The following is a 72,089-nucleotide window of genomic DNA, read 5'->3' on the forward strand; positions in this document are numbered from 1 at the left end:
ATGAAATAGGTCTTATTTTTAAGATGCTTACATTTTTAATATGCTTTACATTTAGGATGCTTGTGTGAAGACACATATAATATATACATACTCAGTGTGGTACAGGGGAAAAAAAACAAAACACAAGTGTACTTATTCCACTTGATGTCAAGGGCACTGAGTTTAAGTTATACCTGAATACTTGCTATATGTCTGATTTGGGACAAGTCATCTAACATCCCTTGGTTTTAATTTCCTTATTTTTAAAGTAAGAGGTTTGGGATAGATGGCCTCTGAGATCCTTTCTAGCTCTTTATCTATTATTCGGTGGGAAATCTATACTACAAAGTAATACTACAAAGTAATTCCAGAGGGAGAGAACACTAATAATGTCAGAGATCTGAAAAGACCTCCTGCAGGAAGTGGCCCCAATGTTGTGGCCCTTTGAAGAATGTTGGCATTGTATGAGGTAGCTTCAAAGAGGGAGTACATTTAATGTATTTGAGAAGAGTCTGTGGAAAACTCCAGAGAGTGCTTAACTACTTTATCCATTTGGTGAATATCACAGCCAAAAGGCATAATTTAGATAAAAATGTTTTTCCTTCAGACAATATTATTCGGTCTGACTTTCTGCATTAAACAAGGTAATATGATAATTGCTAAATGCCTACTCCTTTCCATGCTTTACAGAAAGGTCCTGACACAGTAAATTAAATTACTTTAGAACCTTCATTATTTTTGCCAATACTTTCATCCATTGTGAACACATGAAGGTCTTCACTGATCATTTTTAGTGTAATCAGCATGAGGAAATCATCCATATCCTAGATGATTTATTTGATATTGGAAAGTTTTCCTAAAACAATATCTGCACATGAAGTGAAGAGGGGAAGATAGATAACTACAAAGGTAATTTAAAAGTTGGATTTGACAGAGATTGAAGAGGGGAGATATTTTTTATCATATAGATCTTTCATGTGAAGGTTTTTTTTTCTTTTAGAATTATCCAGGTAGTCAGTCTAATGTCTCATTTCATTTTGACTGTGTTCATATCTCTATATAGATATATCTTTACATAGATATATCGTCATTGGTAGGAGGGGAAAAATACATGGAATTTGGAAAAGCAGTCTTTAATTCACCCTAAAGATAAACCCTTGACGTGTTCCCAAGGCTCTTTAATTTAAGACCTTTTGCTTAAAGACAGTCCAAAAAAATGCTCAAGGAAACACTGACTGACTAATCCTGTAATTCTGACTTCCAGACAGCATGAAGTAGGTTAATTCATCTTACCTCTCCTTGTAAAAGAAGGAAGGGAAATTACTGGATCTATACCATTTTCCTTCTCCTAAGGGTACATTACCAATGTCATGCTGGGTAGATTGATATTTGTCACTTTCTTAAATATCTAAGAAAGTAGATACAACTGCCTGAGATTTAATGACTGGAATGTTAATGTCTTTTTCACTTGGATCTTTACCTTCCAGAATATGCATTTAACTTAATTAGTATATGAGATGTAGCCAAAGAATTTAAAACAATGTACAGTTACAGATATGATAAAAATAGATTTTAGGAGGAATTGATTTTCAAATATCCTTAGAAAATATCTTAGAATAATTCTCTATGACTCCTGCCACTGTGATCATTGCATCTTGATACCTAAAGGGAATATTTCTAACTGATTGTTTTTTTGCTTCCAGGAAGCAAAAGAAGGTCTACTGAAGGAAATGTTATTTGGTTTGGGTTTTAAGTGATAAAAAGGTGTGGAGTCGGAAGTGAGAGAGAATGAGTGTTCTCAAAATATATACACTAGACTGAGCAATGGAATGGAGATGTGAGAGAATAATACAAAGTATTTGACCTTGGGAGTTGCTAAGGAACAATCAAATTTTTTTAATAAAAGAGTGAAATGACCAGATCTATAAATATTTATGATAATTCTAGCAGCAATCTGAAAGATAAATTGAATAGGAGCCTCTATGAATACCTGGGCAAAAGGGGTGATGGGACTGAGCATGAATTCAGGTAACAACTCATGATACATGTATTCTGGCTGCTTGTTAAAGATCATATTACAGCCAGAAGCTCTGAGTACATCTCTTTGTCCCCAAGACCTAGTTATTTTTCTAGTTGATTTAGAAAGTGACAAACTTTTTTTAAGTACAAGGCAGAAGTGAATTTATGGGAAATAAATTAAATGTTTCTTCTTGCCTGAATTTGTATAATAGTGTATTTGGGAATGTTTGTACTTTCCAGGCCTATGAGCTATTGAAAGCCATAACCACCCTTAAATTATTCTGAAACTGAGGATTGTCTAAGAACTTTAGAAAATGGACTGCTTGAGACTCTTTTCATGACATTCAGAAAATCAAGAACTATATCAAAAACAAAACTTCAAAGAAAAATAGATTGAACACAAACCCAAAAACAACTCCTAAAGGACCTAAAGAATGGGATTAAAATAATCTTAAAATAAATAAGAGAGGTAGAGGAAAATGGGAAAAGAAATGAATGCTATGCAAAAAAATTATGAAAAAATAATTAACATCTTGGTAAAAGAGGTCCCAAAATACTAAAGAACATAACTTTTTAAACATCAGAATTGACCAAATAATAAAAGAGGCACAAAAACTCACCAATGGAAAAATCTTTTTAAAAATTAGAATTGGTCGAATAGAAGCTAATGACTCCATGTAATATCAAGAACAAATAAAATAAAGTGAAAATATTGAAAAAAGAAGAAAATGTGAAATATTGGAAAAAAATTGAACTGGAAAATATATTGAAGAAAGAGAATTTAAGAATTTTTGGACTACCTGAAAGTCATGATAAAAAAAAATGGCTCATATATACACCATATTTCAAGAAGTTATACAGGAAAACTGCCCAGATATTGTCAAATGAGAGGGAAAAGTAGAAATTTAATGAATCACCTGGTTACCTCCTGAAAGAAATCCCCAAAAGAAAGCTCCCAGGAATATTATAGCCAAAACCCAGAACTCTCAAGTGAAGGAGAAAATATTGCAAGGAGCAAGAAAGAAATAATTTGAATAATACAGAATCAGATTCAGCATCACACAAAATTTGGTAGCTACCACTGTAAAGGAGGAGAGGGCTTTGAATATGATATTTCAGAAGGCAAAGAAGTTATGATTACAACCAAGAATAACCTACCCAGCAAAACTGAGCATAATCATACTGGGGAAAATTAATATTTAATTTTTTGCTAAAAGTTACCTTGAACAATGAATTAGTAACAATATTGAACATATATGCACCAAATAGCAAAACATCCACATTCTTGAAACAAAAGTTAAGAGTTACAGGAGGCAATAGAAAATAATATTATACTAGTGGTGAATCTCAATTCACTATTCTCAAATCTAGATCATTTTAACCATAAGATAAACAAGAAGTTAATGAGATGAATAGAATTTTATAAACATTACATATGATAAACTTTTAGAATGTATTTTAAAGCATTTATTTAGTATTTTATTTTCCTAATTACATGTAAAAACAACTTTTAACATTCATTTTTAAAACTTTATGTTCCAAATTCTCTCCCTTCAACTCTCCCTACCCCAACTCATTGAGAAGGCAAGCAATTCAATATAAGTTATACAGGTATGGTCACACAAAATATGTTGATAAGAGTCATGTTATGAAAGAAAACAGACAAGAAATAAAAAACTCAAGAAAAATAAAATTAAAAAACTATACTTCAATCTGTATTCAGACAGCATCAATTCTTTCTCTGGTGCTAGATGTAATTTTTCATCATAAATCCTTCAGAGTTGTCTTGAATCATTGTATTGCTGAGAATAGTTAAGTCATTCATGGTTGATCATCTTACGATATTGCCGTTACTTTGTACACAGTACACTTCACTTTCTATCAGCCGATGCAAGTTCCGGGTTTTTCTGAGAGCATCCTGCTCATCATTTCTTATAGTACAATAGTATTCCAATATAGACATATACCATAGCTTGTTCAGACATTTCCCCAATTGATGGGCAAATCCTCAACTTCTAATTCTTTACCCCTAGAAAAGAGCTGCTATAAATATATATATTTTTTACATATAGTTCCTTTTATTTTTTTTTATCACTTTTGAGATACAGACCTCGTAGTGGTATTGCTAGGTCACAGGATATGCATAGTTGTATAGCCCTTTGAACATAGTTTCAGATTGCTCTCCAGAATGGTTGAATCAGTTCACAACTCTACCAACAGTGCATTAAAGTATCATTTTTCACACGTTTCCTCCAATGTTTGTCATTTACTTTTCTGTTCTATTAGCCAATCGAATGAATGTGAGGTAGCACCTCAGAATTGTTTAAATTTGCATTTCTCCAATCAATAGTGAGTTAGAGTATTTCATATGGCTATAGATACATTTGATTACTTCATCAGAAATTGATCATATCTTTTGATCATTTATCAGTTGGGGAATGGCAATTGTATTTTTCAAATTTGACTCAGTTCTCTACATGCTTGAGAAATGAGGTCTTTATCAGAGAAACATGTATAATTGTTTTGGTTTTCTTTTTTAAAAATTTATTTATTTTTAGTTTTCAACATTCACTTCCACAAGATTTTGAGTTCCAAATTTTCACCCCATCTCGCCCCTTCCCCCACTCCAAGACGGCATGCATTCTGAATTCCTTTTCCTCTAGTCTGCCCTCCCTTCTATCTCTCTCCCCTTCTCTTATCCCCTTCTTCTTCTATTTTCCTATAGGTCAGGATGGATTTCTGTACCCCATTTCTGTATTTCTTATTTCCCAGTTGCATGTGAAAACATTTTTTTAAACATATGTTTTTAAAACTTTGGGTTCCAAATTTTCTCCCTTCCTCCCTCTCCACCCACCCTCAATGAAAAGGCAAGCAACTCAGTACAAGTTATGTATGTGCAGTTATGCAAAACACTTTCATAGTAGTTATGTTGTGAAAAACTAACTCTATTTCCCTTAATCCTAACTCGCCCCCCCATTTGTTCTATTCTTTCTTTTGACCCTGTCCCTCCTCAGAAGTGTTTGCTTCTGATTACTCCCTCTTCCAATCTGCCCTCCCCTCTATCACCGCTCTGCTCTCTTCTCTCCTTCCCCCCCATTTTCCTGTAGAGTAAGATAGATTTCCATATGCAATTGTGTATGTTATTCCCTCCTTAAGCCAAATCTGATGAGAATAAGATTCACTCATTCCCTCTCACCTTCCCCCCATTACCCCTCCAATGTAAGAGCCTTTTCTGTTCTGTTTTTTTGTGAGATAATTTACCTCTCCTTTTCTCCTTCTCCCAGTATAATCCTCTCACCATTTAATTTTATTCTCCAGATATCACCCCTTCATCTTCAACTCACCCTGTGCCCTCTATCTATCTATCTATCTATCTATCTATCTATCTATCTATATACATATATATAATTTTTTCCCTCCAACTACCCTAATACTGACAAAGGTCTCATGAGTTACAAATGTCATCTCTCCATGCAGGAATGTAAACAGTTCAACCTTAATAAGTCTCTTATGATTTCTCTTTCCTGTTTACCTCTTCATGTTCTACTGGAGTCTTGTATTTGAAAGTCAAATTTTCTATTCTGCTCTGGTCTTTTCATCAAGAATGCTTGAAAGTCCTCTATTTCACTGAATGACCATTTTTTCCCCTGCAGGATTATACTCAGTTTTGCTGGGTAGGTGATTCTTGGTTGTCATCCTATCTCCTTTGCCCTCCGGAATATTATATTCCATGCCCTGTGGCCCCTTAATGTAGAAGCAGCCAAATCTTATGTTATCCTGATTGTGTTTCCACAATACTTGAATTGTTTCTTTCTGGCTGCTTGTAATATTTTCTCCTTGACCTGGGAACTCTGGAATTTGGCTACAATATTCCTAGGAGTTTTCCTTTGGAGATCTCTTTCAGGAGGAGATTGATGGATTCTTTCAATTTCTATTTTGTCCTCTGGTTCTAAAAAGCAGGGCAGTTTTCCTTGATAATTTCTTGAAAGATGAAGTCTAGGCTGTTTTTTTTTTTTATCTTGGCTTTCAGATAGTCCAAAAATTTTTGAATTCTCTTTCCTGTATCTATTTCTAGGTTAGTTGTTTTTCCAATGAGATATTTCACATTGTTTTCTAATTTTTCATTCTTTTGGATTTGTTTTACAGTGTCTTGATTTCTCATAAAGGCACTAGCTTCCAATTGCTCTATTTTAATTTTTAAGGAAATATTTTCTTCAGTAAACTTGTGGACTTCCTTTTCCATTTGGCCAATTTTGCTTTTTAGAGAATTCTTCTCATTGGCTTTTTGGACCTCTTTTGCCATTTGGGTTAGGCTATTTTTTAAGGTGTTATTTTCTTCAGTATTTTTTTGGGTGTCCTTTAGCTATATGTTGAATTGTTTTTCATGATTTTCTTGCATCACTCTCATTTCTATTCCCAGTTTTTCCTCTACTTCTCTTACTTGCTTCTCAAAATTCTTTTTGAGCTCTTCCAGGGCCTGGGACTGATTCATATTTTTCTTGGAGGCTTTGAATGTAGGAGCTTTGACTTTGTTGTCTTCTTCTGGTTGTATGTTTTGATCTTTGTTACAAAAAAAAAAAACCAGAGTCTGTGCTCTGACTCTTTTTGTGAGATTTGCTCATGATCCCAGCTAATTACTTGAATTATAAACTCTTTATTAAGGTAGAGGTCTGCTTCCAATGTGGAGAATGTACTGTCCCAAGCTTTGGGGGTTTGTACAGCTGTTTTCAGAGATACTTCTAGGGACCTGTAAATTTTCAGTTCTTCCGAGGTGGTATGATAGGAAGCACGGTGTTTACTCCTTTCCTGGCCTGTGCTCTGGTCTATGAGTGACCACAAGCACTCTTTTCTGTCTTGGAACTGTGAAGAGGATTTCTTCTGTACCACCACTACATGCTCCACTATGCCAGTGCTTCTCGCCCCAGGACCACCACCCAGAACTGTAACCCATATCCAAGTATGGGCAAAGCAACAGAATCCTGCACTAGCAAAGAGATCCCTGCAATCCGTCTCTGATCAGTCACTCAATTCCCCCTCAGTCTGTGGGCTGGAATCTCAGGAAGCAACTGCTGCCTCAGGGCCATGCTCGGGAACTGGGACTGGGACCCTAATGGTCTTCTCTCTCATCACCGCAGAAACAAACTTTTCCCACTGACCTTCTAAGTTGTCTTTGGTGTTTGTGGGTTGAGAGGTTTGGAAACCACCATAGTTGCCTGTGATTCAGTCTTCTGAGGCCTGCTCCAGGTTCACTGAGGCCTGCCTTGCCTGTGTGCCCATGCTGAACTGAGATTTTCTCCCCCTCCGGTATGAATGTCTTTCTGATCAACCAACCAGGTTGTATTGGGCTGGAAATTTTTTTCACTCTCTTTTTGTGGGTTCTGCTGCTTTAGAATTTGTTTAGAGCCATTTTTTTGCAGGTATTTGGAGGGGTTTGGGGGAGAGCTCAAGCAAGTCACTGCTTTCACTCGGCCATCTTGGCTCTGCCCCCTCTATTTTTTTCAGTTACTATTGCTAACTATATTTCCCTATAACCTATTCCTCCAAGTTTATTCTATACTCTCTCCTTTCACTCTGTCCCTCCTGAAAAGTGTTTTACTTCTGACTACTTCCTCCCCCAATCTGTCCTCTGTTCTATCATATGACCCTTCTTTTATACTCTTTCCCTCCTACTTTCCTGGAGGTAAGTAAGATAAATTTCTATACCCAATTGAGTGTGTATGTTATTCCATCTTTGAGCCAGTTCTGATGAGAGTAAGGTTCACTCACTCCTACTCATCTCTTGCCCTCCACTGTAAATACTTTTTCTTGCCTCTTTTATATGAGATAATTTATCCCATTCTATCTCTCCCTTTCTCATCCTCCAAGTACATTCTTCTCTCACCCCTCAATTTTAATTGTTTAAATATTATCCCATCAAATTCAACTCACACTTGTGCCCTCTGTCTATATATGCTGCTTCTAACTTCCCTAAAAATGAGAAAGGTCTTATGAGTTACCAATATTATCTTCCCATGTAGGAATGCAAACAGTTTAACCTTATTAAAACCTTTATGATTTTCCTTCCCTGTTTATCTTTTTTATACTTCTCTTGAGTCTTGTATTTGAAAGTAAAATTTTCCATTCAGCTCTGGTCTTTTCATCAAGAATGCTTGAAATTTCTCTATCTCATTGAATGCCCATTTTCACCCTGAAGGATTATACTCAGTTTTGCTGGGTAGGGGATTCTTGGTTGTAATCCTAGCTCCTTTGTCTTCCAGAATATCTTATTCAAAGCCCTCTGATCCTTTAATGTAGCAACCACTAAATCTTGTTCTGTCCTGATTGTTTTTCCATGACACTTGAATTGTTTCCTTCTGGCTGCTTGCAATATTTTCTCCATGACCTAGGAACTCTGGAATCTGGTCATAATATTCCTAGCGGTTTTCTTTTGGGGTTCTCTTTCAGGAAGTGATCAGTGGATTCTTTCCATTTCTATTTTACCCTCTGGTTCTAGAATATCAGGGCAGTTTTCCTTGATAATTTCTTGAAAGATGATGTCTAGGCTCTTTTTTTAATCGTGGCTAGGAAGTTCAATAATTTTTACATTATCTCTTCTGGACCTATTTTCCAGGTTAGTTGTTTTTCCAGTGAGATATTTCACACTGTCTTCTATTTTTTTTTCATTCTTTTGGTTTTGTTTTATATTGTCTTGATTTCTCATAAAGTCATTAGCTTCCATTTGCCCCATTCTAATTTTTAAGGAATTGCTTTCTTCAGTGAGCTTTTGAACCTCCTTTTGTATTTATCCAGTTCTGCTTTTTAAAGTATTCTTCTTCTCCTTGGCTTTTTGTACCTCTTTTACCGTTTGACCTAGACTGTTTTTTAATATGTTATTTTCTTCAGTATTTGTGTGTGTGTGTGTGTGTATGTCTCCTTTACCAAGCTGTTGACTCATTTTTCATTATTTTCTTGTATCAGTCTCATTTTTCTTCCCATTTTTTCTTCTATCTCTCTTATTTGATTTTCAAAATCCTTTTTCAGCGCTTCTACAGCCTGAGACCAATTCATATTTTTCTGGGAGGACTTGTATATAGGAGCTTTGACTTTGTTGTCTTCTGAGTGTATGTTTTGATCTTCCTTGTTACCGAAATAAGTTTCTATGGTCAGCTATTTTTCTGTTGTTTGCTCATTTTCCCAAACTATTACTTGACTTTTTAATTCTTTGTTAAAGTAGGGTTCTGCTTCCATTGTAAAGGGCAAACTGTCCCAAGCTTCAGGGGTTTTGTGCAGCTGTTTTCAGAGATACTTCTAGGGACCTGCAAATTTTCAGTTCTTCCAAGGTGGTATGATCTAACAGAGGTGTTTACTATTCTCCTGGCCTGTGCTCTGCTCTGCAAGGGACCACAAGCACTCTTTTCTGCCCTGGAACTATGAGGATGAATTGTGGCTTCAAACTCTGCTATACTAGTGCTCCACCTTGCCCTGGAACTGACACCCAGCACTCCGACCTCAATCCAAGTATGGGCAAGTCCTGCCTCAGTGCTAGCAAAATGATGTCTGTCACCTTCTTCTGACCAGTTGTTTGACCCCCTTCCAGTCTGTGGCCTGAGAGCTCCAGAAGCATCTGCTGAATTGCTGATTCAGTCACTCCCAAGGCCTGCTACTGGGTTCCTGGGGCAGAGGATGTATTGGAGTGGCTTGAGCTGGACTGCACTCCACTCTCACCCAGGTGTGATGAACCTTTTCTATTTACCTTCCAAGTTGCCTTGGGCTGGAAATTTGTTTTACTCTATCTTTTTGTGAGTTCTGCTGCTCCAGAATTTGTTTAGAGGCATTTTTAAAAGTATTTGGAAGGGGTTGGGTATGGGATCATGTGAGTCCCTGACTTTATTCAGTCATCTTGGTTCTGGTTCCACTTCAGAATGAAAATTGAAATGAATATGCCTGTTCTCAGCTCTATATGACACGTAGTTGACCAGGTATTGGGGCATAAAAACTTTACAAACAAATACATTAAAGCAGAAATATTAAATACATCTTTTTCTGTTCATAATGTTGTACTAATCACACTAGATAAATTACCTTTGAAGCATAAATTAAAACTAATTGAAAACTAAATAACATAATCCTAAAGAAAGAATAACATAATCCAAAGAGTAAAATAATAGAAAAATAAATAATTTCATTAAAAATAATGTCAATAATGAGACAATATATCAAAACCTGCAGAATGCAGACAAATCAATACCTTGGAGAAAAATTATATCTCTAAATGTGTATAATAATAAAAAGGAAAAGAAGCAAGAAAATCAGCAACTTGGCCATGCAACTAAAAATGAGAAACAAACAAACAAAAAGAACAAATTACACCCCCCATACACACACCCTTAAAAACCAAAATAGAAACCAGGTAAGAAATTAATAAAACTGAAAACCAAAAGAAATGAACTAATATCTACAACTAGGAACTGGTTTTATAAGGAAAACAGCAATAAAATAAATAAAACATTGACTGATTTTTTTTAAAAGAAATCTAATTGCCCATATCAAAAATGAAAAAGGTGAATTTACAACCAACTTCAGATGAAATTAAAGCAATTATTATGAGCTATTTTGCCCAATAATAACCCAATGAAGTTGGTAATTTAAATGAAATGGATGAATATTTATAATTTATAAAAATTACCCAGATTAACCAAAGAGGAAACAGAATACTCATATAATCTCATCTTAGAAAAATAAATTGAATAAGCCATAAAAAGTGCCCTAAGGGAAAACTAAAAACAAAAATAAAACTAGGTTAACTTTCAAGCAAATTCTACCAAATATTTCAAGAAAATTAATTCCAATCCTATATGAACAATTTGAAAAAAGCATAGGTAGAATCCTACCAAAATCTTTCTATGGGCAAAATTGACCATATCAATAACAAAAACAGCAAAAACAAAACAAAACAAAACATATGATTATTCACAGAAAAAGGTTTTTATAAAATACAGCACACATTCTTATTAAAAACATTGGCAAGCATAGGGATAAATGTCCTTCATCTGAGTTTGTGTTTTGATCCTTTTCTCTTATCAACAATGATTTAGAACATTTTTTGCATATGACTACATATAATTTACACTACTTTGTCTGAAAGCTGCCCATTCAAATCCTTAGACCATTTATCAATTGGGAAATCACTTATATTTTATAAATTTGACTAATTTTGTATATTTCTGAAATGAGACTTTTATCAGAGAAAGTTGCTTAATTTTTCAAAGTTATAATTACTAATTGTATATTTTTCCTATTTACCCTATTCTGTTTTTCACCCAATCCATCTTCAAAAAATCCACCTCCTCCTACCTGACCTCCCTCCAATGAGCCCTATGTCTTCTCTTTTCCCCTTTCCTTCATTCTTTCCTGTTGGATAAGATAGATTTCTATGCCCTACTGAGTGTGTATGTTATTCTTTGAATCAATTCCAATGAGAATAAGGTTCAAGTACTCTCTTCTATCTTCCCCTCTACTGTAAAACCATTTTCTATCTCTTTTATGTGAGATAATTTACCCTGTTCTACCTCTTCCTTCCACCTTCTACTCCACTCCTCTTTCTCATTCCTTATTTTTTAGATATCATTCCATCCTATTCAACTCACACCCATGCCCTCTGTCTATATATATTCCTAACTTCCCTAATAATGATAAAATTCTTAGAAATTTTAAGTAGCATTTTGTCATGTAAGAATGTAAACATTTTACCCCTATTGAATCCTTTAGGATTTCTCTTTCCTGTTTAATTTTTTATGCTTTCTGGAGTCTTATATTTGATGGTCTTTTTTTTTTTTTTTTTTGCTCATTCTGCCCTGGACTTTTCATAAGGAATTCTTGAGAGTCCTCTATTTCATTGAATTTCCATCTCCCCCTATTCACTATTATCCCCCACCTTAGAGATGACCACCATTAGACACAAATAGTATATATGTGTAAAATCATTCTATACATAATTCTATTTATCAGTTTTTTCTCTGGATACAGATAGCATCTTTCTTCATATGATCTTCATAGTTAATTTGGGCATTTACAGTAATCAAATATGAAAATAATATATTTTCTTTATTATTTTTATACTTATTTCTTACCAAGCTGTTGACTTTCTTTTCATAGTTTTCTTGTATCACTTATTTCTTTTTCCAATACTTTCTCTACCTCACATCTGATTTTTATATTTTGATCTGTTTCAGGACTTTTTTGTCTGAAACCAATTCACATTTTTCTTTGAGGATTTGCACATAGTAATTTTTATTTCATTATCGTCTTCTGAGTGTGTGTCTTGATCTTCCCTGTCACCATAGTAACTTTTTTTTATTGTCAGGCTCTTTTTTTTCTATTAGCTCATTTTTTCACCCTATTTCTTGATTTTTAACTTCATGTTAAATGTGGCCTCTGCTTCCAAGGTGTAGGGGGCACTGTCCCAAGTATTACGTATTTTGTGCTGCTGTTTTCAGAGCTAGTTCCTGGGGTTGTGCAAGTTTTAGGTTCTTCTAAAGTGGTATGATCTAAGAAGTGTTGTGGTCACTGCTTTTTTGGTGTGGCTCTGGTCTATGGGCAACCATAAGCACTTTCTTTGCCCTGGAACTCTGACCCTGCTCCCCAAGACTGCAAGTGCAATCTCTCCCTGTCTTCCTAGAAATGTGACTCAGGTCTCTGATCTTTTACAATTACGAGCACTAGTGCTCCTTTCTGCCCTGCAGCTGTGACCAGATCTCATGATCCCCAGTGACTCCACCTTCAACTTGGTTTTGACCACTGCCTCCCTTAGTCCCACCTCCTTTCTATTAGCCCCTTCCCTTTTCTTCTCCTTTACCCTTACTCTGCCTTACCTTCCTTCTATCCCCCCTCCTTTTTCTTTCCCATTTTCCCTCCTACTGCCTATAGGGCAAGTTTGATTGCTATACCTGATTATGTTTCCTTTCTTGAGCCAAATCTGATGAGAGTAAGGTTCAAACAATGCTCATCTCCCTCCATTCTTTCCCTCTACTGTAATAGATTTTTGTATCTTTTCCTATAATGTAATTTACCCTTGTCTGTCTCCTCATTTCCTTTTCTCTCAGTACATTTTCTTAGATCATATTAATCTACTTACTTGGATCCATTTAACCCACTTCATTGGATTTTTTTATCATTACATCAAAGTCAACTTATATCCACCCCTTTTATGTATACCCATTAACATGGTGTAATAACAATGTAGTTCTCAAGAGTTACAAGTGTCATCTTCCCTTGTAGGGATGTAAACAGTTTGTCCTTATTAACAACATATTGTACCTTTTTGTCCCGTTTACCTTTTATATCTCTCTTGAGTCTTGCATTTGAAGATCAAATCTTCTGTTGAGCTCTGGTCTTTTTATCAGGAAGGTTTGGAAGTCCTCTATTTCACTGAATATCCATCTCCTTCCCTGAAAGATCATGCTCATTTTCACTGGGTAGTTGATCTTTGGTTGAAATCCAAGCTCCTTTGCCTTATGGAATATCATGTTTCATGCCCTATCATCTTTTAATTTAGAAGTTGCGAGGTACTGTGTAATCCTGACTGTGGTTCCATGATATTTAAATTGTTTCTTTCTGGTTGCTTGCAGTATTTTCTCTTTGACCTGGTAATTTTGAAATTTGGCTTTTATATTCCTTGGCATTTTCAATTTGGGATCTCTTTCAGGAGGTGATTGGTGGATTCTATCTATGGTTATTTTACCTTCTGGTTCAGTTTTCCTTTATGATTTCCTAAAAGATTCTGTCCAGGCTCTTTTTTCATCATGATTTTCAGATAGACCAATAATTTTTAAATTCTCTGTCCTGGATTGATTTTCCAGGTCAATTGTTTTACCAATGAGCTAATTTACATTTTCATCTATTTTTTTCATCCTTTTACTTCTTTTTGACTGATTCTTGCTCTCTCATAGAGTCATTAGTTTCCATTTGCCCAATGCTAATTTTTAACAAATTGTTTTCTTCTATTAGATTTTTTTACCTCCTTCTCCATTTGGCCAATTGTATTTTTTAGGGGCTTGTTTTCTACAGTTAATTTTGTCCCTTCCTTTTTCAAGCTATTGACTCTCTCTTGCATACCTCTCACTTCTTTTCCCAATTTTTCTTCTACCTCTCTCATTTGACTTTAAAAATCCTTCTTGAGCTCTTCTAAGAAGGATTTTTGGGCTTCAGACCAGTTCATATTCCCTTTTGAGGAACCCAGATGTGGGTTTGTTGACAATGTTGTCTTCTTCAGAATTTCTGTCTTGATCTTCATTCTTCTCATAATATGAATCTATGGTACATTTCTTTTTCCTCATGGTGTTTCTTTATTCCCTAGCCTTTAAAGAGATTGAGCTCTGCTGCTGGGGAGCAGAGGGCACTAACCCAAGCTTCTTGTGTTGGGAATCTAGGGCCTGGTCACTGACTTTGTGTGTTGGGCCCTCTGATGTTGGCAGTTGGAGACTGTAGGATTCTGGCAGCTTATCTGGTGTTGGGCTGGAATCAGCAACACTTGAACTCTAGGGGTAGGATTGGGTAGTCTGGCCCCTGGATGTTGCCTGCTTTTCCTTTCCTTTTGATTTCTTTAGCTCCCATTGGATGGATGTTGCAGGATGTTTATCCACCTGGGCCCCTTGGAGTGTTTCACAGATTTTTACTGAGGCAATGGGAGACTGCTGTAGAATGCCAAGGTACCTGGTTGTTTTCTGAGCTGTTTTTCACCAATTCCCCTGCCCTCACTGAGGCAATTAGGGGTCTAGGTGTTGGTGTTTGCCTGCTCCATCACCTGGGTTTCAGGATCTTCTTCTGGTATGCTGAGGTAGGGCTTTCTGCTAGCTAGCTGGGACACCTCTTGTTCTGTACTGCTCCCCTTCCCCCTAGGGCAAGAGGGTCCTTTCCCTTTAATCCCTCAAGCTACATGGGCTACTGGACTGCTGCACCCCATCTTTCTTCTGGTTCAGTTGTTCTAGGGTTTTTCCTGGGGCAATATTTTCTGGGCTTTCAGAGGTTGTTATGGGAGAGTGAGATCAACTTACTTTTTACTCTGCCATCTTGGCTCCCTCCTTCTTCAACTCGGAATTGTGACACAGAATATTTTGTTGGCAACATGATAGGGTGCTGCACTCAATGCTAATAAAGGTTCCCCTGTAATCTTCTAACAAGTTATACAGCTTCTTATCATCTATGAGCTAAGAATTCCTGAAACTGCTGCTGCTTCTGCTACAGTCACTTCCCAGGCCTACTGCTGACTTGCTAGGGCATAGCCTATGCTTCACTGGGCTCCTGGCCTGACCATCACCTTGGTGAGACAGACTTTTTCTGTTGACCTCCTAAGTTGTCTTAGGCTGGAAAATTGTTTCACCTTGACCTTCTGTTGCTTCTATAGCTCCAAAATTCTATTTGAGACATTATTTTAAAGTTATTTAGAGGGAAATTTGATAGAGTTCAGATAAGTGTCTACCTTTACTCTGTTACCTTGGCTTAGCCTCCTGGACTTTGTCTATTTAGCTCCCTTGGTATACTGTTTAATTAAAATATATGCATGTTACCATCACTTGTGGTTTTCTTATTTCATTCCCATCTCATACTCAGTGAGATACCTTAAGATTCAATGCTGTTGAAGACTTGATTTAGGTATATAACACTAGGGTGAGGGTATTTGGACTCAGAACATTTCTCATTTGTTTCTAGAATAGCAACAGCAACATTGTTGCAGAGGCACCACAGAGAACAGAGCACTCCAGCTTTTTCCTGAGAAAAATTATTTTCCTAAAGGCCAGGGATCTATGATAAAGAGGCTTTTGGTAAGAGATAGTAATAGTTATATATGCTCACCTCAACCTTTTTTAGCTTACTGGGCTTTTTCAAAGCTTAGTTCAAATCCCACCTTCTGAAGAAAGACTTTCCCAATATGCTAGAGTCCTCTTCTCTCGAATTATTTTCTTTCTACTCTATATATGTCCTGTATATACCTATTTATCTATATACTGTTTCCCCCATTAGAATCTGAGCTCTTTGAGGGAATGGACAGAATTTTTGCCTTTATCTCCAGGATTTAGCACATAGTAGATAACTAATAAATGTTTTCTAATGGATTATTTTTGTTGCCACTACCTGTAACAGTGGTGCTTTAACTGAGAGCCATAGATATTTTGGTAGGGAGGATCTTCTGATAGAAAAATTAAGCCTGTGACTTGGAGATCCACGAATATTTCACTTGGAGAGGGCAACAACATTTAATTACACTCTTTTCGAGATTATAAACATTATATTGTCATGGAAAAGGCCCCAGACTAAGAATCTGGAGTCTGAGTTCTGTTTTTTTTTCTATTACCATTAAGTAGTATTTTTTATTATTGTTTCACAAGAGATTACATACCATTTTTTTGCTTAGTATAATTCATTTCACCATCTCCTAAAAAGATAATTTCATGATATCCCCCGTTATTAACACACTTTCCTTTCTTGAAATTATTTTATATTACTCTATATTTTTTAACATTTATTTACTTGTGTACCAATAGTATCTACACAATACTCTGTAAACTCTTTGAGGGCTAGACTTATTTCCTTTTGCTTCTTGTATCACAAGTGTGATACAAGAATGGCACCTCTTATGTAGTGGTTGCTTAATGTATTTTTTAATTCAGTTAATTTTGGTGAAGTAATTTTTAGCACACTGGGACACAATTTCCTTATATGTAGAATGTAGGGATTAGACTAGATTTTCTCTGAAATGTCTCTGGCTCCATATACCTGTATTCAAAAGTTAGAATGGGGCATTGTCAGGGCAGAGGAGGAAGGGTGGGGGTAGAAAACATGGCAGCTGCCAGACTTTGAATAACCATTTTGAGATCAACTATTTAGGAACACTGACTTACAGATACCATCATCTATGATTTACTCCAACCAAGAACTTCTTCTTTGACATTTAGATAGGAAGTTTTGTGGTATTCCACAAATAGGAGAGTCCTGGCTAATTTAGAAGCTAAAAATGTAGCAAAACTTTAAAAGAAGAAGTGCTATATATTTACTTTCTTAACCAAAATAATGTTTGAGAGCATTGCTTGTGTGTTGTTTAAGAGTAGTAAGTCCTCTGTCTTTTCATTTTATCTCCTATTTCAGTACCTCAAAACTTTGGGATGACACACTACATGTCTTATTAAAAATTCAGTCACTGGAAGAGCTGAATAGGAGTTGCTAATGCTGCAAAATTAACTCCAAGATGCTATGATGTTTCAGTCTATGTACAAAGAGCCACTGAAGCTAAATCTTCTCCTAACTAAACTGTTTTAATTACTCGCCTAAATGGGAGAATATTGAGCTCTTGTGCTGCTATAATCCCACTGTGCAATAGCAGAGTTAAAAGCAGTTAACAATGGAAAACTTCCTGGATTTATCTTGATGTGTGGAGCAGAGAACAGAAATTGCTGACTAAAATTTATCTATGTGCCAGGCATACATTAGATATTTGGACTGCTTAATAACCAGTTCAGAAGTACACTAAAGCAGAATAAGACCTTGTAAATGCCATTTTAGTAAAACTCTATCCATTTTTTGCATCTCTCTGTGTCACATTCCACTATGATCTATTATATTGTTTTAAAGGTTCAGGCTTTTGTAAAACATAAGAAAAATGTTTTGCTTTCAGAATGAGGCCCATTTCTTCCCTGTGTGCTTGGGGAGCTGAACAGATTTTGGAATTAATTATTTACAAGTCATTTATGAGTTGGGATTTGCTAATCTCAAAGCCAAAGGTTAGAAAATATTATTGTACAACTTATTTTATGTTATGTTGGTGTTTTCACAAGAGGGATATTATCACTGACTATACCAGGGCAGAGTGTTTTGGTATTTATAATGCCCTTCAATTCTGTTGAATGAGACATAAACTAACTATAAAGAAGTAATTTCAACTTTATATTTTCTCAATGGAAACAAGATGGTTCTCTTCCTTTCAACTTATCATCTGTGTACAACTAACAATAGATGCAGCTGGCAGCACTGTTCTGTTGATAAAAGGCAAGCTGTCTTGTAAAGGCACTTGTTCTATATTTCCTAGGTTAACAGAGTTAAAGGAGCTTTTTATTTTTTCACCCCCCTCTCTCTCTTGAAAATAATTGGAAAAGAATTTCTATGTAGGCACCTCAAATGGTACTGCTTTACTAAATATCAAACTGAATCTAAATACCCCATTTCCATGATATCTATGGCACCATTATTTCTATTGTAATTTATTTTGATACTTTGTATGATTAGTGAAAAATACTCAAAAAAATAATTCATAGGTTACTGATGCTATAAATAGAAGATTGAAATCAATCAAATTCATTAAGAAGCAATGACCTGGAGTCAAGATGGCTGAGAAAAGATAGTGATTCCCCTGAGCTCTCCTACAAATCCCGTCTGAACACCTTTAAATAATGACAGAAAACAATTGCTGGAGCAGCAGAACCAATAAAAGGATGGGTTGACATCTTAACTTAAAGACAACTTAAAAGATCAACAGGAAAGGTCTGTTGAACCAGAGTGAGAGTGGAACACAGTTCAGAGCAGGCTAGCATAAACTGAGCTGTAGTAAACCAGGGACAGGCTTTGTAAGTCACTGAATCAGCAGTGGCAATAGCTGCTTCCAGAAATCTCAGCCCACAGATGGTAAGGGGGTTGAACAACTAGTCAGAAGGAGATTAAAGGGGCCTCTTGGTCAGTACTGAGGCAGGACTTTGATGCTTTGGTCATACTTGGATTTGGGTCACTGTCCTGGGGGTCAGTCCCAGGGCAAAGAGGAACACTAGCTTGCGGCTGAAGTAGAATGGGACTTTCTTCACAATTCCAAGGCAGAAAAGAGTGCTTGTGGTCACTCATAGACCAGAGCATGGACTATGAGAGTAGTAAACACCTCTCCTAAGATCATACTAACTTGGAAGAACGGAAAACTTATAGTTCCTTAAAAGTACCTGAAAATAGCTTCACAAAACCCCTGAAGCTTGGGACAGTGCATTCTCTACCCTGCAAGTAAAGTCCCATTTTAACAAAGAGTTAAAAGTCTAAAAATGGGCTAGGAAAATGAGCAAACAAGAGAAAAAATTCTGGCCAAAGAGAGTCACTACGTGACAAGGAATATCAAAGCACACACTCAGAAGAAGATAGCAAAGTCAAAGATCCTATATACAAAGCCTTCAAGAAAAATATGAATTATTCTTAGGTCATGGAAGAGCTCAAAAAGGATTTTAAAAATCAAGTAAGAGGGGTAGAAGAAAATTTGGGAAGAGAAACAAGAGTTATGAAAGAAAATCATGAAAAATGGGTCAACAATTTGGTAAAGAAGATAAACAAAAATACTAAAGAAAATAACATCTTAAAAACAAACTAGGTCAAATGGTAAAAGATATCCAAAAAAACCAATGCAGAGAAGAATGCCTTAAAAAACAAAATTGGCCAAATGGGAAAAGAGGCACAAAAGCTAACTGAAGAAAATAATTCCTTAAAAAAAAATTTAGCAAATGGAAGCTAATGACTTCATGAGAAATCAAGAAACAATAAAACAGAACCAAAAGAATGAAAAAATAGAAGATAATGTGAATATCTTTGGAAAAGCAACTGACTTGGAAAATAGATCAAGGAGAGATAATTTAAAAATTATTGACCACCTGAAAGTCATGATCAAAAAAAAAAACCTAGACATCATCTTTCAAGAAATTATCCATGAAAATTGCTCTGATATTTTAGAGCCAGAAGGTAAAATAGAAATTGAAAGGAACCACCTATCACCACATGAAAGAGATACCTAAATGAAAATTGCCAGGAATATTATAGCAAAATTCCAGAGATCCCTGGTCAAAGAGAAAAATATTTCAAGCAGCCAAAAGGAAACAATTCAAGTAATGTGGAGCCATTGTCAAGATAGCACAAGCTTTATCAACTTCAACATTAAAGGATTGGAAGGCTTGGAATATGATATACTGGAGGGCAAAGGGGCTAGGATTACAACTAAGAATCACCTACCCAGGAAAAGTTATTATAATCAATGGAGGGAAATAGACATCCAATAAAATAAATGACTTTCAAGCATTCTTGATGAGAAGACCAAAACTGAATAAAAAATTTGGCTTTCAAATACAAGACCCAAGAAGCATAAAAAAGTAAACAGGATAGGGAAATCATAGGAAAAATAAAAAGCTTGATAAGTTACATTCCTACATGGGAAGATGATACTTGTAGTTCATAAGAATTTTATCATTGTTAGAGCAGTTAGAAGGAGTATATATAGACAGAGGTCACAGGTTTGAGTTGAATATGAAGAGATGATATCTAAAAAAAATGTAAGGAGTGAGAAAATGATGTACTAAAAGAAAGGGAAAAGGAGAGGTAGAATGTGATAAATTATCTCACATAAAAGAGGCAACAAAAAGCTTTTATAGTGGAGAGAAAGAGGGGGGAAGGTGAGGGACAGTGAGTGAACCTTACTGTCATTAGAATTGGCTCAAAGAGGGAATAATATAGACATTCAGTTGAGCATAGAAATCTATTTTCTTTTTAAGATGCATTAATTTATTTATTTTTAGTTTTCAACATTCATTTCCACAAGATTTTGAGTTCCAAGTTTTCTCCACATCTCGTTTCTCCCTCAACCCAAAGACAGCGTGCATTTTGAATACCCTTTCCCCTAATCTGCCCTCCCTTCTATCTCCCCCCACCATTCTCTTATCCCTTTCCTCTTCTATTTTCCTGTAGGACAGGATAGATTTCTATACACCATTTCTTGTATGTCTTATTTCCCAGTTGCATGTGAAAACAATTTTTTTAACATTTGTTTTTAAAACTTGGAGTTTCAAATTTTCTCCCTTCCTCCCTCCCCACTCACCCTCATGAGAAGGCAAGCAACTCAATACAGGTTATACTTATGTAGTCATACAAAACACTTTCAAAGTAGTCATGCTGTGGAAAACAAACTACATTTCCCTTCATCCTATCCTGCGCCCTGTTTATTCTATTCTCTCTTTTGACCCTGTCCCTTCTCAGAAGTGTTTGCTTTTGATTACCCCCTCCTCCAAACTGCCCTCCCCTCTATCATCCCCCTGCTCTCTTTTGCCCTTCCCCCCCATTTTCCTGTATGGTGAGATAGTTTTCCATAGCCAATAGAGTGTGTATGTTATTCCCTCCTTAAGCCAAATCTGATGAGAATAAGATTCACTCATTCCCTCCCACCTTCCCCTCCATTGTAAAAGCCTTTTCTTGTCTGTTTTATGTGAGATAAGTTATCTCATTCTACCTCTCCCTTTCTCCTTCTCCCATTATAATCCTCCCTCACCCCTTAATTTTATTCTCCAGATATTACCCTTCATCTTCAACTCAATCTGTGCCCTCTATCAATCTATCTATACATATAATTTTTCCCTCTAACTACCCTAATATTGACAAAGGTCTCATGGTTTACAAATATCATCTTTCCATGTAGGAAATGTAAACAGTTCAACCTTAATAAATCCCTTATGACTTCTCTTTCCTGTTTACCTCTTCATGCTTTTCTTGAGTCTTGTATTTGAAAGTCAAATTTTCTATTCAGCTCTGGTCTTTTCATCAAGATGTCCATTTCCCCCCTAAAGGATTATGCTCAGTTTTACTGGATAGATGATTCTTGGCTGTAATCTTCTTTGACATCCAGAATATCATATTCCAAGCCCTCAGGTCTTTTATTGTAGAAGCTGCTAAAGCTTGTTTTATCCTAATTGTGTTTCCACAATGCTTGAATTGCTTCTTTCTGGCTGCTTGCAATATTTTCTCCTTGACCTGGGAACTCTGGAATTGGGCTACAATAGTCCTAGGAGTTTTCCTTTGGGGATCTCTTCCAAGAGGTGATTTATGGATTCTTTCAATTTCTTCTTTACCCTCTAGTATCTAGAATATCAGTTTTCCTTGATAATTTCTTGAAAGATGATGTCTAGGTTTTTTTTTTTTGATCATGACTTTCAGATAGTCCAATAATTTTTAAATTATCTTTCCTGGATCTATTTTTCAGGTGAGTTGTTTTTTCCAATGAAATATTTCACATTGTGTTCTATTTTTTTCATTCTTTTGAATTTGTTTTACAATGTCTTGATTTCTCATTACTTCACTAGCTTCCGTTTGCTCCATTCTAATTTTTAAGGAAGTATTTTCTTCAGTGAGCTTTGGCCAATTCTGCTTTTTAAGGCATTCTTCTCCTCATTGGCTTTTTGGACCTCTTTTGCCATTTGGGTTAGGCTTCTTCTAAGGTGTTATTTTCTTCAGTATTTTTTTGGGTCTCCTTTAACAAGCTGTTAACTTGCTTTTCATGATTTTCTTGCATCGCTCTCATTTCTCTTCCCAGTTTTTCCTGTACTTCTCTTACTTGCTTCTCAAAAACCTTTTTGAGCTCTTCCATGGCCTGAGACCAATTTATACTTTTCTTGGAGGCTTTGGATGTAGGAGCTTTGACTTTGCTGTCTTCTTCTGGTTGTATGTTTTAATCTTCTTTGTCACCAAAGAAAGATTCTATGGTCTGACTTTTTTTTTCACCTTTGTTTGCTCATGATTCCAGTCAATTACTTGTGTTTCAAACTCTTTGTTAAGGTAGGGTCTGCTTCCAGTGTGGAGAATGTACTTTCCCAAGCTTCGGGGGGTTTGTGCAGCTGTTTTCAGGGATACTTCTAGAGACCTGTAAGTTTTCAGTTCTTCCAAGGTGGTATAATTAAGGGTGAGGTGTTTACTCCTTTCCTGGCCTGTGCTCTGGTCTCATGAGTGACCACATGTACTCTTTTCTGTCTTGGAACAGTGAGGTGGATTCCCTCTTCACCGCCACTACAAGCTCCATCATGCTAGTGCTTGTCCTCACCCTAGGCTCACCACTGAGAACTTTGGCGCATATCCAAGCACAGGCAAAGCAAGAGAATCCTGCCTCAGCACCTCAGCACATTGCTACAACCCCCCTCTGATCAGCCACCCAATCCCCCCTCAGTTTGTGGGCCAGAAGCCATGGAAGCAGCCACTGCCCTGGGCACTCAGGGACTAAGGCTGGGACCAAGCTTCTCTCTCACCTCCATCACAGACTTTTCCCACTAACCTTCTAAGTTGTCTTTGGTGTTTGTGGGTTGAGAAGTCTGGAAACTGCCTCAGCTGCCTGTGATTTAGTCTTCTGAGACTTGCTCCAGGTTGTCTGAGGCCTGTTTTGCCTGAACACTCATGCTGAACTGCGTTTCTTTCCCAAACTGGTACGATAGACCTTTCTAATCAACGATTCAGGTTATCATAGCCTGGAAAATTTGTTTCACTCTGTCTTTTTCATTGGTTCTGCTGCTTTAGAATTTGTTTAGAGCCTTTTTTTACAGGTATTTGGAGGTGTTTGGGGGAGAGCTCAAGGAAGTCACTGTTTTTACTCTGTCATCCTGGCTCTGCCCCCAGAAATATATCTTACCCTACAGGAAAGTAGGAAAGGAAGGGGATAAAAGAGTGGAGGGGGTGATAGAAGGGATGGCAGATTGGGGAGGGGGTAGTCAGAAACAAAACACTTTTGAAAAGTGACAGGGTAGAAAGAGAGCAAGAATAGAATAAATGAGGGGAGTAGGATGGAGGGAAGTAGTTAGTAATAGTAACTGAAAAAAATTTGAAACAAGTTTCTCTGATTAAACCTCATTTCTCAAACATATAGAGAATTGAGTCAAATTTATAAAACTGAGTGCAATTTCCCAATTGAGAAATGATCAGAAGTTATAAATAGTTTTCAGATGAAGTAATCAAAGCTATTTATAGCCATTTGAAAAAAATGCTCTTACTATTGATTGGAGAAATGCAAATTAAAACAATTCTGAGGTACCGCCTCATGCTCATTAGATTGACTAATACTACAGAAAGGGAAAATGACAAATGTTGGAGGGAATGTGGGAAAAATGAGACATCAGTACACTGTGGCTGGAGTTTTGAACTGATTTCAACCATTCTGTAGAGGAATTTGGAACTATGCCCAAAGGGCTATAAAAATACTTGCCCTTTAAACTAGCAAAACTGCTACTATGTCTTTATCCCAAAAGATAAAAAAAGCAAAAAGGAAAAGGATCTATATGTACAGAAATATTTATACCAGCTCTTTTCTGGTGGTAAAAAATTGGAAATTGAAGGGATGTCCATCAAGTGGGGAATGGCTAAACAAGTTATGGTATGTGATTATGATGGAATACTATTATACTACAAGAAATGATAAGCAGAATGCTATCAGGAAAAAGAAAACCTAGAAAGACTTACATGATCCAAGACAATTCTGAAGGACCTATGAAAAATGCTATCCGTCCCTAAAGAAAGAACTGATGGTGTCTGAATACCGATTGAAGCATACTTTTTTTCACTCTATTTTTCTTGAGACTTTTTTTCTGGTGGTCTATGTTTTCCTTCACAAAATGACTAATATGGAAATGTTTTGCATGACTACTCAATATAATCTCTATTAAATTGCTTGCCTTCTTAGTGGGGAGAGGGTGGATGGGGAGGAAGAAAGAGAATAATTTGGAATTCAAAGTTTTGAAAATGAGTGTTAATTGTTTTTACATGTAACTAGGGAAAACAAAATACCAACCAAAATTTTTAAAAAAGAGAGAAAAGACAAAGAATAAATGACTTGTGATTCTGCCTGAAATCTATATTAATTGTTGCACTGGCTACTTAGAAACAAGATCATTTCTATTTAGAGGTGCTGCCCCTAAAGGGGCATGAAGCTTGACTCTTCCTTTGATCAAGAATGTACTAATCAGTTCCCCTCATGGTTCCTTCTATTTATATCTCAAAATTCACTTTTTCTATAAAATTGTTCCTAGATAGTAATGAATATTGGTAGCAAACATTGATTTCCTGTTTCCAATTCTAGGTATAAGGAAAGGGAGAAGTATGTTGTGGTCCACTGAACTATGTCTTTTCTTCTTTCTGGGTATGCATAGCAGGACATCTGATGAAAGTAAAAGGGGAGCCACCATTGTGCCCTTGGAATACCTAATCTGGTGTCATCATGGGCATGATAAATGGAATGATGTCTTTGGAATGCAGCTGGTTCCCTGGATTAACAGAGATTTCTTTTCATTATTTGAGAAAAATTAACTTGGTTTCATGTCCTAGTTCTGTTTAATAAGCTTTATGAAATAAAGACTAAATTTGTGGTTTCACTGGTACAGGAACTCCTTGTTGACGAAGCTCTCTCTACTGAGGCAAGTTAGCAACTCTTCTCCAACTTAAATTCTTAAAGGGTTGCACAGATCACTTACTAGTTAAATAACTTGACAAGGATTAGGTAACCTGGATGTGTCAGAGGAAATATTATTTGAATATCACTATTCCTGCCTCTGAAGACAGCTCTCTAAACACTGCAAAAAATGTGTCTCACTTCTTATTTCATATTGTACAAACTCTGAATTGTTTTGAACCTCATTTTCCTCAACTCTAAAATGAGAGAGTTGGAACTGATAATATCTGAAGTTCCTTCTAGGTATAAATTTATAATTCTATGATTTTCTGGACTTATGATTCAAGGGAAAGGAGAAAAGAACCCATATGTTTTAGAGGCTCCAAAGGATTCTCTTCCTTGCTAGTGGCATGCATCAATTATTTGAGCTTTGACATCTCTGCAGCTCCTCCCCACTCTGATTTCCTGTGTCCTGAACTTTATGCAATAGGTATAAACCTAGACAGCTGATGTCCATTGTAAGTATCTGAGAGGAGAGGAGAAAAGTAAAGCAAGCAGTGGGTCTCACTAGTAAAAGACAATAGAGGACTAATTACCTGAGGCAGGGTCAGAATCCTCATTAATAGAATAATGTTAACTTTCATGTAGATGTGTTTGTTTCTCTAGTGGGATTTTATCGACTTCCTATTTCCCTTTCCTGATACAGATATAGCAAAGGGCTTGATGAAGTAGAAGCCAGGAGAGAATTAATCATAAGGATTAGGAGGCCCATCAGGAGGGCTCTTGTGGGATTTCATAGGCAAAACTAAGGGAACAGAGACAAGGAAAGAAGCCTAAATCCAACTTAGTTTCTGGCATGGATCATTCAGGAATGTATTATATGAACATCACATTCAATTAGAACTGATGAATAGCCAAGGGGAGATGTTTCTTGGGCTTCAGTGACATCCTATCCTCTGAAACTCAGAGACACCTGAAAACAAAACCAATAAATCAACAAGCATTTACCAAGTGATTACCATGGCTCAGGCACTGTGCTAAGCACTGGAAATATTAAAAAAAAAGGCAAAAGAGAGTCCTTTCTCCCGAGGAGCTTGCAATTTAACCAGAGAGACAACATTAAAATTATGTAAAAACAAGCTATATATAAGAAAAAATGGAAATAATTAACAGAGGAAAAGGACTAGAGTTGTGGAGAATTAGAAAAGGCTTTCTATCAAAGGTGGAATTTAGATTTGGAACTAAAGGAAGTCAGGGAATCCAGGAGGCAAAAATGAGAGAGAACATTCCAGGTAGGAAGGACAATTAGTGAAAATGCCAAAGCAGGAGGCTGACTGTTTTTTTCAAGGAACGTCAAGGAAGCCAATGACAGAGTACATGTGAGGTGGATGTAAGGTGTAATTAAACTAGAAATGTAGGGGAGCAGGTTATGAAGGTTTTGAACAACAGATGATTTGATATTTGATCATGGAAGTGAGAGGGACTTACCAGAAATTATTGAAATAGAATATTAATATTGTCAGACCTGAACCTTAAGAAGATCACTTTCATAGCTAAGTGGAATATGGACTGTAGTGAGGAGAGCCTTGAGGCAGAGAGATGAGGAGGCTACTATTAAAGTCCAGCCATACAGTAATGAAGGTCTGCCTCAGCTTGGTGTCAGCAGAAAGAAAGAGGCATATATGAGAGATTTTATGAAGTTAGAATTGATATGATTCGGTAACAGATTGAATATAGGTAGTGAAAGAGTGTGAAAAGTTGAAGATGATAGCAAGGTTGTAAGCCTGCAGAACTGGGAAGATGGCATTGTCCTCAACAATAATAGAGAAATGAGAAGGGAGGAAAGATAATTAACTGATTTGTACATGTTGAATGTTAGATATCTATGAGACATACAATGTAAGATATCTTAAAGCAGGGTGGAAATATGAGTCTGGGGTCAGCAGAGAGATTATTTGGAGGGGTAGATTTGAAACACATCAGCATAAATATGATGATTAAGTATATGGGAACTGGTGTGATCACAAGTGTAGAGTGAGAAGTGAAGAGGGCCTAGGACAGAACATTGTAGGACACCCACAGTTAGAGGACATGATCTGGTTGAGGGTCTAACAAAGGAGACTGAGAAGGAGCAGTCTAAAATCTAGGAGCAAAATCAGGAAAGAGTAATGTCCTCAAAATCTGGAGATGAGAGAATATCAAGGAGTAAAGGGTGATTAATAATTACAAAGGCTTAAGAGAGGCTGAGGAAAATGAAGATTGAGTAAAGGTCATTGAATTTGTAATTAAAATATCATTGGTAACTTTGGAAAGAACAGTTTTAGTAGAATGATGAGATTGGACACTGGATTAAAAGGGGTTAAGGAGAACAGACTAGCTGGTCTCCAGATACAACCTCTAATTTCCTGTCCCAGCAGGAATTTAAGTTTCTTTTAGGGAAAGATGAGGCCAAGAAATGATATACATGTATACTCTTGCCTTCCTCTGAGACACATTGAGATAGCCTCAATCGATTTGTAAAGTGCTTACCAGAGTGGCTAGTGCATATTAGTAACTTAATAAATGCTTCTTCATTCCTTCCTTCTTTCCTTCCTTCCTTTCTTCTTTCCCCTCCCTCCTTCCTTCTCTCTCTGTGTCTCTTTCTCTTTCTTTCTTTCTTTCTTTCTTTCTTTCTTTCTTTCTTTCTTTCTTTCGCAATGGGTTTCCCTGTCTCAACAACACTGAAAGTATATGGCAACTGTTAGATCCTATTCACCTCCTGATTAGCACTGGAGCTTTGACATGCACTGTTTCAGGCCTGGGCCATTTTAGCCTTCTTTAGGCAGCTTAGTGCCCCTCCCACCATACCTTGAGTCACCATATTGCTGACAGACAGTGAGTTTATCTCACTGAAGCTCAGAACACCTCAGTTTAAGAGATCTGCCAGCCCCAATCTCCCTGGTAGCTGGATTAAAAGAGTGCACCATTATCCTCAGTCAATAAATATTGTCAAATAATATATATTCTAAAGAGGAAATCCACAAAGAGAGAATGCATTCCCAGGTTAGGGGACAGGTAGTCCAAAGATACAGAGAGAGGGAATGGAGTATCCTATGTTAAAAACAGAGAATGCTATATTGAATGGGTAGACCACAGAGTGGCAGGGAAAATCATTCAATGAGTTTGGAAAGATAGATTGGTGCTAAACACAGGTATTTTATCCAAGAGGTAACTCTGAGCCATCAAAATTAATTGAGTATGGAAGTAACATGGACATATTGAAATAGAGGCCACTAAGATTACCATACAAGTGGACTTTGGGATCAGGTTACAAAAATATTGCTTAATTTATGTTCACAAGTCTATGAGGTAGATACTAACCATGTGAGGTAAGTAAAACCAGTAACTAGAATAATTAGTGCATAATACATTATTTTTGATTGATTGGTGGATTGGATTCACAGTATACCTGACAGCTTGTCTGTATTTTCCTGATACTGACATGCTAAAGTTATAGAAATATTAAGATTTTCTGTAACACTGTAAAAGTTACAAGGCCAGAGAGACTCCTGGAAGGGCTATACATGGGCATCCCAAGTGCAAGTGTTTCTGATTGTTGAAGTTTCCATCTCCCTTTGCTTTCCTTCTGCCCAATATGCAGTTCATGTGAATGGTTTTTGACAGGCCATTCAAAATGATGATTAGTATCATATATAAATCAGTTGCAACTAAGTTTCATTTTTTTCACAAAAGAAATTACCCTAGAGAATAACCCAAAAAGCATTGAAAGAAAACATTAATCAACATCTGATTCAAATGAGGGGATATGACAGGGGAAAAGGTAACTGATTTCCTTTTTAGTACAAAAGAAAACAACACAAAAGAGAATATTTGATGAATTCTATTTTTTCCCAATAATTTGATGTGAATCTGATATCTAAGGTTACAAACAAGTGTCAGTGTAACTACCTATTCAATTTCCTTGTGTTACATTTAAAAATAAAATGTCACCTCACTGAACTTATTGTGGAAGAAAAAAGATATGGAAGAAAGAGGAAGAGGGAAGATGAAGAAAGAGAGAGAGACAGAGACAGAGAAAAAACAATTTATTATTGGTTTATCATCTCTATTGCATATTTTGTTAATTAACATAATATGTATTTTTGTAATAATAATTTCCTTTAAATCCACAGCTTTTATAGCATATAATTTGTATAGTAAAATGTTATAATTGTTATCTACTGTGTCTTCTACAAAACACATTTTTATGTTGATAATTTTTCTTCCTTTTTTTAATCAGATTAGCTAAAGATTTACTAATTTAATTAGTTTTCCAAAGAACCAAATTATAGATTTCAATTATTTTAAAGTATGTTTTCTATTTAATCTATTTCTACTGATTGCCAATTTTTTCTTATGCTTTACTTTGTAGATTCTCTATTTTTAATTGTTAATTTGATAAATCACTTTTTTCATTATTGTGAATGTATATTTTAATAGAGTTAATTTTGCCTTGAATACTGATTCCTGTAAACTAGTCTTCACAAATTGATATATAGTTTCATTATTCTCTTTAACATAGGTATTGACTGATTCTATGATTTTTTGATTCATTGTTTACTAAGAATACCCTTTTCAGTCTCCATTTAGATATGGATCTTTTGCAGGATTTTCCTTTTTTACATGACTATTTTATTATTTTATGGTCTGTAAAAGGTATATTTATTATATACTATTTTACATTTATTCATATAAATTTATAATCTGTTAATTTAGAATGTGCTACTGAGAAATATGAAAATTCCTGAATATTTTGATTTAAAAGATGATGTAAGGTATTTTTTCATATCTAATTTCTTTAATAGATCATTTTGTTCTAAATTTTGCTTCTTTCTTATTTTATTTGTCCATTTCTGAGAAATAACATTAGACTCTTTTATAATTATTACATCACTATTTATATGTGTGTATGTGGCATATCTTTTTTAATTTAGTTAGCTCCTTTATGAATTTATATCCTATGCCATTTACTACAAGTAGATTTGATCCTTATATAATTTCATTGGCTCTTGTACCTTAAAACAATATGTATGTACTTACATATATGTATATATGTATATATATATAAAGTTATTCAATACATATTTCTATTTCTCAGTTCTTTCTCTGGATACAGATAGTATCTTTATTCATATGCCCTTTATAGTTAATTTGGGTATTTTTAATAGTCAAAATAACTTATTCACTAAAAGTTATTCTGAAAACAGTATTGTTGTTAATATATATGTATATGTATGTGTATATATATGTATATATATATATAATGTTCTCTTGGTTCTGCTCATTTTGTTCTTCATTATTTCATGCAAGCCTTTCCATATTTTTTTCTAAAATCATTGAGCTCATAATTTCTTGTAGCACTGTATATTCCATCACAATCGTATACCACAACTTGTTCAGCCATTCTCCAATTGATGGGGATACCTACAATTTCCAGTTCTTTGCCACCACAGAGAGCTGCTATAAACATTTTTAGACCATATAGATTCTTTTCATTTGCCCCTAATTATCTTGAGAAGTATACCAAATAGTGGTATTGCTGGGTCAAAGTGTATAGATAGTTAAGTATCTCTTTGAACATAATTCCAGATTGGTGTCCAAAATGACTGGATCAGTTCACAATTCCACAACAATGAATTAGTGTCCCAATTTTTCCACATCTCTTCTAACATTTGTCACTTTTTCCTTCTATCATTTTAGCTAATCCGTTAGGTGTAAAATAATCTCAATGTTGCGTTAATTTTTATTTCTCTAATCAATAATGTTTTAGAACATTTTATATGACTATAAATTGGTTTGATTTCAACAGAAAAATGCTTGTTCACATCCTTTGACCATTAAAAAAAGATCTGATTCCATTACCTTCTGCACATTCTAATTGCTTCTGAGTATTCCTGACATTCAGAGTGACATAACTTTATAGATGAAGTCCTTTTTCCTGGCTTCAAGCAATTACTGTTTAATTTTGAAGTTGTTCAATTTAATAACTATATGTTTTGGGCTTTTAAAAAAGTGATTTTTCTTTGTCAAGGTTTTCAGAATTCAACAAGTACTTTACTGCCTCTTTTCAAAAGTTGTTAAGCATTTTTTTTGTTATTTCTTAAAATGTCATTCATATTTTCTTATTTATTATTTTTCTGGGTGACCTATGATCTTGAAGAGATCTGTGCTCATCTGCTCATCACATTTTCAGGATCAATCAGTTTAACTTGTAAAGAGTTCATTTTTTTATTTCCAATTTATTATATATCCCTTTCTCAATTTTCTTTCATTTTTGAATATTTTCACACAAAATTGCTATTTCTCAGAACTTCTACTTCTTTAGAGATATTTTGTCATGTGTTGCAGATATTTAATGTTGTTTTTTCTGTTGTCTTTATGGCTGTCTTCTATTGTCTCATAATGACAACTCCAATTTCTGAACTAATTTATAACTTTATATTTTATTTTAAAGGTTTTCTTTCTCTTTTTGATCTCTCTTCAGTTTTTTAACTATTATTTAATTTAGTATATATGATTGCTGAAAATTCCACAGAATTTTTTTTCAATAGACATTTTTGGTTCACTTTCTTTTATAATATACTTGTTCCATGTGTTATGGTTGCTTTTCTTTCTGTCTTTGTGAGGTTTTGTTGAATTATATTATTGGGAATAAGTCTTATGATTGGCCTTCATCTCCGGTTTTGTTTAATTTTATTATTTTTCAGCTGCTCTTTTTTTTGTCTTCCTAGTAACTTTTCTCTAACCTTTTTTCTCATTATTGACCCCTCTTCCTCTCTTACTGTGCATAATTCCACTACTCAATGGCCACCAGGCTCCTTAAGTTATCAGTTCAGAAATTCTAGCTCTCTCATACATGTCTATAACTTTCCAACCCTCTAATCTATTCTTTATGCTGCTGTATCTTCTTAGCACTATTTTCTACTGCTTAACCTTCAGTCAGCTTACATTGCATGACTGAACAAAAACCAGTGTCATTTACCTTCTGTAAAATGAGAGGTGTTTCAAATTGTGTCATTCCCATGGTAGGGAGACCAGGCAGCGACTATGACTGCTGGACTCTGAAGCATGAAACCTCATTTTTTCCTCCTTGTTACATCTAGTACACCTTTTTTAGGCTAGGGGTTGGGATTGATGAATAAATTTCCCAATATTTTGATTGTTCAATGTTATTTCATGAGACTTTTACCTGTGTTGTGTTTTTGATTAATCTTGCCAGTTCAGATTTAGTTCCCTCATATGTAAGTAATTCATTTTTGTGGTTGTTGAAGTTTTTAGTTTGCAGAGTTTCTTAGAAAATTACTACCTTTCCATCTTATCCATCATATTATCTAGTTATATGTAGAACAGGTATATTTTGATGAGAGAGGAAGATCAGAAAAAGTCCATTTCATAGAATACTATGGAATGTGGTAAGGGGAAAAGAATGAGCAGATTTTAATGAGATTGTTCAGTAGAGAACACTTTGGTAGCCTGGAAACATTCTGAACCATAGGGAATCTGGGTTGAAAGGGACAAGGTTTTGAAGGAAAGGAGAGGTGAAATTAATGATTATTTTTTTCTTTCTACTTCATCATTTTGATTAGGCTCTGGTCTTGGATCCAGAAGAAGTGCATTTGTAGAGTCAATTTGTAAAATTTACAAAAGTTGAAAGTGCAAAAATTTAGCTGGCAATAAGGATGAACGACAGTTGAGCAAGACTGATAGGTCAGGAGAGAAAATAAAATTACTGCCTTACCCATGTGTTATGCCAAATTAAATGGTTTATCTACTAATATAGCATAATGCATACCTGCAGGTGGGTAAGATAATGTCACTATTGCAAGCCTAAGTTCTGAATTTCATGATGCTCTGTATTTTACATTTGCAGTTTTATTAATGTAACCTGGAATGAATTCCCCTAGGGTTCAGGTCTCCCTCAACTCATTTCATGAATTTCTGCATCTAATTTGTTTTTGTGGTTTGTTTCTTTTCTCCCCCAAAAGTATAAATTGAAAAATGAATTGGAAAAGTAGTTGCCAGAGCCACAAATCACTTGTAGGTGACAAACTTTTTCCCCCACTTTTCTTCTGTTACAAATATTTCCTGTTTGGGATTCACAACTTATTTCAGAAGGTAGTTGTGAAGAAAGTACTTTCTTAAGCATGATGTGAATGGAAGGTATTATTCAGTAGGCTATAATGTATGAGACAGAGTAGTGAACTTGGAATCATAACAATCTTGGTTCAAATAATGCCTTGGACAAGTTACTAAATCTTGCTCTTTGATTCCTTATCTATAATATGAGGATAATAACAAGCCCTGCTTCCCAGGGTTATGTGAGGTTTTTGAAATAATGATTGCAAAGTGTTTTTGAAAGGCAGTAGAATGCAATGTGAAGGACATGGGATTTGTGGTTAGAAGACACAGCTCCACCACTTACTCCCTTTGAGACCTTATCCAATTCATTTAAATTCTTTGGCCATAAGTTTCTTCATCTATAAAATGAGGGAGTTGGGTTTGATAAATATTAAGGTCACTTTTATAAGTGAAAGATAAAGGGCTAAATAAAGTTAGTTGCTATTATTGCAGTGCATTGGTTAGAATACTGGACCTATAGTCAAGAAGACATGAATTCAAATCCAACCTCAGACAGTTGCTAGCTTTATGAACCTTGACAAGTCACTTATACTTAACTTCTGCCTGTTTCAGCTCCCTCATCTATAAAATAAAGATCATAATAGGGATCATGGATGTTGAGAAGATAAAATGAAAGAATATTTTAATGTACTTTGTAAACCTGAAATGATATAAATGTTGATTATTATTGTTGTTTTTGTTTTTATTGTTATTGTTGGTAATCTACACTCTCAGAAGAACAATATGAAGTGATACTGGGGCACTTACTGATCATTGTCTGAATCACGGGAAGAAATGCTTGTAGGTATAATCAGGTAAGCTTGGACTAGGAACAGGAGGAAGCCAGCCTCAGAATGCAGAAGAAAACCACTAGTTAAGGTAAAACTAGGGCTCTGGATCCAGATGAAGAATCTTGAAGTGAGGTAGGCCAGGGTGCTTCAGATGAGAGCAAGGAAGGCTGCCAGAGGTTAGAAGAACACAAATGTCAAAGAATCATACAAGGCAGTTGAACCAAGACTGAGCAGACAGCAAGGAAATGGCACAATACAATATACCATAGGAGATAGGAGCCTCAATAGGAAGTCAGAGGACCTATGTTCAAGACCTATCTCTGCAGGTTTAAAGTCAAGAGAGCACTAGCACAACAGAAAAGCCAAATGGAAAAGACAGTACAAAAATTCACCAAAGAAAAGAATCCCAAAAACAAAAAGTGCCCAAGTGGAATAAGTTGTTGTTAAATTATTTCAGTTGTATCTGACTCTTTGTGACCCCATTTGGGTTTTAAAACTGGAGTGGTTTGCTATTTCTTTCTATAGCTCATTTTACAGATGAGGAAACTGAGACAAAAAAGAGTTAAGTAACTTGCTCAGGGTCACACAGCTAATAATTGTCTGAGGTCAGATTTGATCTCAGGTATTCCTGACTCCAGGCTTGGCATTTTATCCATTTTGCCACTTAGCTGTCCCAGTTGGCTAAATGGAAAAGAAGATACAAAATCTCACAGAAAAAAAAACATTAAAAAATTAGAATTAGTGAAATTGAGGGAATGTCCATCAATTGGAGAATTGCTAAACAAGTTGTGTTATATGGTTGTAATGGAATACTATCATGCTATAAAAATGATCATTCTGAAAAGCAATAACAAAATTTACCTGCAAGACTATACTAATTCTAAAGCATAGCTCCAAAGTTGCTACACTTGACAAATACTAAAGTTGATAATCCTACTTGTTCCAAATCATGGTTATGGAGAAAATAAAGAAAAGACGTGGATTGGGAATATCGTTATTTCAGCAAAATTGGCCTTAATTTAAATGTTACCCTTGTTGGCAGACATTTAAGCCAAAATACAAATAATGAATTTTATACTCATTCCATGAATGACAGGTAAATATTAGCTTTAGGCCTTTAGTAGATAGATAGATAGATACAGATATGCACGTTATACACACACATATATACATATGTGTATATAACGTGTATATATATATATACATATGTGTATATTTACAATTACATGCATATGTATATACATAAACTGAAATAGGATTAGTAAACCCAACAAGCTAGCACTAAAGGCAAATATCATATGTACTGTTTCCATCATTCTCTGGTTGGAGATATCTAAAAGACATATATAAGAGATTTTGTTCTTCTTGTTACTGTTGATTAAAAACTCAGTATTTCTCAACATGGGCATTTAAAATTCATATTTATTGTTTATAGTTTGGTTCAGTTGTTTTTTGTTTTTTTGTTTTTTAATCAGTAGCTGGTCTCATAGTCAAGAAGTCTTGGGTTCATGTTCTTAAACATCTGGTCATGTGACCCTGAAAAAGTCACTTAACCTTTCTTTGACCAGAATACTCTGTTGAAGAAGGATTTCTTAACCTGAAGACCATGGATCAAGGGTCTATGAATAGATTTCAAAGAATATCAGTGAGAAAAAATACAGCTCCCTCCTCCCTAAGATGTCATTTGAAATCTTGTATATCTTATTTTATGCATTTTAAAACATTAATCTAAGAAGCAGTCCATAAGCTTCACTAGAATACCAAGAATCCATAACAGAAAAGGCTAGGAATATCTGCTCTAAGCTAACTGTCTTAAATTGTTAAGGGGAATTTACAACCACAGAGTACCTTACATTAATGTAATCATAAGTTCAGTAAGACATGTTTCAAGCAAAATTTACCAAAGGGAAAAACTGAAGCAATTCTCTGAGCAAAATATCATTTATTAACAGGGACAAATGGTCTGATAATAAAGGATAGGTCAAATGGCCTTGTGTCTGGTCAGAAGACCCCAAATTGATGGTGTAATGCATTTTTATAAGCATAGAACAAAGAACAGGGGAAAATTTTTCTTATTAACCCTCCTCATAGAGGTGAAAGATCATTATTGGTTGTATCAAAGGAAGTAGACATAGCCCCAACATGCTATAGGACCACCTCTCTTCCTCTAAGGAATATCTTTGTAAATTTACAGGTCCTGGTTACAACCTGAAGTCACTGATAAGGGCAACTTACTAGCCACTAAGGAATTAAATAGGGCCACCTTAATTGTTTTTTTTTTTTTATTTGGTTAGGCAATGGGGTTAAGTGACTTGCCCAAGGTCACACAGCTAGTAAGTGTTATGTGTCTGAGGCCAGATTTGAACTCACGTCCTTCTGAATCCAGGGCCTGTGCTCTATCCACTGCACCACCTAGCTGCCCCTACCTTAATTGTTAAAGATGGGACAAGGTCAGGTTGTTCTGGCTTTTCAGGGATACTCCACAAATCTCATTGTCCTGGCTTCAGGGTTACCCCACAAACCTTGCAGGAAATGCTCATTTAACATTTTGTGAAAGTATTGAGAGTATTTTCTTTAACTAACAGCAATTGTGGGAAAGTTTAACTTTTATTATCTAGGTAGAGAGAGGGGGAGGCTAAACTTTAGCACAGAGAAGAGGCCCATGCCTGTTATATAGCATACAGAATATGGTTGTAGAATAAAATCACAGAGGAAAATCAAATATAACTTACAAGATCAAGAATTAATTCCCTCACATGCAAAACAAAAACCCAAACAAAAACAAATTATGCCTCATAGAGATGATTGGGGGACTGGGGAGTTGATTTACTTCTCAATAATATACAAGGGAAGCCTCTCTAAGATTATGAGTTGCAAAGCTGCGTAGAGAGTTTACACACCAGAAGTCCCTACACCAATAAAACAATGAAATCACAGAGCTATAGATGTAGCCAATATGTGTGGGTATTTGCAAGTACGTATGCATTTGTGTAATATCTATCTATCTATCTATCTGTCTGTCTGTCTACGTATACACACACACACACACACACACACACACATATATATATCTGTGTCCATTCATCAAACAATTCCACAATTTTCAAATTCTATTGCAAAAACTGCATCATAAGAGAGAGATAGCCATGTATTCCAAGAAATACTTTCCTTTTCTAGAGACTAGTCTTGAATATATGAAAACAGCATTGCATAATATATAGAAAGAACATGCAAATATATGAATATGAAATGTACACACACATAAATATATAGTCATATGTATCATATAAATACATAATTTTAATTGCTCCTCCCTCTCTGTGTCTCTCTTTATTTCTGTCTCTCTCTTCTTGGTATAGGAATTTGTCATTCTGTAATAAAGTGTCTTACTTACTGTTGAAAAATAAAGACATAAACTTTTTATATTTGCATGCCAAAAATTTTGAAAATATTCACTTTTGATTAAAGATCCAAACAATGGGAAAATAGCTCAAAATAAAATGTCTTCATTTTCTCAGAGAAAATGAGAAAAAAATAAAAATCTGTGCTTTGGGAAAACTACAACATTGGTTCCATTCATTATAATATCATGCAATGTGAGCACAAATGAAGGATCTACTTGTTGGAGACTTATTATAATTGGATTCTCAGATAATTCAAAAACATGTGGAGGATGCCTTCTCCCTACTTGACCCTTAGATGGTTATTAAATAAAGGCAGTTGAGAAGTGGGGAGTGAGGTTCAGGCTCTCCAATGACATGATACAAAGACACCAGTGTAACTAGAAAGTAGCATTCTGCCATTTTTATGATACAGTTTTAGTAGCTGAATATGAGAAATGTGAAAGAGTTTGATGTGAATCAGCACCAGCCACTGATACACATTTGTGAGGACAGACTGAATATCAATTTTCAAGGTCTAGCAAATCAACAAAGAAAGCTGATAAAATATATTGCTCGACGGTGCATGATACAGTGCCCCAACATGATGGAATAAATGTAACATCACATCTTTTGCCTCCTCTTATCTATTTTTTCTTGCTATTTCTCCTTGATATATATTGCCAGTTGGATATTGCAATCACTGGTAGCTGGAGGCAAAGAACATTTGAAGTACAAATGTTGCTGTCTAGGAGACTCTGCTCCAAAGACGCCTAAAATTTTTCTGCTCAAGAATGTATGAGTGAGTTGCCAGGAAAATGAAATTGTTATCCACCCTCTAAGAGTGCCAGTTGTAATGGTCTTTATATTTAATATCGACAAATAGCCCAGGAAAACTGGGAAAATATTTCTTATCAATGATATAGATTCACAATGTCCAGGTCTTGACCATCTCGTTATTTGTGGTTTCTATTGTTATCTATCTTTGATACAACATTTATTATTTCAATGTATAGGATTGTTAAAGGAAAATATGAATTTTAACTTGGTCAGAGAGTAACTTAACTATTTAGTATAAGCCTGAGTCTGTAACTCATATATTCAGAAGTAATCAATGCTCCAAGTACTGTTGATTTCCTTGGAGAGTACTAATACAAATTCTAGCTTCTATAACATATTTGATAGGTATTAGAGAGTTGCTTGAGTTTCTGTAAGGTTAAATGATTTGCCTATGGACAAAAAGATATAAAGTAATAATTTGAATGAGTATTTTTTTTCCGGTTTTTTTTTTATTATCATTAGCTTCTATTTCTTATGCAATGTAGCTAATGAGACCATTTTCTGAGGGCAGCTACATACTACTAATGTTGCATTGGGCATTATTAATCTAATCTTTGATCATTTTTTATTATCAGTATTTTTAAATTTTATTTGTTTTGTCATAGTGTTTTGAGAGAATTTTTCTAAAACGCTTCCATACTTGAAGGAAGTCATACTTGCTCTGGCTTCATTTTACTCTGGTCACTGATTTGACCTTAAAATTGACTAGTTCAGTACAAAATGTCTTTTATCTTTGAATCTCTTGACAGTTTGAATTATTTTATCTTTTGTTCATTCATTCCCTACCAGGCTTCAACTCTGGGTCACCCTCAGCCTTTGTCTTCCCTATTATTACTCCTGTGGTACCGAATACCACTAGATGCAATCATGAAACTATGTCCAACTGTGTGCAATGAAGATTCTTCTTATTTATTCTCAACTGGGCACTCTTAGCACTGTTTGATACAGTATCATCATTATTCTTCCTCAATTAGCTATCATGGTCCTTGTAGAAGCTAATAAGAATCTTTACACTTTATATTAAAATTATTACATTTACAAATGATTTTAAGATTTAGCTTATGTCTTTAACAATCCAGGGCTGTATATATATATATTTTAATTCACACAATTTCCTTAATCCCTTTCATTTTATACCACATACATCACTTTTATAATCCTAAGAATGTTACTATTCTGAGTAAACTCTTGCACCAATGGGTAGAAAATAGGAGAGACTAGCTATTTCAGTCCATATGTTTGAGATGTATTGGATTTAGCTGGTCATAAGGATGATACGAACAGTCTACACAGCTGGCATTTTTTTTTAATCTTATTACCTCCGGCATGAGATATACTTATGGTTATTGGAAAGAGAGTTGGCCTTAGTGTATGAAAGAGCTGAATTCAAGTCCTACCTTTGACACATACTCGAGCAAATTACTTAACCATTCAGTTTTTCAGGTTCCTGTCTATGAATATAGATTATACAGTTAGTGGGTATCAATCTATAGTGGTCAGGGATTCTTCACTGAGAAGTCTCCACAGAAGGCCTGCACAACTTGGCAGTAGGTAGGGGCCAAAATTAAAATAGACTAAACTTCTTTGGGCCACAGATAGGTTTTTAGCAGCTCACTTTCCAAGGAAAAGTATAATTGATGAAACAATTTCTCAAAAACCCTTTTATTTAATCAGGACATAATCCAGAAACTGCAATCAGCAAACACTTCTTTATGAAGTCACCTTCAGGAAAAGACTTCCCAGCAGCAGCAATTTCTTTAGAAATCTTTTTCTTTTTTTGTAAACCAAAACAACTCTGAGGTTTTATCTCCCACCCAGGAAATTGTCAAAGATGGTCAAAGATGACAAAAGACAGAAAGAGTCAACATTGGAGTGATGATAGGAGGTCAGTCATGTTAATACACTATTGACAAAATTATGCATTGGTCCAACCATTATGGGAAATGATTTACAATATGAGAAAAGTCCCTAAATTCTTTATATTCTTTGATCCAGACATTCTATTACTTGGCATATACTCCAAGGAGGTCAAAGACAGAGAGGCCTCATGCATGCCAGTAAGTTTAAAGCAGAATTTTTTTTTTTGTGGTATAAAAAAACAAACAAACTAGAAATAAATGTGTGCCCACTGGGGATAAACAAATTGTGGTATATGTGTGTAATGCAATAAATATTATTTCATGGTAAGAAATACCAATACGACGAATTCAAAGAACAGGATGACTTGTATGAATTGATGCAAAAAGTAATAGGAAAATAATATATACAATAACTATAATCATGTAAACAAACAAAAACACCCCTTAAAATGAAGTCCAATTCTATGTAATTGTAATGACCAATCTTGGCCCTGAGACTAGATGAGGAAGCACCTCCCTCTTTTCTGTAGAGATATAGGGGACTACCAAGGAAGAATGTTGCATACACTGCCAGACAAGGTCATTGTACTGGTTGGGTTTGTTAACTGTTTTTCTTTTTCATGAGAGAGAGAGCACATTAAGTGATAGGAAGGTGGGAAGGAATGAAGGAGGACATTCCAAAATGACTGTGATGTCAAAAGCATCAAACAACATTATTTAAAAAAAAAATTGAAGTGTTTGGTGAAATGATAAGGTTTTTGAGCAGGGGAAAGGGGACTCTGTGACTAAGGGTGAGGTTCAATGACAGTGACTGCTCAGGCGAATGAAAGCTGTGAAGGCATTGGGGGCTCACTGTCAGGGACTGGACTAGTTTCAGTATATTGAGTGGTGCTCCGGAATCCTGGGCAACTCTAAGGCATGATCTGGGGCCCCATTAGTTGCTAGCTCAGCCTCTGCTGCAGGAAATCCTCTCCACCAAAAGTCCCCAAAAGATATAATTTGTTCATGCATTGCCTCCCAGTCTCCATCTGAGGTGGTGATTAGAAAGAGGTTGGAGACCAGACGGGTGTTCCTAGGAGTCTCTAAGGGCTCTAAATTTGAAGTCAGAAAAAAGGCTTCAACTTGGCTCTGGTTCTAACTTTGGGCAAGCCCCTTCCTTTTTCTGGCCTCAGTTTCCCCTTCGGTGAAATGAGGTAGTGTAGTATAGTGGTAAAAGTATCATGTAAGGCAAGTATCCAAGTCTCACTTTTGACATTGACTAGTTATATGTGAATCACTTAACCTCTCTCAGACTATTTTCTCATCTGTAAAATGGGGATAACAATACCTGTAATTCCAAGAGAAAGCTCCTTATTGGCTGCCAGTACATTCTCAATCTGTTTTTAATCTTATCACCTCCTTGAACCCCCCATTTTCAGCCTCTCTTCCTTTGCCCATGGGTCCACATACCAAACCTAGCCTGATGAACTTTCCCCCAGGGATGCTATCTCTGAGCTCTAAATCTGGAGTCAAGGGGCTGCATTAGAATTGGCCTCCACCACTTACTATCTTGGACTATCTTTTACTATCTCTTTACTTCTCTGGGCTCCAGGATCCCTATTTGCAAAATGAAGAGGTGGGACTGGATGATCTTATCTCCAAGGTCTTATCCAGCTCCAAATCTTAGGAGCTCCTTTCCTTAGTAAGACAAGGACTCAGTCAGTCCAGGCAGACTGGGTCTCTCCAGGAGCTAAGGCACCAGTTACTGGAACAGGACCTCATCAGGCCAGACACAGAAACAGATGCAGACAGGAGACAGACTCACAGACACCAGACCCAGATGTGTGGGACCCAGAGAATCAGGTGGCAGAAGCTCAGATTCAGGACCATCTTTTATGGGGTCAGGAAGACTAGGGCCTTCCTTTGGACCCTATGGTACTTAGGATGCAGAGGCAACCAACAGAGATATGGAGACAGAAGGAAGACAAGAGACAGGGGAGAGACACAAATCACTGGGAAGGAGAAACCATCAGGAGGAATAGGCATAGCCAGTTCAAGCACAGGAATGGTCTGTTCTTCTTCAGGGTAGGCAGGAAAATCTGTGCCAGCCCAAACCACAAGGCCGCCCCCAGATGTGTGTCTCTGGTGTAGCCTGATCTTGTCCATCCTTCCAGTTCTCTGCCTTGATGCTCCTGGGTCCTAAACCTGACTCTCACCCAACTCAGTTATGCAAATAAGGGTCTGGACATAACAGAACCATCACTTCTTCCTTTCCCAGAAAGACACCTGGTGATGCAGGAGAAAGTCTGCTTGACTTGGGTGAGAAGAGGAAGAGGTCTCTATACCTCGTGAGGTGGTCGGGGATCAGTTTCTGCAGGGTGCTAAGCACTGATCAATGCAACATCCCAGCTGCATTTGCATAGGAGTAGCAAGGCCCAGATCTCCTCTTCAGCATTGAATGAACTCTCTAATTGCTTGTGAAGCTTCTGGGTCAACACCCAGTGCCCAGTCATATTCTTCCAGCTGTTGCTTGAAGCATGGGTTGGGATTGGCGATGGAGAGGACCACTTTTACTGCTCCCAGAACCTGGCACCAGCCCAGTCCTATAACTGTCATCACATAGGCTGATACAATGGTGGCACTTTGGGAGATGCCCACAAAGCACCACATGAGGCAGGTCCCTCCACTGAGGTGACAGTAGTGGATGAAATTGATGCATTCTTTGAATTGCTTCTTAATAAGGATTTCAGGGGTATCAGGCACTGGGATCTGAAGACACATGATGTCCTGGAGCAAGGGCTGGAGGAACTCATGGATGGAGATGATGTGTGTAATTTTATTCCCGCTCAGCTGGTCTGGGTCTTTGGCATCAGTGGAGATGCCCAGATAGAGTCCAGGAAGAACCTTGTTCATGACATTCCCCATGGTCCTTGTGGGTCATCTGGCTGCCCCTGCCTCCTACTCCCAATCAGGCTCCAGCCCAACAGACCTTCTTTAGAAATCTGAAAACTATCCTTAGTAGCTGCCTCATTTTCTGAGTTTACTTTCTAGAAAATCCACTGTTTCCCACTGAGATTTTTCAACAATTTTGACACTTTAATTTGTTTTTCATTGGTGTCTAACTTGCTTAAGTTAGAATGTTTTTATTTGAAATGGTGACGAAGATTGTATTCCTTTGGAACAGTTATTACTTCTTAGCAAAAAAAAAGGCACATAGTTTGCCTGTCATGTAAGTAATAAGTATCTAACACTCTATGTTCTGATTTGACCTTCCGTTATTTTTTTTTATCATCCATTTTACAAAGTCACCCCAAAAATTTTAATGTTAGAAGCAAAAAAATCTCCACAGGCACTGCTCATATAAAAAGAAATACTGAACTGTGTGTCTGATCTTGGAGAGTGTGCCAGACACTCATGTAACTTGGAGGGTGGCCACACCACGAGGGAGGGGAAGAAACCCTCCTGTTGTTGCCACTCACTGCCCAGCAAACATCAGCTGTGTTGGCACACAGCTGCACTCACTTTGTCCCTGTTCAAGGACAGTAATGACCAAAAACAGAGTGAAAAGATACAACTCTTGCTTCTCTCAGACTAGAGAGAGACTGATGGTTGGTTGCCATGGGTCACATGATGAACAGGAGAGAGTGCACAGTGGCAACCCACCCACCACATTGCATGATGGGCACAATAGTGACTAGTGGAAGACAGGGTAAGTGAGGCATGGACTAAGCTCTTGTTATATCTTTACTTTATTTTCATCCTTTACATTTTTCTTGGGCTGTCTGAAATCCTTTGGTGGGCTGCAAGTGGCCCGTGGGCCCTATGTTGTGCAGGCCTGCTCTACAGCAATAAAATAATAGGTCCAGACTTCTCCTTCCACCAAAATATTTTAATATGCTTTAATAAAAACATAGTGTCCAGAACCAGAACAATAAATAGAATCCTGAAACCTGAGACCAATATGTTTGAGCAAGAGTTTGTGTCTAAGTCATGATTTTTGTTCTTGCATGACTGAGATAAACTATCATAGACAGAAGTCATGGAAGTTGATGAGGCTGAGGGAATAAGAGAACAAGGATGTTAGAAAGAGGTAGAAAGTAGATGTGAGAAAGACTATGAGCCAGGTACTGAACTTGCTGGGGGTGGGTGTGGAGAAAAAAATGTCTTGGAGGACCATAAATGAGAGCAACAAGGATATAGACAAATTGTAGTGGATTTTAAAAGAAGGAAATTGGTTACTAAATAATGGTAGCAGAGGTTCTGAGGGTGACAGTCTGTCAATCAACAAGCATTTCCTAAGTGTTTACCATGTGCCAGGCACTGTTCTAAGCACTGGAGATACAGAAAGGGGGGAGGAGTTCCTGTCCTCAAGGAACATACATTCAAATGGGGAAGACAACATGCAAATAACTGCACAGATGCAAGATATATACAATGTAAATGTAATGTAATCTCAGATGAAAAGCATCTGATGATGATGAGATGGAATACCAGTGGATTATAGGGAGTCAGAATTATATCAGCACCTCTGGGTAATATTCAGTCTTGGAGAGAGTGCAAAGATATGGAATTTTCAAGCTAAAGCTTGGTTTCCATAAGCAACAAAAGATGGAAGCAAGTTGAGAGGAAGAGATCTAGGTTAGATGGTTCTCTGTTAAAAGTAGAGGAGGCTACCTCAGGTTATGGTAGAAAGGGAAGGCAGATGAGGATAGGACATAGATAGAAATTTTGAATATGGAAGAAAGCCTCAAAATACATTCTGACTACAGGTATAGTCTTGATGGGATAGAGGAAAATCTGTTTCCTCTGACTTCTATTGTCAGGGACCCCATGCTTTCAAACTCCCTCATCCCTCTGCTGCTATGAGTATAGTAGTCTTCAGACCATGCAATTGAGTAAGCATCATCACTGCTTCTCCCCCACCCCCAAGTATCAGTGACAGAGGCAAAGCAGCAAAGCTAGAACTGCTTTCTCCTAATAATAGGATTGTCCTGATCAATACTCATAGTAGAATTGTACTTGTATCCTGGTCTTATCATATTAGGAATATTGCATTGTTTAGGTCAGGGATGGGGAACCTGCAGCCTCAAGGCCAGATGTGGCCCTCCAGGCCCTCACGTGTAGCCCTTTGACTGAATCCAAACTTCACAAAACAAATCCCCTTAATAAAAGGATTTGTTCTGTAAAACTTGGACTCAGTCAAAAGCCCACACCAAAGGATCTAGAAATACACATGTGGCTTCAAGGCCACAGGCTCTCCACCTCTGACTTAGAGGTCATACCTATATGGTCTAATGATTTTCCTTACTTTCTTCAATTTGTCTGAAATTTGCACTAAGAAGTTCATGATCTGAACCACAGTCAGCTCCAGGTCTTGTTTTCACTGAATGTACAGAGCTTCTCCACCTTTGGCTGCAAAGTTTATTATCAGTCTGATTTTGATATTGACCGTATGATGATTTCTATGTGTAGAATCACCTTTTGGTTTGTTGAAAATGAGTTTTTGTTATGACCAGCAAGTTATCTTGACAAAACACTATTAGTCTCTTCCCTGCTTCATTGTGTGCTCTAAAGCCAAATTTGCCAGTTATTTCAATTACCTTTGATTTCCTTCTTTAGCATTCCAATCTCCTATGATGAATGAGATATCTTATTTTTTGGTGTTTTTTTATATAAAATGTAGGTTTTAATAAAATGGATCAAATTTGGCATTGGTGGTTGGAGCATAGACTAGTGGTTTGTCTTCTATGTCATTTGACAGTTTTTAAGATTATACCCCAGTATTGTTTTTCTCACTCTTTTATTGACTATGAGAGCTATTCTATTTCACTTGAATTAAATTCTCCCATTCCCATCCATTTAAGTTCACTGACACTCAAGGTGCCAATGTTTAATCTTCCCATCTCCTGTTTGACCACATCCTGTTTACCCTGATTCATAGACATTACAATCTTGGGTCTCATGCAATATTGATCTTTATAGCATCCGACTTTTCTTTTGTCACTGGAAGCATCCATAACTGAGCTTCCTTTTGACTTTGGCCCAGCAATTTCATTCTTTCTGGAGCTACTTGTAGTTGTCTTCCACTCTTCCCCAGTAGCATATTGGACACCTTTTGACCTGAGAGGCTCATCTTCTGATGTAATCTGTTTTGTTATTTTAGTCCTATCCATGGGGATTTCCTGGCAAAGATACTGAAATGGTTTTCCATTTCCTTCTCCAGTGAGTCAACTTTTTTCAGAACTCTCCACTATGACCTCTCCTTCTTTGGCAACTTGTACAGCATAGATCATAGTTATACTTTTATTGAGCTATACCAGCCCCTTTGCCATGAAAAGTCAGTGATCTAATAGCTAGCTGTTCTTTAAACCCATTAAACTTGATCATGCAAAGCTATTACAACCATACATGAATGAGAAAACCCATGAAACATACTCTGAAAACTTATGTGAGTTTAATTCAATATCATGTTTCAGCAGAAGCAACACTGGATTTGGCATTCAAAATGTTCCTTCAAACCCAGACTTTCTTACTTAATAATTACTGTTATTGTGAACAACTCATTTACCCACTCTGCCTACCAAGGTGACTACCTTCCTTTTTATTTTTATTTTTATTTACTTTTAGTTTTCAACATTCACTTCCACAAGATTTTGAGTACCACATTTTCTTCCCAACTCATCCCTCCCCCCAACCCAAGATGGCATGCATTCTGTATACCCCTTTCCCTAATCTGCCCTCCCTTCTATCTCACCTCCCTTTCTCTTATCCCCTTCTCCTTCTATTTTCCTATAGGGAAGAATAGATATCTATACCCCATTTCCTGTATTTCTTATTTACCAGTTTGCATGTGAAAACATTTTTTTAACATGTGTTTTTAAAACTTTGGGTTCCAAATTTTCTCCCTTCCTCCTTCCCCACTCACCCTCATTGAAAAAAAAAGGCAACATGATACCGGTTATACATGTATAGTCATGCAAAACACTTCCATAAGTGAAAAATAAGTATATTTCCCTCCATCCTATCCTGCCTCTCTTTTATTCTATTCTCTCTTTAGATCCTGTCTCTCCTTGGAAATGCTTGTTTCTGATTACCCCCTCCCCCAATATGTCCTCCCCTTTATCATCCCCCTGTTCTCTTGTCCTCTTCCCCCCCTATTTTCCTGTAGGGTAAGATAGATTTCCTTACCCAATTGAGTGTGTATGTTATTCCCTCCTTAAGCCAAATCCAATGAGAATAAGATTCACTCATTCCCTCTCACCTTCCCATTTCCCCTGCACTGTAAAAGCCTTTTCTTGTCTGTTTCATGTGAGATAATTTACCCCATTCTACCTCTCCCTTTCTCCTTCTCCTAGCATAATCCTTTCTTACCCCTTAATTTTATTCTCCAGATATCACCCCTTCATCTTCAACTCACCCTGTGTCATCTATCTATCTATCTATCTATCTATCTATCTATCTATCTATCTATCTATCTATCTATCTATCTTATAGACATACATATAATTTTTTCCCTCCTAATACTGACAAAGGTCTTATGAGTTACAAATATCATCTTTCCATGCAGGAATGTAAACAGTTCAACCTTAATAAGTCTCTTATGATTTCACTTTTCTGTTTACCTCTTCATGTTTCTCTTGAGTCTTGTATCTGAAGGTCAAATTTTCTATTCAGCTCTGGTTTTTTCATCAAGAATGTTTGAAAGTCCCTTATTGCACTGAATGATCATTTTATCCCCTGAAGGATTATACTCAGTTTTGCTGGGTAGGTGATTCTTGGTTATAATCCTATCTCCTTTGCCCTCCAGACTATTATATTCCATGTTGTGCAGTCTCTTAATGTAGAAGCTGCTAAATCTTGTGTTATCCTGATTATGTTTCCACAATACTTGAATTGTTTCCTTCTGGCTGCTAGTAATATTTTCTCCTAGACCTGGGAACTCTGGAATTTGGCTACAACATTCCTAGGAGTTTTCCTTTGGGGATCTCTTTTAGGAGGTGATCAGTGAATTCTTTCCATTTCTATTTTGCTCTCTGGTTCTAAAATATCAGGGCAGTTTTCCTTGATAATTTCTTGAAAGATGATGCCTAGGCTCTTTTTTTGATCATGACTTTCAGATAGTCCAATAATTTTTAAAATCTTTCTCCTGGATCTATTTTCCAGGTCAGTTGTTTTTTCCAATGAGCTATTTCACATTGTTTTCTATTTTTTCATTCTTTTGGATTTGTTTTGCAGTGTCTTGATTTCTCATAAAATTACTAGCTTCCAATTGCTCCACTCTAATTTTTAAGGAAGTATTTTCTTCAGTAAGGTTTTGGACTTCTTATTCCATTTGGCCAATTTTGCTTTTTAGGGCATTCTTCTCCTCATTGGCTTTTTGGACCTCTTTTTCCATTTGGGTTAGGTTATTTTTTATGTTGTTATTCAGTATTTTTTTGGCTCTCCTTTAGCAAGCTGTTGACTTGTTTTTCATTATTTTCTTGCATCACTCTCAGTTTTTCCTCTACTTCTCTTACTTGCTTCTCAAAATCCTTTTGAGCTGTTACATGGCCTAGGATAAATTCATATTTTCCTTGGAGGCTTGGGATTTATGAGCTTTGACTTTGTTATCTTCTGGTTGTATATTTTGATCTTCTTTGTCACTAAAGTAAGATTCTATGGTCTGACTCTTTTTGCGCTGCCTGCTCATGATCTCAGCCAATTATTTGAGTTATAAACTCTTTGTTAAGGTAGGGGTCTGTTTCCAATGTGGAGAATGTACTGTCCCAAGCTTCAGGGGTTTTGAGTAGCTGTTTTCAGAGATACTTTTAGGGACCTGCAAATTTTCAGTTCTTCCAAGGTGCTATGATGTAGGGTGAGGTGTTAACTCCTTTCCTGGCCTGTGCTCTGGTCTATGAGTGACCACAAGCACTCTTTTCTGTTTTGTAACTGTGAGGAGGATTTCTTCTCCACTGCCACTACAAGCTCCACCACACCAGTGCTCCTCCTTGCCCCAGAACTGCCACCCAGAACTGCGATACAGATCTAAGCACAGGCAAAGCAAACAAATCCTGCACCAGCAGAGAGATCCCTACAATCCCCCTCTCATCAGCTACTCAATTCCCCCAGAGTCTATGGGCCAGAAGCTCTGGAAGCAGCTGCTGCCCTGGGGCTATGCTCAGGGACTGGGGCTGCATCCCTGTGCTTTTGTCTCTAACTGCAGACATAGATTTTTCCCACTGACCTTCTAAGTTGTCTTTGGCATTTGTGGGTTGAGAAGTCTGGAAACTGCCACAGCTGCCCGTGATTCAGTCCTCTCAGGCCTGCCCTAGGTTCACTGAGGGCTGCCTTGCCTGAGCGCACATGTGGAACTGCACTCCTCTCCCTGCCCAGTGGGACATCCCTTTCTGATCAACCATCCAGGCTGTCTTGGGCAGGAAATTTGTTTCATTCTGTCTTTGTATGGGTTCTGCTGCTTTAGAATTTGTTTAGAGCCATTTTTATAGGTATTTGGAGGGATTTGGGGGAGAGCTCAAGCAAATCACTGCTTTTAATCTGCCATCTTGGCTCTGCCTCCAACCTGCTCCTTTTTTTTTAACCAACCTTGACCAATTTATCCATCCTTAGGCAGCCTGAGAGCCCTCTGCTCCCTAGGGACCCACCTTAATGGTACCAGATATAGTAGGGACACTTGATTGGCTTTAGCCCTTCTATAGCACAGAACTCCCAAATTCAAGTGATCCACTATCCTCAGCTTGTCGATAGCAGAGACTATAGGTATGGACAACCATATCTGGTTACCCAGTTCTTCTTTTTGGGACCAAGCAGAAGAGATATGTGAAGACAGCTATTATGTAGGCTCTGTCTTCTCTTCTCCAGGCTAAATATTCCCGCTTCATTTAACTGATTTTCATGTGACTTGAGTTCAAGTCCTTTCCCTATCCTGACTTCATTACTCTGGGTGCTCTCTAGCTTATCAATATTCTTGCTAAAAATGTTATTTAGAACTGAGGACAATTCTCCACATGTGGTCTGATCTGACCAGTTTATTTGTAATAATCTTCTTATTCTTAGAAACTATGACTGTCTTAAAGTAGCATGGATTTTTGTAGCCTTGTGTTAATCTTCATATTTTTTAAATAAATGGTTTGTGCAAATCTGCCAAACTCACTGAAGATAATTGCAGCCTATTTACATGTATATGAAACCTGTGTCCTTGACTGGTTTTGACAAGCCGTTGACACTGATCAACAGAAAGAAGTGAATGATTAAAATAGAGAGTAAAGAAGATTTGCCTAGGGAAGATGTCTCTTAATGCATATTATGTGAAATGAATCAATTTAAGTTAAGGGCTCACCTTTTAAGTGTCTTCTTTAAATTATAAACTTCAAAATCTCTAAAACATAATAAGACTTTTTACTTACAATATTGAAAAAATGAAAAATGATATTGCAGCCATTAATGCCCCCAAAGAATTAGAGAAATATAGCTTGTTAGATGATATAGAAACCTTAGGCATAGTCTAGACCAGAACCTTCATTTGACAGTTAAGAAAACAAAGGTCAGGAAAACAGAAGACAATTTGCCCAAGTCACCTCAGAGAGTAACAAAGATATATCTTTGTATTTCAACCTTTATTGACTCCTTTCTACTAAAACTATGTCTATATGTGCACAGTGACACAGAAAATCATCATTAGGCCTGAATTAGCCACCTTGTATATAATAAAGATGATGAATTATGTTAGTCACTATTTAAAACTCTCCAATCAATAATAACAAAAATAAATTGTATACTTAAATCAGGGGATATACAAAGAAACGATTCAAATACAATAATAAATGACTGAATAATAGCCCTAAAGGAGTCAGAAGGTTATTCTTCTTGCTCACACTTGGAATTTTTCACTGATTCCCAATCAATGTCTGAAATACAAAGATTCAGTTATGGTGCTGATGTAAAACACTAGCTTAAGATGAACTATGCAATTAAATCAGTCCCACTGACTAAACTAAAGTCTCAAGAGGAGAGTAAAAGCAAACAAACATTATGGAGTGGCATTTATCACTAGAGGACAATATCATGTACCATACATATTTATATCAAAGAGTAAAAACTCAAAAGTCTATTTTCTTGAAGGCTTATCTTTGAAAACTTGAATTAGGCATAGGAAGAATGATATAGAACATGCTCTTGCATAATAAGAGTGGTTTTATACATTTATAGAGAAAGGATTATATGTTAAAAACATTCAGGTTTGATAGCAGAGCACATTTCACCAGTATTTACTACTTTTTACCACTAGAAGTTTATGATTGGATTAGGAAAATCATTTAATATGTAAACTAGAGCTCCTGTCAAGTGGTTCTAAGACAGATGGACTGATTGGGAAAAGGCCCAGACTGCTAAACATCACAAGGAGAAGGAACAGAGAGAATCAATATATCTATGTTCAACTTTTGCTCATTTTAATATAAGAAAAAGACAAATGACCTCTCTATTGGAAAGAAGATAGATGAGCCTGAGCATAGGTGGATGTTTCCTTTACTTTGGTAGAATTGCAATAATAAAGTGGCTGCCTTTACAGAAGCCTGGCTTCTGCCTGAGTAGGTTTTATCAATGGGCCTGTCACCATACTGAAATAAGGAAACTCTTGCTATATTGTTTTATAAGTCAATTTATCTCAGAAGCATGTAGTCTGAGAAAAAAAAATGCATTTACAGCAGGTCTAAAATAGCATCCCTAGTCCCCCATTTAAATTTTAGCCATATCCTTTGAATTGCCACATTTTCTCAATGTCCCAATGATATTCCTCACTCAATCTAGTACTGGAAAGAGAAAGAGATATTCTCATCTATATCTAGAACACTGGCAAGTTGTTTCAAAACTAGCCATTGTTTTTGCTTGTGGTAGAACTGATTTTCAGAGAGAAGATAGGTGACTGCCTATAGGATCAGAATGCTTTGTTGCTGTTGCTTTGTAACAGCATCTGAAGTTCTACCATTAAAATTTCATTCCTTTATGTAAAACCATTGTGCCTCAAGCAATCTCTGCAAATTTGCAAAGTGCGTTGGAAGGGGAATAAATATTACAGATTTCAAATCCTTAACTAAAAAGATAAACAGATAACAAAGTATAACCTCTGAAAGCAGGGAACAGAGGCTAAGTGAATGAAATGTGACATGGAAAATTAATCTGGAGAGGTAAGGGGAGACAAAAGTCCAGACTCCAGATCATGACTTTGTGGAAGGGAGACCCCAGTGAGACATCATGTTGCAGGGGGCACCATGAGCAGCCAGAAATTACCATAAGCATGCTGCCTCCCTAGGGCCATTGAGCCAAATTTACCACTTCATAATTTGGCAAATATTTCTTCGTTAATGTTTTATATAATTTTCTCCTTCTAAACCTATCACTCAAATTTCCACAATGCACTTAAAACACTGAAATGGAATAAATATGACAATCACTTATTTCTACTTCCTCTAAATTCAGTGGCAAACTCCTAGTTAAGTTCCATTTTATACTGATCAGTACTTAGTGGTTACTTGAAATTCTAAACATTTGTCTTCTGTCTTCAGTCTCTTTCCTCTTCCTTAATATCTCCCAGGGAAATACATTCTTACTTAGCTTCTTTCAGTAGTATTCTTAATGTACTCCTTATAAGCCACAAATAGTTTCCTTTTAAAAAGTCTTGTTTTTAAATTTTTGGTGAAGTCCTTCTTTCCAGTGTCAATGATGACCTCAATTTGAGTGCTAGAATCTTGGAATTCACTCAAAAGTGAAATCTTTTCTTCTTCTTCTTCATTCTTCCTTCCTTTGGTCAAGAACTTCCATTGAAGATGAACTAACTACCTCCAGAGGCAGTCCTTTGCATTTTTAAATAGCTCTAATTGCTAAGAAGTTTATTCTTTCATCATTTCAATTTATCTAGCTGAAACTTCTGTTCAGTGCTCTTAATTCTTCTTTCTAATGCCTAACTAGACAATTCTAATCCATTTCTACATGGCATCTTTTCAAATTTTTTTTAAAGTTATCATATATGCCTTAATTTTTTTCTAAAGGTTAAATATCCCAAATCCCTTTGAATTCTTGAGGTCTCTAACTATCTTGATTGCCCTTCTCTGGATACTCACCTACTTATCAATGTCTTTCCTAAAATATGGTAACCTGGAATTGACACAAAACCAAGGTGTGGCCTGACCAAGACAGAGTACAGAACATTATACTTTCTTATCTCAATGAAAGATAAGATCACATAAGCTTTTTTGGAGATATGAATATATATATATACACATACACACACAAGCATATACACACACACACATCTATACACCAATATATACACATATATTATATGCACAATATTTGTATTGTGTATAGTGTGTATATGTGTGTGATTGAGTCACACTGACTTTGCAATCCATTAAAACCCCTAGTTCTTTTTTTAACAGAACAATTACTTTCTAACCATGCTTCCCTCTTGTGTTTATGGAGTCAATTTTTTGAACTATCAATGTTCTAGTACTGTTTGTGGATTTTAACTTTAAAATAAATGAAGACAATTTTATAGCAGTAAGACAATTAGGGGATAGATAAAATATGAAGTGTTTCTCTCAACTCTCCAAAATATCATTTAAGAGGGTAACTCTTTTTGTACAAACCTCATCTGAAACAGCTTCATTATTCCTCCTGTCACTCTAAAATGCCAAAATATATTGATATAGACTTTACAAAAATAAGCACCTTGAGTTGCCAAGAGTTCTTCAATTTGCTCTGTTTTTATATATATATTTATACATTATAAATGATACCCATCACAGTTCCATTATTTATAATGTAAAAAAAAAATGAGTCAGGGCCCAAAGTAAGTATTTTAGTTTTCATAGTGGAACTTTCATTTGTCATGGCCCGTTAAAAACTCCTTTAGGAATTAGTTTCAATTTGGTACTGTGGAATTTTAGAAGACAACATAAAGAAAAAAAGGTGGAACAGGAACATGAGCTCCAGCTAAAAGGACAAATTTCACCTAGAATGATATGCCATTTTTACTGATGGTTGATGGTTTTACTGGTCTGTTTAACTGATATCAGCATACTATTCCTCAACATATGCTAATGACTCTTCAGTCAGTGAAGTTGATTCCAATTATGTGGGTGTCCAGATTTTCTTTTGTAATGGGAATAGTCCTCTACCACCTTAGGGTACAAAATAGTAGCTACAAAGTCTCCCAAAGGACAAAACATTACTTTACTCCTCTTGAAGTAGGGATGATGGAGCTGAGTGGGAAAGAAAAGTTGAATTTTTCTACTTATGGATTTTTTCCCTTTGGCTTACACATGACTAAATTATTAATCTGGCTATGAATAACATCTGGCATTTTCCATCCAGGCATAACATCCCAGCACCTTTCTAAGTGCTTTCTAGAAAATACACCAAAAAATGTTTCAGGAACAATAATTTGTTGTTGTTCATCTGTTTTCAAAGAGGACAATTGATATCATAGAGTGATGTCTTGACTTGCACCTGAATTGGATTTAAGTGAGCCAGAGTTGTGTAGTCTTCAGCCTTACCCTCTCTTCCAGAGTCATCAAAGTCTAGGGTTAAGACAAAAGTCAAGATGAGTGGTGATGGCCTGGGATGCAGTGGACAATATTCATGTGTTTGATTTTTGACCAAGCTCTAAGTACCCTACAGTGCCTGCTTCAGCCAACTTCATGGCCTTTGAACAAACTGTTCTCATGCACCAGTTCTTCCAGAAGAAGACTTCTCATGTGAGGGTAGACATCACCTTAACTCACCAATGAGTTTGAGGCTCGTCAGTTACCCTCAACCTGTTTTAGCCCATCTGCTGAGATGGTTTACCAGGGTTTGGCCACTGAACATGCTCTACCTTCTTAGAGCCAAAGGTGAGAATTGGGTGGGAGGTGGACACAAAAGGTGGATAAGTAGCCCTGAAAAGCACTCAGTAAGCCCTTATATACCCATGGTGCTAGTCCTCTCTGAATACCCCACACACCCTCAAAGTTTAATAAATTCTTGAGATACCTTCTAAAATTAATTATTGTTTTATTAAATTGGAAAATTATAATCAGTGCTCACATTTGTGTCCAGTTCAAAGGTGGTCATATGAACTTTTGGAAATAGGAGGGTAGAGTGCTCTTCTGTTCTCCTTTCATGGCCCTTGGTTTACCTGGGCTTATTTTGTAGGTAGCCCCTGATGGCCTACTGGTTTGCCAGATATTTCATTTTTGTTAGAATTTATGAAAAAGGAGAAAGGCCTATTGAGTGAATCCCAGGTTGCTGAAGAAAAATATTTGCCAATTCTGGTCTATGTCTCTTTTACCAACTTTCAAATTACTTCCACTTAGAACCATGATATTCATAAAGGGGGAAGGGGAAAATATTTTCCCTTTCAATCAGAACTTCCCATTGCATATGAAATGTCAAAAAAAATCCTCAGCAAATAGCAAGAAAAGTGAGCAAAGGAGAGGAATTATCAGAGGCTAATACAATTGTTTTGAAGATGGTATATCAACAAACGATTTGGGATTCAAAGATTATCATTAAGCTTATTAAAGTCATAATCATTTGAAGAAATATGGATGAGTTAACAAGTGTATTCCTCTTTGTTATCTTGTGCTTCTGGTTTTACATCTTATTTTGCTGTTGATGGTGGTGCTATTTTTAAACAAGAAGAAAGAACTGGAGAATAGAGAAAGTCAAGGGCCTATCATTGCCCCTCCTTCACAAGATCTCAACATCCATATGGTGACCTTGTTATGACATTGTCAAAATTTGTTCATTCTTAATTTGATTTTGTTACTACAAGCTATGTCCCATTCAATCATGCTAACTACATCTCTGTATCTTACTTCACTTTGTTTACACCCCTAAATAAGGTCAATTGCTAAGACATCATTACTTAGAAATCATTTTGACAAGCTATGCAGATGCAATTAAAAAAAAAAAAACCTTTTCCTCATTAAGCAGTCTGTATAATCAAATAACATCATAGAACTTATAACTGTAAGGAACCTTAGAGATCAACTTGCTTAACCAACCTTCTCATTTTATAGAGGAGGCCCATAGTGTTGAAATGACTTGCCTAACATTTTTCAGGTAGTGTCTAATCCAAAGTTTGAATCAAAGTTCTTTGATTACAAATGTAGAATTTCTTTTCATGATGTCATTCTGCCTTTAAAGAAGGGGCAAGAAATATAGTTAACTATTTTCTAAATACCCTACTTTTTCATTATATTTTTTAAGATAATGAAGTTTTTTATTATCACAATAGATAAGATAGAAGAAAAAAAGCTGTAAAGATTTACGGCAAATTTTCTTTACTATCAAGGACAAAAGATTAATCAAACTTTATCATCCCAACATTGGCTTATGATAAGTGGAAATGGAATAGAAGAAAACAAATATTCAGAAAATAGCTGGGCTAGACCAGATCAACCATATAGAGATGAGGCCTATCCTGGAAATACCACAAAGTGAAGGCAATGACAAACTTTTCAATGTGTCTGGAAGGGTGGAAGACACCAAAAATTTGGAAAAAAAATCTTGGTTCATCTTATTAACCTGAACATGTGATTAACAGAATATTTATAACTACTGACCCATGGGCCAACCTTTACCACAAAAATATTTATAAGGCTAATCTACTCACACATAGAACACTTCCATAAGGAAGGAGTAAGAATGAAATGATCAGGCCTTTGCCAATGAGATGCTATAATAAACACATCTTTTTTGGTCTCACAGCTGAATGAAAGGGGGAAGAGAACAAAAGATCTCATTGTGTTTACTGCTTTGTTGACTATGAAAAAAATTGATTTGAGAGAAGAAAAAAAAAACCTTCTCTTAAAGACTTTTCCTTACCAAGTGGTGATCTACTTAAGAAAGAACCTGTGTCTAGTTGTTAGCGCTTTCTCCCTCTTAGACAAATTGTCTTATAAATTGTATGGCCCTCCTCCCCTACCTAGCATAATGTAAGCTACATGAGGGCAGGGGATGTGTTTGATTTGTTGTTGTTGTTTGTTTGTTTTTTACTTTGTCTTTGTATCCCCACCACCTAGTACAGTGTTTCCCACACAGGCTTGATTAAATACTTATTGGAGTGGATTAATTTGGATCTAGTTCAATCTAATTCACTTTTTGTTGCACAAGTTTCTTATATAGTATCCCAGCATCATCTGGCTTCAAACACAGCCTTCCTATTGACAAATTTAAAAGATCTTGACTAAAGTATTGTCTTTCTTTTAAAGTTCTAGCTAAATTATTTATCCTTCTTCTCACTACTGCCTTCAATCCTCTTGAAAGCTTCCCAAGAACTAGTCTCCTACAGTCACTCCCCTTTGGGTAGGGCAGGGAAGGCATTCACCAAGCTTATGTTATAGTAAAATGAAACTGGCCACAAAAGTCTATTCCAGGAAGAATAAAATGACTCCACTAAATTTTTCTGGGCAACTTACCTTCAGCCCTGGGTCTTTTGATCACTAAACTTTATTTTAATGTGTTAAATGAGAACCAGCTGGATATCTAATTAGAGGAATTTACTTCCCTAAAACTGTATATTTGTTGTTGTTAATGCAGCAGGAAAGATTAAAGCACATTTTCTTTGTCAAAGAAATATTTTCTGTTTTGATATCCAATGTTGACTGGTTTCCTGCAAAATGTTGCAATATCCCTAATAAATAAAATCAAAACAAAAACAGTTCAAGGTGAGAGCAGTGTATGTAATATAAATGGGTTCTGGCAATGGATATCTGGTCAATAACTAGTGAGTATGTGTTGGGGTGTGTGTGTGCATTTTCTTTTTTCTTTCTTTTTTTTTTTTTGCATTCTTATTGTAGAGGAGAATTGCTTTTCAGTCAGTCTTCATGAGTGTATAAGGAAAAATCAAGCACATATATCCAAATGGTGCCTGGCTTTTGTCATCCTTTTTTCATCCAATCCAACAATATGTTGCTGGGTAATGTAATTGTCTCAATATTGTCACCAAGATAATGTTCTTTGTTTATTATTCTTGTCTGCCTATATTTGGATTGTAGAGACTGTTCAATACAGCACATTTGCCCTAAACACTAATCATAATAGACAAGATTCTGAATGTGAGATTCTACCTGGGGATAAGGGAGAATAAGTAAGGCAATATTTACAAAATAAATATAATAATAATAATAATAAGATGGGCACAAAGAAAGGTGGAGAATAAGGTAAGGAACACTAACTTACTGGAAAAAAATAGAAAAATTAATGATGAGAATGAAAATAGTCTCTCAACCAAAACTGATTTGTTTTCCTCTTAGTGAGGAACTTAATGTGCCAGGAGATGCAAGTATTGTGTATCAAGGGCAATGATGCCATAGACAGAAATAAATCCTCCAATGTTACAGAGTAAATACCTAACTTTTTCGGAATGTAGGTAAATTATATCAGAAGCAAATCATATAATTGGTTCAAATTCCTTTGGAGTAATGCTAAATTATTGCATCAATATCCCTATGTGAGGTGAGAGGCCAATATTTCATTTATCACTCATGACAAATCACATGGGCTAGATATTGGGTCTCTTTTCAATTATGTGCCTTACTTGAAAAGAATCAATAAGTATTTGATCAAGGTTTCATATTATTTTAATCATTGGGCTTCATATCCTTTTAATCCCATTTTAACTGAGTTGCAAATGTAAAATGAGCCACATCTCTGATTTCTCTTCTGGTAATGATTTAAATAAATTTAAAGATAGATACATACATAGATCCTCTCATTTCTGTGTTGTACCAACTTAAATATATATTAATAATAATAAACTATAAATATACAATTTAATAATAAATAACCATAATTTAACAACATAGCATTTATAAATAATAAGTAAAATTATACATATGTACATATGTGTGTATATGTGTATATGTGTGTGTGTTTGTGTGTGTATGTGTGTATTCAAAAGGGTCTTGATCTCTTCAGTTCCAATCACACTATTTTTGTTTCCCTGAATGAATGAAAGGTTCTCAGAACTGCTCTGACAAGAGTATAAACATGGTTTCAGACAACAGATACTTGCTCCAAATGGAAAGAACAAGAGGTTTAGAACTAATAAATGAGTTGATATGTCTGGGGTACTTTATAGTATCCCCTCTGATAGCTTAGCATTAAATTTGTGAATTGAGTGGGTACAAGTATTACTATCTAGTCCCTCATTCAAGATTACTCAGTAAATGACAGAGGTTGGAACAGAACATTTTTTAATGCTAATTTCAGTTCCAGTACTCTTTCCACATCACCACAGTTGCTGAGTTATTGATTAGGAAAGATGATTCAAAATCCCAGTGCTCCTCTTCCCTCCCCCACCCAATAGTTAAAGCTTGTAATGAGAAACTATAACAAATGAGTCTTTAAATAGGTCACTTTATTTTTGTTTGCCAGTCTTTAAAGGACATTATGCTTCCCAGAATTAATGTTTTTAAAGTACATTAAGATATTCAGAGGAAATTTGTCATATATACTCAGAATTGCATTATTTCCATCTTGTTTAGTAATGGCCAAATCATTAGCTGACTTTTGTTTACAAAAAAAATTAAGGTCAATGACCATGCACAAAGTCAAAGAAAGGAGGCTAATTCTCCCAGTGCTTGAGCTACACCTAGGAAAAAGTAAAGTACCCTTTGGGTCCTTGAGAAAGATTATTCTCTGGGTGAAGGGAAGAATGAAAATTTTGATATAATTAAAACCATAAACTAGTTATTTTTGCTCTAATTATATTAGGTTTGTGAGAGTACTAGAAAATATGCAATCAGAGCACATTCAGTGCTAAAGTCCTAGCTGCAGAATAAAAAAAAAAATAACATGACATTTCTAGGAAAAAATGCTTTTTCCCTCCCATCATCATAATTTAACATGAGAGATCAGCACTTACTAAGCAGAAACACTTATTTCTCTGACCTTGAAATGATACCTGGGTTCACATGTTCCAGCATAGTCAGTGAGTCAGTCACATGCATGGTATTTCTTCTCTGCTATCTAAGCCTCAAAATGGTTTCTCATCATCAGCAGGCATTCAGGTGTTCTCTTGGCCCTGAATTTTTCCTCATTCAAGCAATGAAAATATCACATCCATTAATATTTCAGTTCCCAATGTTCTTGCTCTACTAATTCAAAGGAGAAACAGGAAAGTTCTTTTATTTTTGAACTTTCCTTTAAAAGCTCCAAATGACAAAGTAAAAGGAATTACTGTCATGGCCAGTTGAGCAACAGAGCTCTTTTCTCTTTTCTTTTTTATCTTCTCTTTTCTTTTTTTCTGTTCTATTCTTTTCCTTTCCTTTCTTTTCTTTTCTTTTCTTTTCTCTTCTTTTCTTTTCTTTTCTTTTCTTTTCTTTTCTTTTCTTTTCTTTACCTTTCCTTTTCTTTTCCTGTGTCTACATGGGCTACCATATCCTTACTAGCCTCTGCTCTGCCCAAAGAAATGTAAATTTTGATGAAACCTTTTTTTGTTTGTTTCTTAAGGACCAGGCCTTAAACCCAAATCACTCTGGCTCTCATTGATTGGCCAAAAATAGGTCCTAGGCCAAGCCCTACTTGGTTATTGTTTGAGCCCTGAGTGGCTCAGAGTGAATGTAAATAGCAATTGTTTCTGTTTCAGCTGAACCCTGAGAGTCTTACCCTCCTTGATTGATTTTTTTTTTTGACTAGGTAAACAGGCCATTCTCTGCCTCATTTCTTACCTAACCTTAATCACTGAATAGGCATTGCCTCAGTCAAACTGAGACCTATTAAAGACCTTACCTTTAAAAGGTCAAGGTTTCCCACTGCATTCAGGGCCATCTCCAGTCATCCTGTGCTAACTTGACCCAGATGGCTCTGAAGGAGAAAGTAAGGCTAATGACTTTGCACAGCAGCCCTCTCTCACTTAAATCCAATTCGCTTGCATGTCATGGTATCACCTCCCTGATGTCATGGTCCTCTTCAAGAACAAAGAACAAACAACAACAACACAACCATAATTTTTAAAAAAAGCAATAATTATAGATAATTTTGCTACTAATAATAACTAGCATTTATATTATGCTTTAAGGTTTGTCCAGTGCTTGACATATATTAGCTCATTTGATACTAAAACCAATCTAGTAAGGAATGCGCTTAACTGAGGCAAAGTTTACATGACTTGTAAACTCAGAGAGCTAGTACGTATTGGAGGAAGGATTAGAACTTAGACATTCCTGACTCCAATTCCTTCTCTCTATTCACTGAACCACCATTACTGATCTTGTGAATAAGAAACACCACAGTTTTAGACTGTGAAGTAAAAAGCATCATAGATTTAATGCTAATAGGGACCTCAGATCTCATCAAGCACAATCCACTCCATTTTCCAAATGAGGAACCAGCCCCAGAGAACTTAAGTGATTTGCCCTGAGTCACACAACTTCTAAATGGCCAGGGTGGTATTTGAACCTAAGTCTTCTTGACTCAAAAGTCCAGGACTTTTTCTACCATATCTCACTGTAGAACCAGTTTTATCCTTCTCATTTTATGGGTGAAGGAACAGGCTCAGAAAGGTGAAGTAATGATTAAAATCAAGTAATCAGTAAGTAGCAAAACAAAGAATCACACTCATGTGTTCTGACTCCAAACCCTGGACACTAAGAATTTGCTGTGAGAAGTTAGAAAGCATATTAGAAATGTTAACGCCAGGACTATACAATTAAAAACACATGGGATAATAGTGGTTTAAGTTTTACAAATCACTTTCCTCAATACAATTCTGTGAGATAAGTAGTATAAGAAGTACTCTTACCATTTTATAGATGGATAAAAAGTACTAAGAAGATAAGAGATTTGCCCACAATTACACAATGAATAAATTTCTAAGGAAAGATTTTTACTGAAGTCTTCTAATACTAAGTTCAGCAGTATTTTGATGATGTAACACAACTTTTCAAAATAGGAAAAACCACAGAAGGATATGAAGTTTGATGATATTTGAAGATGATGTTTTAGAAGTGTTTTGGAAATTTAAAAAAGTATCTTATACATTGTCAGTAGGCATATAATAGACGCTTGTTAGATTTAAGGGTATTGAGTTTTATTTCAGAGTTTTGAAGTATTTGAGAAGAGGTGGCAAGGTGGGAGTTGCCTCTTCAGGCAGAATGTGATGCCAAATGTAAATGTGACAGCAAATGTACAGTAAAGGATTATTCTGTTTCGTATTAAGAACAAGTCACTGTGCCCAGGCTTGAAATGTTATGTGTATTTTTGGTATTGTTGCAGTAGAACACCATACGGCTACTAATCCAGCCTGCTCTATTAATTCTTCATAGCATGGAGAAAAAAATATATCTAAGCTTAAGAGCTAAGAATATTTCAAATGCCATGTACTCTGAAATGTTTCTCAAAGATAATCTGAGTTGTGAAAGTGTAATCATATATCAACTCCTGTATGATGCAAACCATGGGCAAAATGGATTTACATGGCCATGGTACATAAGAGCCCAGTCAAATGATCCACTCATTCTTATCTGCCACATTCTGTCTATGTAACCCTGAAGATAGGAGGAACCTTGGGCTACCAGTTCTTATTGCTCTTAGCTCTGTCTTAATGAGCCATGATGAATCAGACCAAACTTATCTTTCCTTTCCATTACATTGACATTGACATGAGCTAAATAAAGAATCTATAAATAGACAACTTTCCTGAGTTCCATTCCTAATAAACCCCTAGCTCCTCTTTGATTCTGTAAAAATGAGAAAAAAATATATTTAGAACTGCAAGAGTTCTTAAAAATAATTACAATTCAACCTCTGTTGCTTGTTTGTTGGTTGATTTTGTTTGGGCAGATAAAAACCAGAAGACTATTGAAGGTCATTAAGTTACTAGAATGTCACCTAGAAATAACTTGAATGGGGGCACAGCCAAGATGTCAGAGGGAAAGCAGTGACTGTCTTGAGCTCTCTCCCAAAGCCCTCCAAATACCTAAAAAAAATGGCTCTAAACAAATTCTAAAGTAGCAGAACCCACAAAAAGACAGAGTGAAACAAATTTCCAGCCAAAGACAGCCTGGATGATTGATAAGAAAGGTATATCGCGCCAGGTGGGGAGAGGAGTGCAGTGCAATGTGGGTGCACAGGCTGCAGTGACCCTGGAGCAGGCCTCAGGGGACTGAATCCTGGGCAGCTGTGGCAGTTTCCAGACTTCTCAACCCGGGAATGCCAAAGACAATGTGGAAGGTCAGTGGGAAAAGTCTGTGACTGCGGTGAGAGAGGAGCTAGGTCTCAGCCACAAGTCTCGAGTGTGGCCCGGGGCAGTGGCTTTTTCCTGAGCTTCCGGCCCACAGACTGAGGGGGAATCAAGTGGCTGATCAGAGGGGGATTGCAAGGATCTCTTTGCCAGTGGTGAGGCAGGAATCTCTTGCTTTATCCGTGCTTGGATCTGGGTCACAGTTCTGAGGGGCAGTCCTGGGGCGAGGAGGAATGCTGGTGTGGTGGAGCTTGTTGTGGTGGTAGAGAGAAAACACCTCACCCCTTATCACAGCACCTTGGAAGAACTGAAAATTTACAGGTCCCTAGAAGTACCTCTGAAAACAGCTGTACAAACCCCCAAAGCTTGGGACAATACACTCTTCACATTGGAAGCAGACTTTTACCTTAACAAAGAGTTTAAAACTCAAGTAATTGGCCAGGATCGTGAGTAAGCAGTGCAAAAAGAGTCAGACTATATTAGCTTACTTTGGTGACAAAGAAGATCAAAACATACAACCAGAAGAAGACAACAAAGCCAAAGCTCCTACATCCAAAGCCTCCAAGAAAAATACAAATCAGTCCCAGGCCTTAGAAGAGCTCAAAAGGGATTTTGAGAAACAAGTAAGAGAAGTAGAGGAAAAACTGAGAGTGATGCAAGAAAATAATGAAAAACAAGTCAACAGCTTGCTAAAGAAGATCCAAAAAAATACTGAAGAAAATAACACTTTAGAAATAGCCTAACCCAAATGGCAAAAGAGGTCCAAAAAGCCAATGAGCAGAAGAATGCCCTAAAAAACAAAATTGGCCAAATGGAAAAGGAAGTCCAAAAGATTACTGAAGAAAATACTTCCTTAAAAATTAGAATAGAGCAATTGGAAGCTAGTGACTTTATGATAAATCAAGACACTGTAAAACAAATCCAAAAGAATGAAAAATTAGAAAACAATGTGAAATAGCTCATTGGAAAAACAACTGACCTGGAAAATAGATCCAGGAGAGAGAATTTTAAAATTATTGGACTATCTGAAAGTCATGATCAAAAAAAGAGCCTAGGCATCATCTTTCAAGAAATTATCAAGGAAAACTGCCCTGATATTTTAGAACCAGAGGGCAAAATAGAAATTGAAAGAATCCATTGATCTCCTCCTGAAAGAGATCCCCAAAGGAAAACTCCTAGGAATATTGTAGCCAAATTCCAGAGTTCCCAGTTCAAGGAGAAAATGTTACAAGCAGCCAGAAAGAAACAATTCAAGTATTGTGGAAACACAATCAGGATAACACAAGATTTAGCTGCTTCTACATTAAGGGGCCACTGGGCATGGAATATAATATTCTGGAGAGCAAAAGAGATAGGATTACAACCAAGAATCACCTACCCAGCAAAACTGAGTATAATCCTACAGGGGAAGAAATGGTCATTCAGTGAAATAGAAGACTTTCAAGCATTCTTTATGAAAAGACCAGAGTTGAATAGAAAATTTGATTTTCAAATACAAGACTCAAGTGGAACATGAAGAGGTAAACAGGAAAGAGAAGATCATAAGAGACTTATTAAGGTTGAACTGCATGGAAAGATGATATTTGTAACTCATGAGACCTTTGTCAGTGTTAGGGTAGTTGGAGGGGAAAAAATTATATGTATGTATATATAGATATAGGTAGATAGAGGGCACAGGGTGAGTTGAAAATGAATGGGACATATCTGGAGAATAAAATTAAGGGGTGAGAGAGGAATATACTAGAAGAAGGAGAAAGGGAGAGATTGAACAGGGTAAATTATCCCACAAAAAAAAAAAACAGAAAAGAAAAGGCTCTTACAGTGGAGGGGAAACAGGGAAAATGAGAGGGAATGAGTTAATCTTTTTTTTCATAGGATTTGACTTAAGGAGAGAATAACATACATACTCAATTTGGTATGGAAATCTGTCTTACCCTACAGGAAAATAGGTGGGGAAGAGGACAAGAGAGTAGGGGAATGATAGAGAGGAGGGCAGATTGAGAAAGGGAATAATCAGAAGCAAATACTTCTAAGGAGGGACAGGGTCAAAAGAAAGAATAGAATAAATGGGTGGGCAGGATAGGATTAAGGGAAATAGAGTTAGTTTTTCATAGCATGTCTACTATGGAAGTGTTTTGCATATGGAAGTGTATGCATAACTCAGTTATATATATTTTGGACATATATATATTTAGTTGCTTGCCTTATCAATGAGGATGGGTGGGGAGGGAGGAAGGGAGAAAATTTGGAACCCAAAGTTTTAAAAACACATATTTAAAAAAAATGTTTTCACATGCAACTGGGAAATAAGAAATACAGGAAATGGGGTACAGAAATCCATCCTGCCCTACAGGAAAATTGAAGGGGAAGGGGATCAGAGAAGGGGGGGAGAGATAGAAGGGAAGGCAGACTAGGGGAAGGGGTATTTAGAATGCATGCCATCTTGGGGTGGGGGGAGGGGTGAGATGGGGTAAAAATTTGGAACTCAAAATCTTGTAGAAGTAAATGTTGAAAACAAAAAAAATAAATAAAAATTACCATTAAAAAATTAAAAAAAAGAAATAACTTGAATGCAGATTTTCCAAATCTCAGTTGAGAGTAATTTAAAATTTCTTTAACATTTTAAACAAGTAATATAATATTTATTTTCAATATATTTTTGTTCCAGAAATAGGATAGCGATATTTACCTCTTGAACCAAAATGTGCTTTGGGAACTTTGCAATGGGAAAGTTGTCTGACTTATGAGTGACACATGGTATTTTTGATGTTTTTCTCTTTCCAATCAGCATGAGGAAGGGAGGGGAGTTTGTGTATAAACTTACATACATATACATACATAAATCCATGAATATATGTGTAGAGATGTACACATGCATATAGTGTACACTGTGTGCATATACAGATATATAGACATATATGCACAAATATTTGTATAAACATATGTGCAGTACAACAGGCAAATATATGTGCACATTGTGCATAATTGTGTGTATATTTACGTACTTGTGTGCATATGTATGTATTCAATGCTGCATATAATCTCTTAGGAGAAATAGGCAAAATGTTTGTGGCATCTTCACAGGTACTATGTCACAGATTCATATTTTTTAACATATTAAACATAATTGAATTAATTGGGATTATTGAATTTTGGAATGACAGTAAGTTTCACAAAAATCTCCTGTAGGATGAAGATAGAATGCACTGTATGACTGTGTGCAGATAAAGCCAAAACAATTGGCTACTTCATTTGGAGGGAGGGGATTAAGCTGATTGGTAGGTAGAAAGATTTTCACCTTTCAACCAGATACACTGGCGTATTGTAAACATAACCTCATGAAGATCTGATGAAGACTAATTTAAGCATAATATGTTCATACCCTCTCATTTATCACCTAAACAATTATGACAACCCTTTAATTGGTCTTCCTCCTTCCAATTTAGAGTCATGGAATATCAGATCTTAGAGATCATCTATCTCAATTTCCTTATGTAACATATTGCCATATTTGCCTATTTCACATTTATATTTAAACCACTATGTAAACTTTAAATACTATAAAGATGTCAATTTTATAAAGTTATACAAATATAGTTAGAGTAAATAGTTTCGAATCCTCATTCTGCTATTGACCACTTATGTGACACTGAGTAACTTTCCTCACCTCTCTCAGCTTCAGTTTTCTTATCTGTCAAATGAAAGGACTAAACTAGATTGTCTAATGTTCCTAATTGCTCTCTGTAGTGTTATCCTACATGAGTTAGCATTATTATGATTTTCTGAGTGTTCATTAATGTTAATTTCCTCAAACTTCTAAAGTTATTCATTTTTTAAAAATTCGAATGGGCTGAACAGAAAGATATAAGCAATATATAATTATAGATATAGATCGATATAGATATAGATGTATATTACAAACATTTGAAATCTATTAAATAGGTTTTACCAAATGAATATATTAGCAACAACAAAATAATTGATGTGATTTATGTATTTTCAGTTTTGTTATCCTTTCCAACAGCCCCAAGGACATGAATGACTTAGCTGTGAAATTTCTAGGTCTTCATAGAATTAAGTCACCTTCAGTGGCACCTCATAGAAACCCTTATTTTTTCTTTATGGAATAAAGTGATGCATATATGCAAGCTAACATATTCCATTAACTATCTATATATTTCCAAATACATATACATATATATGTATATATATATATATATAATCTGAATGCTTGGATTTTCGTTTCTTTTAATCCAGATGTAAGACCTCAAATAGACCTGGGATAAATTTGTTGCCAATAATTGCCCACAAGGGATCCTCAGAATCTATTTGAGGTGTGACCAAACTAACAAGCATGAAAATAATACAACATGAAGCAATGAAAGGTTATATGGAAGTGAAGAAATCTAGGATAGTATTAAACTTTCATTAAAAATTAGAAAATCAATTTTTTAGGGATTTCCAAATTTACTTTGACATTTCAATAGATGTTTCAAGATAATTCATTTTCTTACAATATTTTTCTAATATTATCATCATTATAAATCACATATCTGTGATGACTTTTGTGTTTATTTCTATTGTTATAAGTTTCTTTTGGGGGTAATTAATTCTATTTTACTTTCTTTAGGAAGTTTGTAGTTTTTTCCCAATTCTGCCATGCCAGATTTCTTGTTTACATATTGTATTAAATATTTGATATCTTTTTGGTATCTCTGGTTTTGTTTTCAATTACAAAATTATTAACAGTTTAGCTAAAAAATAAGCTATTGACAGTAACTTTGGATATAGCAAGTTCTGTGCTCACAGGCTGGTTGCGGGATGGGGAGTGCTGGAAAGCTAGACATACAGGCATTCAGGCTCACTTAGATTTATCCATACGCCTTTATGCTCTCCTTGATTTCTAAGGGACAACTCATGGGTCTGTTATGTGTGTTTCATTTGATATCCATGTGCCATTGAGAGGAGTAGGAGAAGGCCTCCAGCATGTTGGATGGGCCACTTTGGAGAACTTACAGATTGACATGGACAAGATCCACACATGATGAATATGTTGAAATCTGTACTGCTGAAGGGTATATTCACATTGGCAAGGTCTCAGGCCAGTTATAGCATTGAAAGAAATATGGAAAGCTGTCATAAATGTTAGTTTCTAGAGCTTTGCAGTTCAGAAAGAAAGGACACAATGTCACTGAAAAGAATATTGGCTCAACAACCTTGTGGAGTAGCTAGTGCAAGAATAATTACTCTTGTTTTACAAATGATGACACACAGTTCAGAGTTGAAATCACTTGCCCAAAATGACACAGATGTCTTTGTCGACTCCAGTTTCAATGAGTACTCTTTGACTAAACTAAATGACTAAAATGTAGATAAGATAAATACACAGACAACAATGAGAAAAATGTGTACGTGATAAATTCCATAGGTAAAAATCAAGTGCTATGTAAGATCTTATTGAAAGAGGTTATTATGAACTGGAAAGAGCAGGGAAAGCTTTTTGAAGCAGGTGGTATTGGAAACAGATTATAGGGGATGGGGCCAGAATTTACTAGGGAAGTGTGGTAAGGAAGGCAATACTATGCAAACTGGCATAGAGAACAGTGTAAGTAAAAGTAAGTAGATAAGCATACATTTGATGACAAAGGTGGAATTTAAAAAAGATACTACAGACTAGAACATTTGACCCAATCTAATTGGATAAAGTTTATTTGTAATAATTTTATTTTAATTTTGATCTCTTTGGTCAAATATGTTTTGGAGTGACAGAGAAGAGTTAATTTTGACTGGAATTTAGTACTTGCAGATATATAACTCAAATATAGGTTTGTGCTAGATTGTAAAGAAGCTTGAACATTGGTCAATCAATCAACAAACATTCATTAAACACTTACCTGTAAAGTACTGTGTTAAACACTGGTCAAAGAGTCAAAAAGTTTAAACTTTACTTGGTAGCCAACAAGAAATCACCAAAGATTTTTGAGTCAAGGAGTAGAATGATCAGATCTATGCAAAAAAATATTTATTCTAGCAGTAGCTGAATGAATAGATTAGAGTAGGTTGAAGAAATTGAGAATGTTTGATCTAAAGAACAGAAGATTTAAGGATGAGGGGGAGGATCTTGATAATGGTCTTCATGCATTTGAAAAGCTGCCACATGGAAAAGGGATCAATCATGTTTGCTTGGCCCCAGAGGGCAGCATATTGGTGAAAACTGGGAAATGGCAGATAAAAATGATATAAGGGAACACTTTTTAACAATTACGCATAGCTGAATTTGTATGACCTGCCTCAAAAGGTCATGAGATTCTCTGCACTGGACATCTTCACTTAAAAATTGCATGACCACATTAGGTGCATTTGGATGGAATATTTGTTAAGTTATGGGACAGAGTAGATGACACTACTGTCTAAAACGGATTCCACACCTCTGTGGAAACAAAGTCCAATCTCTTTTTTACATGTTAGCCCTCCAATTATTTAAAATCAGTTATCATATACACCCTTAAACTTATTTTCTTAATGCTATCATACCCAATTCTTTCAAATCATCTTTATATGGAATGAACTCAATACCTCTCACCTGTCTGGTTTCTTTCATGGGGAAAGTCTCCAGTTTATTAATGCCCTAACCAATCTAGCAAGTATGAGATAGGGAGGTACCACTATTCCTTTAATCTGCAATTACTCTGAAAAATATTTACCATGGTTTAGTGATCTGCAAGCTCAACATGCATGAACAATGGTGATAGCATACCCCAAAAAAATACTCCTCTCAAGAGACTAGCATCCAGAAAGAGGGAGGTGATGGTTCTATTGTCCCTTCTGCAAGGCAGCTGGTAGCTCAGTGAATAGAGAACTGGATCTGGAGAAAGGAAGAGTGGAGTTCAAATTTTGCCTCAGATGTTTATTATTTGTGTGACTCTGGGCAAGTCATTAACTTCTGTCTAGCTCAGTTTCTACAAATGTAAAATGGGTATAATAATAGTATCTTCCTCCTAGGATTGTGATAAGGATCATATGAAATAATTTATGTATTAATATGACATATTTAAATTGCTTGGCATTTAATAATGCTTATTTCCTTCCTCCCTTCATTTTTTTCTTCCTTCTTTCATCTTTCCCTGTCTTCCTGTCTCCCTCCCTCCTTTATCCCCTTCTCTACCTTCTTCCCTTCCTTCTCTTCTTCCCTTTACTTCCCTTCCCTACTTCCTTTTACTTTCATTCTTTCCTTCTCTCCTTTTTTCCTTCTCTCCTTCCATTGCCTCCCTCCCTTTTTTGCTTCCTTCCTTCCTTCCTTCTTTTCTTGTCAAATCACATTTGGAGTATCATATACATTTCTCAGTACTACTGAGGCCCCATTAGCTGCCAAATAGAAGTTCCATCACCTTTCTTTATACCAGAAGCTATTCACAGTTTAGATGCTGCAGAAGCACATGTCCATGTTTGTATGTCATCCAAAAGTCTTAACAGATGGTAACACAGGCACAGTAAAAAAAAAAAATACAGGAATGGAACAAAATGAGAAAAAAAAAGTACAAACAATCCTGGAAAGATTTCACAGGGGGAGGGGGAGGAGGAGACATTCTGTTGCTCAAACATATTTTCACAGACAAGATGGCATTTCATAAATGAGCAATGCATAAATCAAGTCTGAATATTAATGATTTGTCCATTGAGCTGTAAAAAAATGTAAATTTTAATCTTCAGTTAAATTGCAATTGAAAGGTTTTTTATGTTTTTTTTAAGAAAGCTAGTAACAGAAAGGATGCTTCACTCTGAGATGTTAAAAGAAAAATCTATATTCTGTTTAAGAATGCACCAGTACAAGAATACAAGAATGTCTCATCTATAAAACCAGTCAATCTGTGTTTGTGGCTTGGATTAGATTATATTAGATATTTTCTGTCTGAAAATCTTCCCATGTACATGGGTATTTTCTCATTTTTCAAGTTATATCATATCTCAAACTTAATTATGCTATAATAGCTCTTAGTGTTTGCTATGATTGAGGCCACTGAATATTTAAAATTATATGAGAATATTTCAACATCATTCTTTGCAAACCTCCTGTATTTACAGCAGTAAGAAAATATTTGAAAATGTGTCCAGCTGTCTGTATTATAGAGCTACTTTCTGCATATCAAATATTTTATACGAATCTCTGCATTATTTCCATAATACAAATGAAAATCATAATGTTATTACTATTTCATAAGTGGTACTCATGATTGGCAAAGAAAGATTAAAGGGTTTAAAAACCTTCACAATACCATGAGATGCTGCTCCAAATAACTTCCCAAAGCACAGTTATCATGAGAGAGAATAGGCAAGTCTTCCAATCATGTGTTTATGAAAGGAGGTGAACATATTATTTTCTGTAATATAAAGTATTTTGTTATCTATTACATTTACTTATTTGTATATATGCTGCATCCCTCCAGAAGAATGTCAGCTCCTTCAGGAGAAATAATACTCCATTTCTTACTTTTTATCCCTAGTACCTTGCAAATAAAAGACTATCAGTTGTTGGTTGAACTGTTCATGGGTGTTATGGTGTTGCACAAGCAAATATCTATAGGTGATTACTTTTTATTTCAATGATACAATGTTGCAGGACCAGGATGCCATAAGCACCGTTCTTTTAATTTTCTTCTCTCCAATGGAAAGTTTGTTAAAAAA

The 72,089-nt window shown here is 36.0% G+C and overlaps 1 pseudogene; it reads right to left on the minus strand.

Moving 5' to 3' along the window:
• Window positions 1-42,405: 42,405 nt before the first annotated feature.
• On the minus strand, window positions 42,406-43,105 carry LOC114033895 (annotated as a pseudogene).
• Between the last annotated feature and the right edge of the window lie 28,984 nt (window positions 43,106-72,089).

This window comes from Vombatus ursinus, unplaced genomic scaffold (genome assembly GCF_900497805.2).
Source record: "Vombatus ursinus unplaced genomic scaffold, bare-nosed wombat genome assembly UNPS02007612.1, whole genome shotgun sequence".
In the NCBI taxonomy this organism is placed as follows: Eukaryota; Metazoa; Chordata; class Mammalia; order Diprotodontia; family Vombatidae; genus Vombatus; species Vombatus ursinus.